The following is a 72089-nucleotide window of genomic DNA, read 5'->3' as shown; positions in this document are numbered from 1 at the left end:
AGTACTTCTACTTTAAAAAAATACTTACAATTACATCCTTATTCATTTTCATCAACAATTCTACTCATATGCACTCGCATTTGTACTCGTACAATACATAGCTTCTAAATGTATTTACTATTGGTATATACACTCCAATGATCAGCTCTTAGCAGCCCATGTGAGTCACCTAACCATATGGGAACCATCATTTAACATCTAGCATGAAATAACTCACAAAATTACAAACTAATGGAGCCTATATGGAGAGTCTAAGTTCACGTGAATGAGGGAGCTCACAAACACATTCACTTTGCAATTTTCTTGAATCAAATTACTCTCTCTCAAGTGTTCTTCCTTTGTCTAAGTGTTATTCATCATCTTCAACAAAATCTAGCTCAATCTAGTTCATAAATCCATACATAAACCAAGTTATAAATCAACTACTCAAGAACACACCAACAATACTTCCAAGTTTGCTAGCTTACTTCCAATCTTGCAAATCCACTTTGAGTGATCATCCAAACTCAAGAAAATCTTTCTTATTTATAGTAAGATATCTTTATAATATAAGATAATACTCATATTCAAACTTTAATTCAATTTCTATAACTATAACAATCTTATTTCGAGTGGAAATCTTACTTGAACTTGTTTTCGTGTCATGATTTTGCTTCAAGAACTTTCAAGCCATCCAAGGATCCTTTGAAGCTAGATCTATTTTTCTCATTTCCAGTAGGTTTATCCACAAAACCTGAGGTAGTAATAATGTTCATAACATCATTCGATTCATATATATAAAGCTACCTTATTCGAAGGTTTAAACTTGTAATCACTAGATCATATTTTAGTTAATTCTAAATTTGTTCGCAAACAAAAGTTAATCCTTCTAACTTGACTTTTAAAATCAACTAAACACATGTTCTATATCTATATGATATGCTAACTTAGTGATTCAAAATTTGAAAACACGAAAAACACCGTAAAACCGGATATACGTCGTCGTAGTAACACCGCGGGCTGTTTTGGGTTAGTTAATTAAAAACTATGATAAACTTTGATTTAAAAGTTTTTCTTCTGGGAAAATGATTTTTCTTATGAACATGGAACTATATCCAAAAATCATGGTTAAACTCAAAGTGGAAGTATATGTTTTCCAAAATGGTCATCTAGACGTCGTTCTTTCGACTGAAATGACTACCTTTACAAAAACGACTTGTGATGTCGTGCGAGGTGTACGTGAAATACTATATATTTTTGATACGAAAAGCGATACAAATTACACAAGTTTTAATTATTTATTTACAAATGGGATATACCTAAACCTTGCTACAACACTATAGGCAGTGTACCTAATCGTACAGTAGTGTAGTTTTTAGTAAGTCCGGTTTGTTCCACAGGGAGCGGGCTTATTGCACACTATATTTTCATAACTATATTTGTACAAAATATATTATATTAATAATATATAAAAGGGGGTTTTTACCGTTTAATGACCGGTTTGTCGATTTTAAAACTTTAGTCGCAGTTAAAACCTAATGTGAAATATTAAATAAATAAAAGACTTAATTTAAAGCGTAAAGTAAATAATGATAATGAAATTGCAATAAATAAAAGTGCGATGAAATAAAATTACGATAATTAAAAAGTACGATAATTAAAAGTGCAATTAAATACAATGACAATAAATAAAAGTGCGATAATTAAAAGTGCAATTAAATATGAAAATAAAGGAATTATACTTATTTAAACTTCCATAATCATGATGTTTGACGTGTTGATTTTTAGTTTATTCCCATGGGTTAATTGTCCTTTGTCCTGGATTATTTAATATGTCTGTCTGGTTTTTGTCCATAACAGTCCATCAGTCATAAATATAAAGTGCGAGTGTCCTCGTCAAATTATCCTTATACCCGAAGTCAAATATTCCAACTAATTGGGGACTTAAACTGTAACAAGGTTTTAATACTTTGTTTAATAATTACACTAGGTTATCGACTGCGTGTAACCCAAGGTTTTAATACTTTGTTATCAATTATGCCAAGTGTCCTTGTACATAATTTCACCCCTGTTTTAATAATTCTAGTGACTATTAATCCATTCCAGTGTCTGGTTAAATGAACGATTATTCGTACATATAAATATCCCGCCCATCGTGTCCGATCGAGTGTATATTGTTATTTATAGGGACGTCCAATTGTAAATCTTTATATTAAAATTAACAAACTATCATTTAGTTAAACAAATATAAAGCCCATTAATAGCCCATAGTCTAATTTCCACAAGTGTCGTTCTTTTGTCCAAACCCCAATTATGGTACAAAGCCCAATTACCCCGTCTTTAATATTTAGTCCAACATCATGATTACTTTGGCTCAAATAAGCATAATAATAACTTAAGTACGAGACATTAATTTAAAAAGGAGAACATAACTTACATTGAGTATTTATCGCGTAGTGTTACATGGACAGAATTTCGACTCAAAAACCCGTAAAATAACCTTTACATAACCCGAACTAATCTAATATAAAACTACCCTATACTATATATATATATATATATATATATATATATATATATATATATATATATATATATATATATATATATATATATATATATATATATATATATATATATTATATATATATATTTATTTATTTATTTATTTATTTATTTATTTATTATATCTTACAGAGTATTATTATTATTGTGTAAAAATATCGACAGAATGCTCGAGCTTTTATAGGCCATTTCTGAATTTTGCAGCTCCGCGAGTCGCGGCATTTTAAGCCTTCAAACTCCGCGAGTCGCGGAGTTTGATTTTCCAGCTCACAACATTTTGGATCTTTGCTTGTCGACGTTATTAAATAATAATATAATATATATATAATTTTTAAGAATTATTTATATATTATATTTTATTTATGTGCATAGTTGACTTGTATCTTTTGCACCGTTGCGTCGCGCGTTGAGAGTTGACTCATGTCCCGGTTCCGAATTTTCGAACGTCCTTGCGTACTATTTTATATCGTGTACTTTGCGTTTTGTAACTTGTACTCTTGTAATTTTTAGACGTTTCTCATAATTAAATTGAACCACTTGGATTGTATCTTGTACATTTGAGCTTTTTGGACGTTTTTGTCTTCAAATCTTCATTTTCGCCTTTTGTCTTCGCACTTATTTATTTAAACGAATATTACTTGAAAATAGAACAATTGCAACTGAAAACTTTACATATCGGAAGGATATTGCTACCAAATATATGTTCATTTGGAGCACTATCAACTTGTAACCTGTATTTTCGACTATAAACTTATACTTTTTCTGTTTAGATTCATAAACTTAAGTTCAATATAAAACCATAGCAACTTGAATCACTCAAAACGGATTTAAAACGAAGAAGTTATGGATAAAACAAGATTGGATAATTTTTCTTGTTGTAGCTACGTGAAAATTGGTAACAAATCTATATTAATAATATCCTAGCTAACTCATATTGTATTATACATGTATTCTAATATATTATGTAATCTTGGGATACCATAGACACGAATACAATGTTTTGACATATCATATCGACCCATATATATATATATATATATATATATTTCGGAACAACCATAGACACTCTATATGCAGTAATGTTGGAGTTAGCTTTACAGGGTTGAGGTTGATTCCAAAATATTATATATACTTTGAGTTGTGATCTAGCCTGAGGCTTGCATACACGAGGTCGTGGATTAATTCGAGATAATATATATTGCTTTATTTCTGTACATCTAAATGTGGACAACTAGTTGTAGGTTACTAACGAGGACAGCTAACTTAATAAACTTAAAACATTAAAACATATTAAAAATGTTGTAAATATATTTTGAACATACTTTGATATATATGTACATATTTGTTATAGGTTCGTGAATCGACCAGTGGCCAAGTCTTACTTTCCGACGAAGTAAAAATCTGTGAAAGTGAGTTATAGACCCACTTTTAAAATCTAATATTTTGGGATGAGAATACATGCAGTTTTGAAAATGATTTACAAAATAGACACAAGTATTGAAACTACATTCTATGTTTAATCGTTATACCGGATATCGCCCTTGTTGAACTTGGTAACCTAAGAATTGGTGTTTATTATAATTGTCACCAATTGACGCGAATCCTAAAGATAGATCTATGGGCCATTGACAAGCCCCAGTCAGAGAATTTGAACTACTTTAGTACTTCGATATTTATATATGGGGATATTCTAGATGCATTTGTTAATGTCGGTTACCAGGTGTTCAACCATACGAATGATTTTTATGCAGATTGCATGTTATTGAAAGATGAAATCTTGTGGTCTATTATTACGATTTGATAAATATATAGGTTAAACCTATAACTCACCAACATTTTTGTTGACGTTTAAAGCATGTTTATTCTCAGGTGATTATTAAGAGCTTCCGCTGTTGCATGCTAATATATGGACAAGATTTGGAGTCAGCATGCTTGTATAATATTGTTTAAAACTGCATTCGAAATTTACTTTGTTGTAACATATTAATATTGTAAACCAATATGTATTGGTAGTGTGTAAGTGTGATATTTTTAAATTATCATTTCTGATAATCTAGGTGGTGTCCTTTTAACCTTGTCGATAAAATAAAGGTTATGGTTTGTTTTAAAAACGAATGCAGTCTTTGAAAAATGTCTCATATAGAGGTCAAAACCTCGCAACGAAATCAATTAATATGGAACGTTTATAATCAATATGAACGGGACATTTCAAACACTATAGGCAGTGTACCTAATCGTAGAGTAGTGTAGTTTTTAGTAAGTCCGGTTCGTTCCACAGGGAGACGGCTTATTTTACAATATTTTTATATAACTATATTTGTACAAAATATAAATATATATATTACAAATATTATTATTATAAAAAGGGGATTTTACCGTTTAATGACTGGTTTGTCGATTTTATATTTTAAGCGAAGCGTAAAGTAAATGATGATATTTAACTAACGATAAAATAAATAACAATAATTAAAATAAAAATAAATAAAAGTACGAGGAAATATGAAATAAAATATATTATGCTTATTTAAACTTCCGTACTCATGATGTTTGACGTTTTGATTTTAATTTATTACCCTGGGTTAATTGTTCTTTGTCCTGGATTATTTGATATGTCCATCTGGTTTTATCCATAATAGTCCATCGGTCATAATTATAAAGTGCGGGGGTCTTCGCCTGAAATGTCCCGTTCTTATTGATTAAAAACGTTCCATATTAATTGATTTCGTTGCGAGGTTTTGACCTCTATATGAGACGTTTTTCAAAGACTGCATTCATTTTAAAACAAACCATAACCTTTATTTCATCAATAAAGGTTTAAAAAACTTTACGTAGATTATCAAATAATGATAATCTAAAATATCCTGTTTACACACCACCATTACATAATGGTTTACAATACAAATATGTTACAACGAAATAAGTTTCTTGAATGCAGTTTTTACACAATATCATACAAGCATGCACTCCAAATCTCGTCCTTATTTAAGTATGCGACAGCGGAAGCTCTTAATAATCACCTGAGAATAAACATGCTTAAAACGTCAACAAAAATATTGGTGAGTTATAGGTTTAACCTATATATTATCAAATCATAATAATAGACCACAAGATTTCATATTTCAATACACATCCCATACATAGAGATAAAAAAATCATTCATGTGGTGAACACCTGGTAACCGACATTAACAAGATGCATATTTAAGAATATCCCCATCATTCCGGGACACCCTTCGGATATGATATAAATTTCGAAGTACTAAAGCATCCGGTACTTTGGATGGGGTTTGTTAGGCCCAATAGATTTATCTTTAGGATTCGCGTCAATTAGGGTGTCTGTTCCCTGATTCTTAGATTACCAGACTTAGTAAAAAGGGGCATATTCGATTTCGATAATTCAACCATAGAATGTAGTTTCACGTACTTGTGTCTATTTTGTAAATCATTTATAAAACCTGCATGTATTCTCATCCCAAAAATATTAGATTTTAAAAGTGGGACTATAACTCACTTTCACAGATTTTTTACTTCGTCGGGAAGTAAGACTTGGCCACTGGTCGATTCACGAACCTATAACAAATATGTACATATATATCAAAGTATGTTCAAAATATATTTACAAAACTTTTAATACATTTTGATGTTTTAAGTTTATTAAGTCAGCTGTCCTCGTTAGTAACCTACAACTAGTTGTCCACAGTTAGATGTACATAAATAAATCGATATATATATATTATCTTGAATCAATCTACGACCCAGTGTATACATATCTCAGTATTGATCACAACTCAAACTATATATATTTTGGAATCAATCTCAACCCTGTATAGCTAACTCCAACATTCACATATAGAGTGTCTATGGTTGTTACGAAATATATATAGATGTATCGACATGATAGGTCGAAACATTGTATACGTGTCTATGGTATCTCAAGATTACATAATATACAATACAAGTTTATTAAGTTATGGTTGGAATAGATTTGTTACCAATTTTCACGTAGCTAAAATGAGTAGTTTTTACAAATTTTGTTTTGCTCGCCATTTCTTCGTTTCTAATCCGTTTTGAGTGATTTAAGCGGCTACAGTTTCGTATTGAACTTGAATTTTTGAAACTAAACAGAAAAGGTATAGGTTTATAGTCAGAAATACAAGTTACAAGTTGTTTTTGAAAGAGGTAGTCATTTCCGTCGAAAGAACGACATCTTGATGACTGTTTTGAAAAACATACTTTCACTTTGAGTTTAACTATGATTTTTGGATATGGTTTCATGTTCATAAGAAAAATCATTTTCCCAGAAGTATAGCGTTTAAATCAAAGTTTTTCATAGTTTTTAATTATCCAAACCAAAACAGCCCCCGGTTGTAACTACGACGGCGTAAATCCGGTTTTATGGTGTTTATCGTGTTTCTGGGTTTTAAATCATTAAATTAGCATATCATATAGATATAGATAATGTGTATAGTTGATTTTAAAAGTGTAATTAGAAGGATTAACTTTATTTGCGAACAAGTTTAGAATTAACTAAACTATGTTCTGGTGATTACTAGTTTAGCACTTCGAATATGATAGCTTTTTATGTATGAATTGAATGATGTTATGAATATCATTAATACCTTAAGTTCTTTGGATAAACCTACTGGAAAAGAGAAAAATGGATCTAGCTTTAACGGATCCTTGGATGGCTCGAAGTTCTTGAAGCAGAATCATGACACGAAAACAAGTTCAAGTAAGATCATCACTTGAAATAAGATTGTTATAGTTATAGAAATTGAACCAAAGTTTAAATATGATTATTACCTTGTATTAGAATGATAACCTAATGTAAGAAACAAAGATTTCTTGAGGTTGGATGATCACCTTACAAGATTGGAAGTGAGCTAGCAAACTTGAAAGTATTCTTGATTTTATGTAACTAGAACTTGTAGAATTTATGAAGAACACTTAGAACTTGAAGATAGAACTTGAGAGAGATCAATTAGATGAAGAAAATTGAAGAATAAAAGTTTTTGTAGGTGTTTTTGGTCGTTGGTGTATGGATTAGATATAAAGGATATGTAATTTTGTTTTCATGTAAATAAGTCATGAATGATTACTCATATTTTTGTAATTTTATGAGATATTTCATGCTAGTTGCCAAATGATGGTTCTCACATGTGTTAGGTGACTCACATGGGCTACTAAGAGCTAATCATTGGAGTGTATATACCAATAGTACATACATCTAAAAGCTGTGTATTGTACGAGTACGAATACGGGTGCATACGAGTAGAATCTTGATGAAACTGAACGAGGATGTAATTGTAAGCATTTTTGTTAAGTAGAAGTATTTTGATAAGTGTCTTGAAGTCTTTCAAAAGTGTATAAATACATATTAAAACACTACATGTATATACATTTTAACTGAGTCGTTAAGTCATCGTTAGTCGTTACATGTAAGTGTTGTTTTGAAACCTTTAGGTTAACGATCTTGTTAATGTTGTTAACCCAATGTTTATAATATCAAATGAGATTTTAAATTATTATATTATCATGATGTTATGATGTATGAATATCTCTTAATATGATATATATACATTAAATGTCGTTACAACGATAATCGTTATATATATATGTCTCGTTTAAAAATCATTAAGTTAGTAGTCTTGTTTTTACATATGTAGTTCATTGTTAATATACTTAATGATATGTTTACTTATCATAATATCATGTTAACTATATATATATATATATCCATATATATGTCATCATATAGTTTTTACAAGTTTTAACGTTCGTGAATTACCGGTCAACTTGAGTGGTCAATTGTCTATATGAAACCTATTTCAATTAATCAAGTCTTAACAAGTTTGATTGCTTAAAATGTTGGAAACACTTAATCATATAAATATTAATTTCATAATATATATATAAACATGGAAAAGTTCGGGTCACTACAGTACCTACCCGTTAAATAAATTTCGTCCCGAAATTTCAAGCAGTAGGAGGTGTTGACGTATCTTCTGGAAATAAGTGCGGGTATTTCTTCTTCATCTGATCTTCTCATTCCCAGGTGAACTCGGGTCCTCTAAGAGCATTCCATCGAAACTTAACAATCGGTATCTTGTTTTGTTTAAGTCTCTTAACCTCACGATCCATTATTTCAACGGGTTCTTCAATGAATTGAAGTTTTTCATTGATTTGGATTTCGTCCAACGGAATAGTGAGATCTTTTTTAGCAAAACATTTCTTCAAATTCGAGAAGTGGAAAGTGTTATGTACAGCCATGAGTTGATCAGGTAACTCAAGTCAGTAAGCTACTGGTCTGACACGATCAATAATCTTGAATGGTCCAATATACCTTGGATTTAATTTCCCTCGTTTACCAAATCGAACAACACCTTTCCAAGGTGCAACCTTAAGCATGACCATCTCTCCAATTTCAAATTCTATATCTTTTCTTTTAATGTCAGCGTAGCTCTTTTGTCGACATTGGGCGGTTTTCAACCGTTGTTGAATTGGATGATCTTCTCGGTAGTTTCTTGTTTAATCTCCGGACCCGTAATCTGTCTATCCCCCACTTCACTCCAACAAATTAGAGACCTGCACTTTCTACCATAAAGTGCTTCAAACGGCGCCATCTCAATGCTTGAATGATAGCTGTTGTAGGAAAATTCTGCTAACGGTAGATGTCGATCTCAACTGTTTCCGAAATCAATAACACATGCTCGTAGCATGTCTTCAAGCGTTTGTATCGTCCTTTTGCTTTGCCCATCAGTTTGTGGATGATAGGCAGTACTCATGTCTAGACGAGTTCCTAATGCTTGCTGTAATGTCTGCCAGAATCTTGAAATAAATCTGCCATCCCTATCAGAGATAATAGAGATTGGTATTCCATGTCTGGAGACGACTTCCTTCAAATACAGTCGTGCTAACTTCTCCATCTTGTCATCTTCTCTTATTGGCAGGAAGTATGTTGACTTGGTGAGACGATCAACTATTACCCAAATAGTATCATAACCACTTGCAGTCCTTGGCAATTTAGTAATGAAATCCATGGTAATGTTTTCCCATTTCCATTCCGGGATTTCAGGTTGTTGTAGTAGACCTGATGGTTTCTGATGCTCAGCTTTGACCTTAGAACACGTCAAACATTCTCCTACATATTTAGCAATATCGGCTTTCATACCTGGCCACCAAAAATGTTTCTTAAGATCCTTGTACATCTTCCCCGTTCCAGGATGTATTGAGTATCTGGTTTTATGAGCTTCTCTAAGTACCATTTCTCTCATATCTCCAACTTTTGGTACCCAAACTCTTTCAGCCCTATACCGGGTTCCATCTTCCCGAATATTAAGATGCTTCTCTGATCCTTTGGGTATTTCATTCTTTAAATTTCCCTCTTTTAAAATTCCTTGTTGCGCCTCCTTTATTTGAGTAGTAAGGTTATTGTGAATCATTATATTCATAGATTTTACTCGAATGGGTTCTCTGTCCTTTCTACTCAAGGCGTCGGCTACCACATTTTCCTTTCCCGGGTGGTAACGAATCTCAAAGTCGTGATCATTCAACAATTCAATCCACCTACGCTTCCTCATGTTCAGTTGTTTCTGATTAAATATGTGTTGAAGACTTTTGTGGTCGGTATATATAATACTTTTGACCCCATATAAATAGTGCCTCCAAGTCTTTAATGCAAAAACAACCGCGCCTAATTCCAAATCATGCGTCGTATAATTTTGCTCGTGAATCTTCAATTGTCTAGACGCATAAGCAATTACCTTCGTTCTTTGCATTAATAAACAACCGAGACCTTGCTTTGAGGTGTCACAATATATCACAAAATCATCATTCCCTTCAGGCAATGACAATATAGGTGCCGTAGTTAGGTTTTTCTTCAATAACTGAAACGCCTTCTCTTGTTCATCCTTCCATTCAAATTTCTTCCCTTTATGCGTTAATGCAGTCATGGGTTTTGCTATTTTGGAGAAATCTTGGATGAATCTTCTGTAGTAACCAGCCAATCCTAAAAATTGACGTATATGCTTCGGAGTTTTTGGGGTTTCCCACTTTTCAACGGTTTCGATCTTTGCCGGGTCTACCTGGATACCTTCTTTGTTCACTATGTAACCGAGGAATTGAACTTCTTCCAACCAAAATGCACACTTTGAAAACTTAGCGTACAGTTTTTCTTTCCTCAATACTTCTAGCACTTTTCTCAAATGTTCTTCGTGCTCTTGATCATTCTTTGAGTAAATAAGTATGTCATCGATGAAAACAATGACAAACTTGTCAAGATATGGCCCACACACTCGGTTCATAAGGTCCATGAACACAGCTGGTACTGTTAGTCAATCCAAACAGCATAACCATAAACTCGTAATGACCATAACGCGTCCTAAAAGCAGTTTTTGGAATATCATCCTCCTTTACTCGCATTTGATGATATCCAGAACGTAAATCGATCTTCGAATAAACCGACGAGCCTTGTAGTTGATCAAATAAGTCGTCAATTCTCGGCAGTGGGTAGCAGTTCTTGTTGGTAAGTTTTTTCAACTCTCTGTAGTCAATACACAACCTAAATGTACTATCTTTCTTCTTGACAAACAAAACAGGAGCTCCCCACGGTGATGTGCTTGGTCGAATGAAACCACGCTCTAAAATTTCTTGTAATTGGCTTTGCAGTTCTTTCATCTCGCTGGGTGCGAGTCTGTAAGGAGCATGAGCTATTGGTGCAGCTCCTGGTACAAGATCTATTTGAAATTCAACGGATCGATGTGGGGGTAATCCCGGTAATTCTTTCGGAAATACATCGGGAAATTCTTTTGCGACGGAAACATCATTGATGCTCTTTTCTTCAGTTTGTACTTTCTCGACGTGTGCTAGAACAGCATAGTAACCTTTTCTTATTAGTTTTTGTGCTTTCAAATTACTAATAAGATGTAGCTTCGTGTTGCCCTTTTCTCCGTACACCATTAAGGGTTTTCCTCTTTCTCGTATAATGCGAATTGCATTTTTGTAACAAACAATCTCTGCTTTCACTTCTTTCAACCAGTCCATACCGATTATCACATCAAAACTCCCTAACTCTACTGGTATCAAGTCAATCTTAAATGTTTCGCTAACCAGTTTAATTTCTCGATTCCGACATATATTATCTGCTGAAATTAATTTACCATTTGCTAATTCGAGTAAAAATTTACTATCTAAAGGCGTCAATGGACAACTTAATTTAGCACAAAAATCTCTACTCATATAGCTTCTATCCGCACCCGAATCAAATAAAACGTAAGCAGATTTATTGTCAATCAGAAACGTACCCGTAATAAGCTCCGGGTCTTCCTGTGCCTCTGCCGCATTAATATTGAAAACTCTTCCGCGGCCTTGTTCATTCGTGTTCTCCTGGTTCGGGCAATTTCTAATAATGTGGCCTGGTTTTCCACATTTATAACAAACTACATTGGCATAACTTGCTCCAACACTACTTGCTCCACCATTACTCATTCCGACACCATTTGTTCCTCTCATTCTGTTAACCCCTGATCTGTAGACCTCACACTTCACCGCGCTATGACCATTTCTTTTACACTTGTTGCAAAATTTGGTGCGGAACCCCGAGTGATACTTTTCACACCTTTGGCATAGCTGCTTCTGATTGTTGTTATTGTTGCGGTTGTTATTGTTGTTGGGATGATTGTTGTAGTTGCTGCTGTTGTTGTTGTTGTTGTTGTTGTTGTTGTTGTTGTTGTTGTTGTTGTTGTTGTTGTTGGGTCGTTTGTTGTAGTTGCGATTGATGTTACGATTGTTGGGATAGTTGTTGCGATTATTGTTGTAATTGTTGTTGTTTTTGTATTGGTAATTCTTATCACCGTTTTCCTCCCACTTTCTTTTGACTTGCTTCACATTGGCCTCTTCAGCCATCTGTTCTTTAATTCTTTCCTCAATCTGGTTCACTAGTTTGTGAGCCATTCTACATGCCTGTTGTATGGAGGCGGGCTCGTGTGAACTTATATCTTCTTGGATTCTTTCCGGTAATCCTTTCATAAACGCGTCGATTTTCTCTTCCTCATCTTCGAACGCTCCCGGACACAATAGGCACAATTCTATAAATTGTCTTTCGTACATGGTAATATCAAATCCTTGGGTTTTTAACCCTCTAAGTTCTGTCTTGAGCTTATTGACCTCGGTTCTGGGACGGTACTTCTCGTTCATCAAGTGCTTGAATGCTGACCACGGTAGTGCGTAAGCATCATCTTGTCCCACTTGCTCTAGATAGGTATTCCACCATGTTAACGCAGTACATGTGAAGGTATGCATAGCGTACTTCACTTTGTCCTCTTCAGTACACTTACTTATGGCAAACACCAATTCAACCTTCTCGGTCCACCGTTTCAATCCGATCGGTCCTTCGGTTCCATCAAATTCCAAAGGTTTGCAGGTAGTGAATTCTTTGTAGGTGCATCCTACACGATTTCCTGTGCTGCTAGATCCAAGGTTATTGTTGGTATGTAGCGCAGCCTGTACTGCGGCTATGTTCGAAGCTAGAAAAGTACGGAATTCCTCTTCACTCATATTCACGGTGTGTCGAGTAGTTGGTTTTTCTTCAAAATAGTCAAATGAAACAAGTTAATCATACAGAATATTAAGAGTAGTCAATAGTATCTCATAGCATAATATGAACTCATTTATAAAAGCTTTTTCTTCATATTAGCGTTTTATAAGTTTAAATTCGGGTAGTACCTACCCGTTAAGTTCATACTTAGTAGCTAATATACAATCAACTACTACAATTCTATATGAAAAACTGATCATAATAATATTTCGCGTTCAAACTTTTACACAATATTTTACAAACTTACATAACCGCTTATTTTACATATAGCATGAAATATAGCACACAATAAATTTGATACAAGATGGTTATGAAGATAATTCTAGCTAGTACACAAGTCGTTCAGCAAAGGCAATAAAGACACGTAATTCATACGTCCAGAAACAAGTCATGCATTCTGGTTTTACTAGGACTACTTCCCATCCTTGGTCTTGTGGAACATAACCGTTATGGCCGTTGATAAGACAGCGTGTTGTAATGTCGTCAAAGGGACGAGGGTTACGTAATGTCCAACAGTCCCGTAACAATCTAAAAACCTCATTTCTTACCCCAATTACCGACTCCGTCACTTGTGGGAACTTTTTGTTTAATAGTTGTAGCCCGATGTTCTTGTTCTCACTTTGGTGAGAAGCGAACATTACTAACCCGTAAGCATAACATGCTTCTTTATGTTGCATGTTAGCCTCTTTTTCTAAATCATGAAGTCCTATATTCGGATATATTGAGTCAAAATAATTTCTTAACCCGTTGCGTAAAATAGCATTTGGGTTCCCCGTAATATATGCGTCAAAGTAAACACATCGTAACTTATGGATTTCCCAATGTTATATCCCCCATCTTTCGAACGAAAGCCTTTTATAAACCAAGGCATTCTTGGAACGTTCTTCGAATGTCTTACAAACTGATCTCGCCTTAAATAGTTGTGCCGAGGAATTCTGACCGACTCTAGACAAGATTTCATCAATCATGTCTCCGGGTAGGTCTCTTAAAATATTGGGTTGTCTATCCATTTTGTGTTTTTATACTGTAAAATAGACAAGAGTTAGATTCATAAAAAACAATACTTATTAATACAAGCAATTTTTACATATAACATAAAGCATAAGCACACTATATTACATATATTACACCACACGAATACAACTATCTTATTCCGACTCGCTCGTTTCTTCTTCTTCGGTTTTGGTTCGTTTTTTCAAGTTTCTAGGGATATATGATGTTCCCCTAATACGAGCCGTCGTTTTCCACATTGGTTTAGAAAAACCTGGTGGTTTAGAGGTTCCCGGGTCATTGTTACAACTTAAGGACTTCGGGTGTTGACGATACATATAAAGTTCATCGGGGTTGGAATTAGATTTCTCTATTTTTATGCCCTTTCCCTTATTATTTTCTTTTGCCTTTATAAATTCAGTTGGGGTAATTTCTATAACATCGTCGGAATTCTGGTCGGAATCCGATTCATCGAAGAATTGGTAATCCTTCCAATATTTTGCTTCCTTGGCGGAAACACCATAGACCATAATTAACCTTGGTCGGTTGGTTAAGGATTTTCTTTTACTTAACCGTTTTATTATTTCCCCCACCGGTTCCGATTCTTCTTCCGGTTCCAACTCTTCTTCCGGTTCCGACTCTTCTTCCGGTTCCTCTTCGGGAACTTGTTAATCAGTCCACGAATCATTCCAATTTACATTTGACTCTTCATTATTATTAGGTGAGTCAATGGGACTTGTTCTAGAGGTAGACATCTATCACATAATATCAAACACGTTAAGAGATTAATATATCACATAATATTCACATGTTAAAAATATATAGTTTCCAACAAAATTTGTTAAGCAATCATTTTTCAAGTAAACACGGTCGAAGTCCAGACTCACTAATGCATCCTAACAAACTCGATAAGACACACTAATGCAAAATTCAGGTTCTCTAAGACCAACGCTCGGATACCAACTGAAATGTCCCGTTCTTATTGATTAAAAACGTTCCATATTAATTGATTTCGTTGCGAGGTTTTGACCTCTATATGAGACGTTTTTCAAATACTGCATTCATTTTAAAACAAACCATAACCTTTATTTCATCGATAAAGGTTTAAAAAGATTTACGTAGATTATCAAATAATGATAATCTAAAATATCCTGTTTACACACGACCATTACATAATGGTTTACAATACAAATATGTTACAACGAAATAAATTTCTTGAATGCAGTTTTTACACAATATCATACAAACATGGACTCCAAATCTCGTCTTTATTTAAGTATGCGACAGCGGAAGCTCTTAATAATCACCTAAGAATAAACATGCTTAAAACGTCAACAAAAATGTTGGTGAGTTATAGGTTTAACCTATATATTATCAAATCATAATAATAGACAACAAGATTTCATATTTCAATACACATCCCATACATAGAGATAAAAATCATTCATATGGTGAACACCTGGTAACCGACATTAACAAGATGCATATTTAAGAATATCCCCATCATTCCGGGACACCCTTCGGATATGATATAAATTTCAAAGTACTAAAGCATCCGGTACTTTGGATGGGGTTTGTTAGACCCAATAGATCTATCTTTAGGATTCGCGTCAATTAGGGTGTCTGTTCCCTAATTCTTAGATTACCAGACTTAGTAAAAAGGGGCATATTCGATATCGATAATTCAACCATAGAATGTAGTTTCACGTACTTGTGTCTATTTTGTAAATCATTTATAAAACCTGCATGTATTCTCATCCCAAAAATATTAGATTTTAAAAGTGGGACTATAACTCACTTTCACAGATTTTTTACTTCGTCGGGAAGTAAGACGTGGCCACTGGTCGATTCACGAACCTATAACAAATATGTACATATATATCAAAGTATGTTCAAAATATATTTACAACACTTTTAATACATTTTGATGTTTTAAGTTTATTAAGTCAGCTGTCCTCATTAGTAACCTACAACTAGTTGTCCACAGTTAGATGTACATAAATAAATCGATATATATTATCTTGAATCAATCCACGACACAGTGTATACATATCTCAGTATTGATCACAACTCAAACTATATATATTTTGGAATCAACCCCAACCCTGTATAGCTAACTCCAACATTCACATATAGAGTGTCTATGGTTGTTCCGAAATATATATAGATGTGTCGACATGATAGGTCGAAACATTGTATATGTGTCTATGGTATCTCAAGATTACATAATATACAATACAAGTTGATTAAGTTATGGTTGGAATAGATTTGTTACCAATTTTCACGTAGCTAAAATGAGTAGTTTTTACAAATTTTGTTTTGCTCGCCATTTCTTCGTTTCTAATCCGTTTTGAGTGATTTAAGCGGCCACGGTTTCGTATTGAACTTGACTTTATGAAACTAAACAGAAAAGGAATAGGTTTATAGTCGGAAATACAAGTTACAAGTCATTTTTGAAAGAGGTAGTCATTTCCGTCGAAAGAACGACATCTTGATGACTGTTTTGAAAAACATACTTTCACTTTGAGTTTAACCATGATTTTTGGATATGGTTTCATGTTCATAAGAAAAATTATTTTCCCAGAAGTATAGCTTTTAAATCAAAGTTTTTCATAGTTTTTAATTATCCAAACCAAAACAGCCCCCGGTTGTAACTACGACGGCGTAAATCCGGTTTTATGGTGTTTATCGTGTTTCCGGGTTTTAAATAATTAAATTAGCATATCATATAGATATAGATCATGTGTATAGTTGATTTTAAAAGTGTAGTTAGAAGGATTAACTTTATTTGCGAACAAGTTTAGAATTAACTAAACTATGTTCTGGTGATTACTAGTTTACCACTTCGAATATGATAGCCTTTTATGTATGAATCGAATGATGTTATGAACATCATTACTACCTTAAGTTCCTTGGATAAACCTACTAGAAAAGAGAAAAATGGATCTAGCTTCAACGGATCCTTGGATGGCTCGAAGTTCTTGAAGCAGAATCATGACACGAAAACAAGTTGAAGTAAGATCATCACTTGAAATAAGATTGTTATAGTTATAGAAATTGAACCAAAGTTTGAATATGATTATTACCTTGTATTAGAATAATAACCTACTGTAAGAAACAAAGATTTCTTGAGGTTGGATGATCACCTTACAAGATTGGAAGTGAGCTAGCAAACTTGAAAGTATTCTTGATTTTATGTAACTAGAACTTGTAGAATTTATTAAAAACACTTAGAACTTGAAGATAGAACTTGAGAGAGATCAATTAGATGAAGAAAATTTAAGAATGAAAGTGTTTGTAGGTGTTTTTGGTCGTTGGTGTATGGATTAGATATAAAGGATATGTAATTTTGTTTTCATGTAAATAAGTCATGAATGATTACTCATATTTTTGTAATTTTATGAGATATTTCATGCTAGTTGCCAAATGATGGTTCCCACATGTGTTAGGTGACTCACATGGGCTTCTAAGAGCTGATCATTGGAGTGTATATACCAATAGTACATACATCTAAAAGCTGTGTATTGTACGAGTACGAATATGGGTGCATACGAGTAGAATTGTTGATGAAACTGAACGAGGATGTAATTGTAAGAATTTTTGTTAAGTAGAAGTATTTTGATAAGTGTCTTGAAGTCTTTCAAAAGTTTATAAATACATATTAAAACACTACATGTATATACATTTTAACTGAGTCGTTAAGTCATCGTTAGTCGTTACATGTAAGTGTTGTTTTGAAACCTTTAGGTTAACGATCTTGTTAAATGTTGTTAACCCAATGTTTATAATATCAAATGAGATTTTAAATTATTATATTATCATGATATTATGATGTATGAATATATCTTAATATGATATATATACATTAAATGTCGTTACAACGATAATCGTTACATATATGTCTCGTTTAAAAATCATTAAGTTAGTAGTCTTGTTTTTACATATGTAGTTCATTGTTAATATACTTAATGATTTGTTTACTTATCATAATATCATGTTAACTATATATATATCCATATATATGTCATCATATAGTTTTTACAAGTTTTAACGTTCGTGAATCACCGGTCAACTTGGGTGGTCAATTGTCTATATGAAACCTATTTCAATTAATCAAGTCTTAACAAGTTTGATTGCTTAACATGTTGGAAACACTTAATCATGTAAATATTAATTTCATAATATATATATAAACATGGAAAAGTTCGGGTCACTACATCGCCAAATTAACCTTATACCCGAAGTCAAATATTCCAACTAATTAGGGACTTAAACTGTAATAAGGTTTTAATACATTGTTAGTGATTACACCAGGTTATCGACTGCGTGTAACCCAAGGTTTTAATACTTTATTAACAATTACACCAATTTCCCTTGAATGTAATCCACCCCTGTGTTTAATGAGTCCATTGACTATTAATCCATTCCTGTGTCCGGTCAAATGAATAATTATTAGTATTTATAAATATCCCGCTCACCGTACCCAGTCAAGCGTATGTGGTTATATATAGATACGTCAAATTATAAATCTCTATATTAAATTAAAAAGATATCATTTAGTTAATCAATTATAAAGCCCATTAATAGCCCATAGTTCAATTTCCACAAGTGTCGGTCTTTTGTCCAAACCCCAATTATGGTCCAAAGCCCAATAACCTTGTCTTAATATTTAGCCCAACATCACGATTACTTCGGCTCAAATAAGCATAATAATAACTTAAGTACGATACATAATTAAAAAGGGAGAATTTAGCTTAAAGTGATTATTAATCGCGTAGTGTTACAGGGACAGAGTTCCGACTTTAAAACCCGTAAAATAACCGTTACATTACCCAAACTAACTAATATAAAACTAAACTAATATTTATTTTATATATATATATATATATATATATATATATATATATATATATATATATATATATATATATATATATATATATATATATATATATATATATATATATATATATATATATATATTATACAGAGGGAGAGAGATATTATGTTGTTGTAGGTGTAATTCGGCCAGAATTCGTTGCAATTTATAGACCTGACCATCAACTGGGGCTCATGTGATCGCATGGGCTTCCAGTGCATATGCCATGCGATCGCATGGCCAGGCTGGCATGCTCTCATCCTTCATTTAAAACGTGGGCTGCTGAATTTTAATAATATATAATATAATATATATATATATATATATATATATATATATATATAATTATATATTATATTTTATTATATTCTTGTGCATAGTTGACTTGTACTTTCAGCTCCGTTGAATCATACGTTGATGCTCGGTTTATATCTCGGTTCCGAATTTTCGAACGTCTTTTTGTACGCGTAGATATCTTGTACTTTGCGTTTCGCAATTTGTAATTTGCACAAAAAATTATTTTCCTTAACTCCCAAAACCCGCGCAAGTCTTTAAATCACTTTTAGTGGCACTTTTGAGTGCACTATGGCTATAGTGGCACTTTTCAGGCTTTAGTGGCACTTTTTCTTCAAGGACATTTAATCTTCATGCTTCGTCTTCACATTTATTTATTTAAACGATTACAACTTAAAAATAGAATAATTACAACTAAAAACTTTACATATTGGGATGATATAGCGACTAAATATATGTTCGTTTGGAGCACTATCAACTACCCATTATGTAGACATCCCTCAGCAGGCTAGTATACTTGGTGATTATGGGGTGTGGTTATGTAAGCATATGGAGTGAGTAATATGGCGGTTTGACTCTCACCTGAGGGACCCTGAGGAGGAAGGGCAACAATATAAGGAAAGAATGAGAAATAAATTTATAAAGCTAAATATGATGTCCAACCCAAACCTTAAACTAAACCCCAACCCCAATCCGAACCCAAACCCTAACCAGAACTAAAAGTTTGATTTGTTAGGGTTAATTTATATTGGATAACTAACCATAACTAGCAGTTAGTGTTTGTTTATGTACAGATTCATATAATTTGTGTTTGATTCGTATATATGTAAAAAGTTAACTATTGTTAAATTAGTGTTACTTGTTAGTAAATTGTAGTTAACTGTAGTTGATTGCAGTTGAGTGTTCTTAAAATTAAACTGTGAGTTGATTAGTTGTTAAATTGATTTGTTAGTAATTAGTTGTTAATCCAGGTTCATTACTATGTGTACAAGTTTGCTACTTTGTAAGTGGTTTACACGGGTAAGCTCTGTTTACAATGGTTGAATTAGAGTCGCAAGGTCAGCTTACTGATCGTGCAAACCTTGCGACTCGTGCTAAGTTAGCTGTCACAAAGCTTGTTATACTTAATCCACCAAGATTGCAACTCGCAAGAATCGCATGACTACACCCTGCGACCTTGCGAGTTGTTGTTTTTTTGGTCATGGACGTAAAAATCTCGATAGCGACTTGAATTTCTTTTAGGCTATGACTCACAAATCGCGAGTCGTAGGATTCCAGGGTGACCTTGTGATTTGCAAGAATGTTTAGGCAAAAGAAAAAAATAATTGAGGACGAATCGTTATAATTCGTTGGTAAAATAGACGTTTTGTTCAATAGTCCTTAATATCACTTGAAATCCATCAAAAACACAAATAAACATTTATTAAAATAAGATATAACCTTAGAATTTTATGTAAAAACTAAAAGCGTTTCACAATATGTAATCACGCAATATCACTACAGGGAATATGCCTTTTTCAGCGCGTAAGAATACCACGGCGGCTATTTACCGCGATTTTAGTCGCCGCAATTTAATTTTTAACGTTTGACCATATCTTAAATAGAAAGAAAATGAAAAAAAAAATTATGTTAATTCTTTTGCAGCGACATCCTCAAAAAGTGTCTCCGCAATTGGTTTGTGGACCCAGTTGCTGGTTAAAAAGGTAAAAATTTTGTCGTGTAGCATGTTTTTTTGCGGCGAGATTCCGTCGCCGCAATTGTGTTCGTCGCCCGTTCTAGTAGTGCATTCTATTACGTACAACGTAAACTAGTTAACCTAAGTAACTAAAAAATATCACAACGATTTCTTAACCTAATAAAATATAAATTTAATCTGTATATAGTATAATACATTTGCCAAAAGAAAAAAAAACACACACAAACACTCAACTTCATTTCCTTGTTCAAAACTAATTTCTATTGTCACCATGATGATCATTTTCATCCTCTCCTTCATATTACTTGTATCCTTCATGCTTATCAGGCACACTGGTTCCCCACGGCGACCACCGCTTCCTCCTGGTCCTTCACCCTTGCCCTTCATAGGTAGTTTAATCGCCATGATTAAAAACCGACCCACCTTAAAATGGATTGATAGGATGATGGATGAAATGAATACGAACATCCTATGCTTTCGAATAGGACAAACTCATATCATAACCGTAAGTGATCCTAAGATTGCTTGTGAAATCTTGAAGGATAACGATGGAATCTTCTCATCAAGACCGGATTGCGTGTCAGGCTATCTAGTAAGCGGTGGCTACTTGAGCACTATTCTTGCTCCTGCAAACGATCATTGGAAGAAGATGAAGAAGATGTTAGTCATGGAAGTTCTTTCTGTGGCTAGGCATAAGTGGCTTCAGAATAAGAGAGATCCAGAAGCACATAATATACTTAGGTATGTATGTGAATAATACTTTAACGGTTCCTTCAAAAGTGCACCGTATTATTATTTTTTTTGACAGCTGTTAAGATCACCTATGGGAACTTAATCACTCACGCGTTCATCTCCTACACAGTATACCCGACCCCAACTGCGTGCCCAGGAGAAAACCCGCACCAATCTCATATGGACCGCATCACAACTTCGCACCTTATTATTTATATTTTTATCTTAAAATAAATAATAAATATTATTAAACTTTTAAGTTTACTCTTATTTATATTTTATATATAATCAGTTAAGCTTATTTTTTATATAAAGACAAAACTGTTTTGTATCAAACTTATACAAATCAAAACGACACAAAATTAAAATTGGTTCATTTTCAAATACTATTTTTTTCGTCTTTGTTATATAATGGTTCATTTTCAGATTTTTTTCACTCGGTACCTTCATAAGAGGGTTTCCTTGCTTACCAAACAAAATAAGTGGAATTATCTGGACAAGATATTCAAAATTGATTCTTGAAAAAACATATAACTGATAGATGGGTTAGAGAACAGGTAATGAGGGTCCGCACGTTGTAACAGTGAGGTTATTGTGTTACTGATTTGAAGTTATTTATGAAGTCAACTGTTAACTATATATGTTATATTAGTTATTTATTTAAAAAGGGTATATGGTCGATTATTAAATAAGACGGGTTTTAATAAATAAAAAAATTTGAATTAAGTTTGAATTTTCATTTAAGTTCTTACTTTTTAATAATTGCTCTTATAAATGCTGACATATAGGGTTAATTTAGTAATTTTAATTATTTAGACAATTTTTCAGCACATAAAACAAACACTAATTATTTATTCATCACTTATTCCTTATAGATGTCATATATCCGTTCAGATTCGGGACTTAACAAAAGAAGAATCACAACAACAACAATACCCAATCCCACCAATGTGGGGTATGGGGGAGGTTGATCGTAGACAATCCTTCCTCTATCCTAGAATAAAGAGCGATCATTTCTCCACCCCGAGTGTAACACTCCCAATAGTAGAGAAATTCCTTTCTCTCTATATTCGTCAGATAGAGAGATTGCTTCCAGGGACCTCCGGCCAGAAAGTAAAAAAAAAAAAAAAAAAAAAAAAAAAAAAAAAAAAAAAAAAAAAACGATACAAACGAGACGCCATGAAAAGAAGAATCACAATGATACACTAATTTTTTTTACAATTGTTAGGATCATCCAGGGGGAACTTAACCACCCACGCGTTCATCTCCTACACACTTATACTCGCCCCCAACTGCGTGCCCAGGAGGAAACCCGTACCAATCCCATACGGGGCATGGACGGTAAAACCCTCTCCCCTTTACCCCCAACGCGATGTGGGTTAATATGTAGTCAACAGCGGTCGAATTTCTGACATCCCCTAAAGGAGGCATGCCACCAATCGCTAGACCACATCACAACTTCCAATGATACACTAATTATGGTGAGAAATCACTGTTTACAATGGCAAACATGTATATACTCACAACTTTGGGATATTTTAGTAACTTGTATTTTTTTTACTTCATTTCATTTTTTACAAATTTTTTTCTGCTACTTATTTCCCCTTCCATTTTCATTTCTTTAATTTTTGTTAAAAGTTTAATTAACCGATCGTTAACTCTTTTTTATCATGAAACTTACCGACCGTTAATAGACGGAAAGCTCCCCGTAGGGAAGTCATTTTTTATAACTTTGTTTGCTTCCTTTTTCCCTTTCTTTTTCAAGGAAACATTTAAATTCGTAATTTATAACTATATACTTATTATGATAAAGAATGGTTATATTTAATTGGTACAATTACCGTTCACGGTGATATTTTTGTAAATTCACTTTGCAGAACATTAATACAATTATTCAATAGCTCAAAGAGTATTAGGAATTGTGATGGCCTAATTTAGTGTTTAACTGAATATCTAGGGAGATACTGAATAACCAAATAAACTAAATAATAAGTAAAAATAAATAAACTAAATAATCAATTTTTAATCCATTATTTTTTAAAGCGCCAACTCACGGACCCTACATAATTTTAGAAGAATAATATCCTAAACAACACTCGAACCATACCATCATGGTCAAAGGGTTTCTTCAATACAGCTTTACCGAACGCCTTTTACCGAACGCCTTTAAAATCTCACGCCTCCTCCTTCCTTTAGACCGCTTGTAGCGGCATTAGGGGCACGTCGTGGCTGCAGAGGTGGCAACCGGGCACGCCCTGGCTGGTGGTGTATCGGCGCGTGGAGAGGGCCGAGGGAGACATGCGTGGGATGGCGACGGGAGAGGTAACGCAAAGGGGAAGTTTTGATTGGGACATGTGGCGGGTTTGACCGTTTGAATTGAATGGGTGGGTGGGATATATCCGTTGCTTATTAAATAATAATAATAATAATAATAATAATAATCTTATTTACTTATATTAACTTTTATATATATATATATATATATATATATATATATATATATATATATATATATATATATATATATATATATATATATATATATATGAGGAAAGCATTTTTTTGAGGGGAAATAAATTTTTTTTCGTTTTTTTAAAAAAAATTTAAGACATCAAGTTTAGGTGAAAATATGAACATTTAAAAAAGAAACTTTGTGATGAATGTTATTATTTAGGCAGAAAAATGATCGAAGAAATAATTGATAACATTTATCATGAGTAATATTATTCCTAATAATATTTTTAGAACGTTGTTTTCTTTCATCTTATATGAAGGTTTTTTTTTTCCAAAATTTAGCCCGATTTATAGTTTAGGGTTTAGTGTTTTGGGTTTAGTCCTTAAACCCCAAACCCTAAACATTAAACTCTAAACCTTTCGTGTTAAAAATTCAATCTAAACCCTAATTTCTATACCCTAAACCCTAATTTCTAAACCTCAAACCCTAATTTCTAAACCCTAATAGCTAAACCCTATTTTTGAACCATAATTTTTAAACCCTAATTTTTAAAACCTAAAAAAAAAAAAAAAACTTAAAAGCATAATATTACTCATGATTCATGTTTTCATTTTTTTCTTCAAGCGTTTTCCCGCCAAAATAATAACATTAATCACAAAGTGTCTTTTTTAAATGTTCATATATTCATGTGATCTTGATGTCTGAAAAAAATTTCGAAAAAACGAAAAAAATTACTTCCCCCCACTTTTCCCCAAATAAGTGTTTCCGTCTTGATTAAATATATATATATATATATATATATATATATATATATATATATATATATATATATATATATATATATATATATATATATATATATATATATATATATATATATATATATATATATATATATATATATTATAAAGCGCGTGCCAATAATCCTACGTGTCAGTCTGTTATTAATTCTGGTTAAATTTGCTTATGTGACGGTTTGTGGTTAACCTATAATTTATAGTAATTATCATATACTCTATATTTAAGGAGATTCTAAATTAATCAAAACTTATCCATACATTTATTTATTACAATGATCATTGTTCAAAACCGTGCATGACAATATTTTCTGAAACCATCATTAAAATTTAACAAACTCTATCACAATTTAAGATTTTCATAATACAAAATAGTGTTTAAGCTGCTCAATAGCGATATACTTTTTTTGTTCCAATGTAGGCTATATACTTCAAAAAATACTAATGTAGGTCACATTCTTATAAAAAGTGTATCGATGTAAACAAAAGGTAACATGTTACCAGCTAAACATGCTATGGTGGTCCATGGCAGTTTATGGTGGTGCAAATCCAATACACCTCAAAACTTGACCAAAACTCATCAACATTTCCAGTTAGCTACGTTAGATCCTTCTAAACATAAACACATTGATGGACCTCGATAAACATCAACAGATTCTGAGTTTTTTCATCATTATGCGAAGAACGTGACCTATTTGACCTCCGAATTAATCTAGAACGATTTAGAGAAAAGTAAAAATTAAGAAGTGCTTAGAATCATGTCGTTATGATTTCAGAATATATATAGATTCTAACTCTCTAAATCGAGATCGAATTTGGAGGTCAAACTTGATATGTAAAATCTAGTATTTAATTATCAATGGAATAGTATCGGTTAAAATGATTTAAACACACTCACGGGCAATGTACCCAATCGTGTAATAGCACAGATTATGGTAAATCTAAAGTTTGTTCGAAGGACATTTATGGCGTGTAAAGCAAGATTGTAAACTAAATATAATTAAACTACAAATAAACTAGGAATAGAGAAAGTAAGAAATTATTAGTTTTGGCTATATTACGATTAGCCGAATCAAGAGATAGATTAAAGTAAAAACAATATTTTTAGCTTTTTGGTTTATAGAAAATAGAATTAAGCAAATAAAGATAGTTGTGAATATCAATGAAGAACAAGTGCTTGTCTAGACCTTTTACACCTAGTGCTGGATGCGTTAAATTAAGTCCCAATTTTTAACTAATGTATGTAAATTCTCTAATCGGTCCACCTGGAATTTCCCAGTGCAGACACTTCAAGCATGATTACACAGCACTAAATTCCCTGTTACTTAAGACCTCCTAAGTGTGACTAAATATCTCAACTGAGATGAAGACTAGAATTGTGACTCTACTCTCGTAGTAATCAACAATCACACCAACTCTCGTTGTGTATGATTCAACCATATATCGTCTAGCCTGTTGAATTCAATTTACTATCGTCTTCGATTAAGCAATTAACTAGTTAAGATAAATTAAACCAATCAAAAATATAAGTATTAAATTGATGAACTCTCATCATATCGAACAAATACACAATCAATTGAATCGAATAGACAAGTTTCAATAAGAATGCTTCTTTTTCTCAAACTTTAAATCATCATACGAAAGTAAAACAATTGATGAAAATTACATCCAACGCATAGGTTTATTAATCTAGACAAACAAGAATGGTTTAGTCAACAATCATGACTTCAATCAAAATTAAACATAAAATTAATGAATTCATTGTTGTTAACAAAAGAATCAACCTAATTAGATGAAGAATCTTGCACGTTGATCGGATCGAAGCTTGTTTCCGGAATGATTGGAATGTCTTGATGACTTGGAATTCCCCAAAAATCACCAATTGCCGCACCCTTGCTCTCCAAAAACGGCCAAAGTGAAGTTATGAGAAAATAGGGGTTTTTCCTTATTATAAAAACTGCAACTACCCTTTTTCCTGTCCAAATCGGCGCGGCACGCCAATCTTCTGCACGGCGCGCTGTATTACTTCGAAACCTGGTGACTTTTTAATTATCTCCTGCCTTCAATTCTCTTTATACGGGGTGGCATCCTGAATTTAGGGTGGCGCGCAGTAAAGAAGGCAGTGACTCCATCTTTTGTTTCACTTGTAACAAAACCAAAAATCCTCTTCAAACCAAACTCTTCTTACACGAACACTTAAAAGATCAATAAATAATCATTTTAGCACAATTATCAGTGATTTACGCCAACCAACTCTCAATCCCAGTCTTTAATGATTATATGCAAATAAGTCTTCAATACAGCAGCAAACTAATCAAAATAGACCCGATATTGCAAGGATAAACATGACCAAAACGCGCAATATCAAAACTACATGTCAAAAAGTCAGCTGAATTTTCACAATTCAAATTAGAAGATTACAGGTGATTTCAGGTTAAGAATATGATTTTCGAGTATTCTATAAAGGATTGCAATCAACTTTCGTATTGGATTCATCTTCTAAAAGCAACAGATCTCGATTTTAATTTTTGGTGTTCTTCATATTCATCGTGATTGTTCTTCATCAAATTCGGAAACTGAGTGATATTTCTGGCACAAATGACAGTGATCGAGTGTTGTTAACATGATTTACTATACTTTTTATCAAGGAATCATTAGCTAACAAGATTTAAATCGCATAATTAATTTTTAATGTTCTTGACAAAAAACTGCTAAAGGTTAACAAGTTACAATGGTTTATATTAACACATTATTTTAATGTATATATAGCATATAATCGTATTTTTCAGGGTATATGGTCTACATTGGAACAAAAAAAATATATATATATGACTATTGAGTAGCTTTAACCCTACAAAATATTACAAAGTATTACCTATTGTTACTATTACATAGCTCATATAGTAGGAGTAATACCTAAAGTAATTTTCATAGTAGACAACAATACGGTTTGAATACCTATGATATAGAAAATTAATTGTTGGAGTAGAAATTAGATGATAAAATCAACAATGTTATAGAAAACGAATGATATGATAAAGAAATTCATAGGTTGAATTGTAGAATAGATATTATCTGAGATACTATTAAAAAAGATATTAAATAAACACATGTTTAAAATAAACCCCATCAAATTCATCACCACCAAAAATAATATCAAAAAAATTAAGCTTTAATACGAGTAGTAAAAGTAGAACACATATAAATAGCAAGAAGGTGATCACTATGTCCAATTTGATTAATCGGAATATAATTTTGTGGTAATCTAAATCCAAATGTGAAGTATCTGTTCTAAAAGATGATTATACGGTTTAATAATCTGTCATCATATCATAATACATGTAGACGTTGTTTCTAAGGATCTTAGGTCGCTTTTAATCCGATCTAGTTGCGGAAAATACTAGAACGAATGTAAATCGAATATTGGGTCGTATCGGGGTCGAATTAGTCGAACCTAGGGTTGAGTCTAGATTAGGACGACTCCTAAACGACGGTATTTGGTGGTATTTGGTATTGGGATCGACTAGGACTCAAAACAAACGAATTAGGGTTATTAGGATGTGTAACCTCGTAATGGAGGTTAAGACCCGTATATATACTGCATCTCAGACACAGTCAGTCGACTGTGTATGCAGTTTAACTATTGATATAAAATATTAAAGCGCGCGCGCACACACACACACACATAGCAAATCAATAGTCATAAAGTAAACGTTATTACATGACCAAATGTATTAAACGACAAATAACTAAGAACTAGGGATTACATGCGGCAACAAACTCCCCCTAAGACCTAGTTCGAAGTAAAGAAAAATTCAGTCATAAACGTCCATCAACATTTGGATTCGTCGCCCAGTTCCTTAGATAACAGAGCTTTACAACTCTGTGATCTTGTACACGATTCTCTGGGAGATACAACATCTGATTGTAGTACAGGGTGAACATGTCTTCTTCACAACAGTTCCTAAGCCAGACTGGATCCAACACCTTGATACTATCATTCTCATCCCTCCCATCTTTATCCAACACAATGACCACTTCTTCCGAGCGTTCATCATAATACCACCAACAAAAATGTGGGCTGAAGTTCTGCGGCATTTTCCTTACTGGAACCTTTCGAATATACTTCACTGGTTCATATTTGACTATCTTTCTTTGAATGCCCGTTTTCCTATTCATCATGTAAGTAATCGCTGGGAATTATGGTCTAAATCCGTTAAAATTCTTTGACTTGAATGATCTCCTTATCTTACGAACCAAAAGATCAGGAATACCAGTAAAATCCTGATAAAGCATCTTAAGGCTGGCAATCTGCATGAACTCAAAATAAGGAAGTGAAGTGAACTGGAAAGCATGTTTGATGTAGTCCACTCCATATTCTTTCTTTATCGTGTAAATATCAAACTCTTTAATATATGCCCAGGCCAAGATTTTTCCTTTAGCACTCAAGCTATCACACCTCTCAACGAACTTCAAATATTGTGGTTCCACTCCAGGTTTCTTCAAGTACTTACGAATACGCATAGAAACCTTCCACTCTTCTTCCAAAACTTCCACTTTCTCTTTATTTAATTTCACCGGCAAAAACCCTTCCGGTAACACTTCTTCTTTCTATATTTTCTCATTTTCCTGACACTTTCTATTCAAAAGCTCATCATCCATGCGGAAATACTCAGCAAAAGTTAGAAGATCGTCATCAGCAAAACCCTCATAATGAGGATAATCTTTCGTTGGTTCATCCTCAATAATAACTTCATCAAAACTGTTGTCTCTTTCGTCAACTGCTTCTGACTCACTCAAATCATCATCAAGTCTATTAACTCTTGAAGACGATGCTCTTGCTTCGGCGTCAGCAGATTCCTTAGCTTCTTGCTCTAGAAGCACCATCAGATCTATTTCAGCCCTGGTGAAGTCGTGAGGAATCTCTCCCTCCTCTAAATCATCATAAACAGAAGTATGATTAAGGCGATCCTGCATAGATAAATATTCAGAAAGAGTTATTACATGAAGAGGAGTAACATACAGTGGATTGTCCTCATCGTAACCCTTAGCAACCTCCAAATTAAGATTCTCTTCCTCATGACCAGAGTGACCAACATGATCAGTACCATCATGAATCTCCTCAATAATCACCTTCTTCTCCAATTCTTTCAACCTCTCAGTTAAATCTTGTGAATCAGTTTGAACAGATACAATCGTCAAAACCTGAATGTTAACAGTAGTTTCAAGCTCATCAATCTTCTTCTGTTGTTTCTCAATCGTAGCTTTCATCTGTGACATCTCAGCATTTTATTTAGCTTTATCTTCTTCAACATCCTTTTGAAACCTTGCAAGATCAGCAGATAATTGCTGAAAACATCTGCCCAACATACCAGTAGAATCAGGAGCCAGCACAGTTGACTGCGGAGTTGTCTGAGGTTGTTCCTGTTGTGATTGTTGTTGTTGAGTTGGTTGTGGCTGAGTCACATCACCACCAGCAGTAGGTTTAGAAGATGGGTTGATTCTCGGTTGAGACCTGGTTGCAGAAGACGAACCACCATCTTTGTCAGAGACCTTAATAACTTGTTTGCCTATGTTTTGTTGACACATTCGGTGTTTCAGGCAACTTCCTTTTCATCAGCTCAGTCTGACTTGCATATAACGTAGCAACATCTTCTTCATCTCTTAATTGTGGACTGGTTTGTCTCGGAGGAGGCTGATTCACCTCCTGATCACCACCAATCACTTCAATATCGGTTTCAGTACCAGACGTGGTGTAAGTAATCACCCCTCCTTAATATATGATCAGGTCAAGATTTTCCCTTTAGCACTCAAGCTATCACACCTCTCAACGAACTTCAAATATTGTGGTTCCACTTCAGGTTTCTTCAAGTACTTACGAATATGCATAGAAACCTTCCACTCTTCTTCCAAAACTTCCACTCTCTCTTTATTTAATTTCACCGGCAAAAACCCTTCCGGTAACACTTCTTCTTTCTCTATTTTCTCATTTTCCTGACACTTTCTATTCAAAAGCTCATCATCCATGTGGAAATACTCATCAAAAGTCAGAAGATCATCATCAGCAAAACCCTCATAATGAGGATAATCTTTCGTTGGTTCATCCTCAATAATAACTTCATCAAAACTGTTGTCTCTTTCGTCAACTGCTTCTGACTCACTCAAATCATCATCAAGTTTATTAACTCTTGAAGACGACGCTCTTGCTTCGTCGTCAGCAGATTCCTTAGCTTCTTGCTCTAGACGCACCATCAGATCAATTTCAGCCCTGGTGAAGCCGTGAAGAATCTCTCCCTCTTATAAATCATCATAAACAGCAGTATGATTAAGGCGATCCTGCATAGCTAAATATTCAGAAAGAGTTATTACTTGAATAGGAGTAACGTACACTGGATTATCCTCATCGTAACCCTTAACAACCTCCAAATTAAGATACCCTTCCTCATGATTAGAGTGACAAACAGGATCAGGACCATCATCAATCTTCTCAATAATCACCTTCTTCTCTAATTCCTTTAACCTCTCAGTTAAATTTTGGGAATTAGTTTGAAGAGATACAATCGTCAAAGCCTGACTGTTAACAGTAGTTTCAAGCTCATCAATCTTCTTATGTTGTTTCTCAATCGTAGCTTTCATCTGTGACATCTCAGAATTTTGTTTAGCTTTATCTTCTTCAACATCCTTTTGAAACCTTGCGAGATCAGCCGATAATTGCAGAAATCGTCTGCCCTACATACCAGCAGAATCAGGAGTCAGCACATTTAACTGCATAATTGTCTGAGGTTGTTCCTGTTGTGATTGTTTTTGTTGAGTTGGTTGTACCTGAGTCACATCACCACCAGCAGTAGGTTGAGAAGATGGTTGATTCTCGGTTGAGACCTGGTTGCAGAAGACGAACCACCATATTTGTCAGAGACCTTAATCCTCAAACGCTTTTGCCTCTGTTTTGTTGACACATTCGGTGTTTCAGCCAACTTCCTTTTCATCAGCTTAGCCTGACTTGCATCTAACGTAACATCATCTTCTTCATCTCTTAATTGTGGACCGGTTTGTCTCGGAGGAGGCTGATTCTCCTCCTGATCACCACCAATCACTTCAATATCAGTCTCAGTACTAGAAGTGCTGGTTTCATGTCTACAAGACAAACCCTTCGGATACACATAGTCTGGATTAATTAAATGACCGAATAGGATTTCAGGGGTACCCGTTCTATGCTGCATAAACCTATTGAATGACTGATCGTTGAGATGATGTTGCTTAAGAACATCCTGAGGAATCTTAGTAAGACCCTAAACTTGTTTTTCTAGCATGATCTACATGAATCGTAGGAACACGAGATGACTCTTTTTGTTAACATTCAGCAACATCCCATCAAAAATCACTTTCGAAAAGTTGAAATCTGCATTCAGAACTAAAGCAGCAAACATTGAGCTGTATTTCTCGGTCATCTCATCTAAACCACTCTTCATCGGGCTCAAGCACCTTAAAGCACGTATGTCAGATAACGATACTATTTTCTAAACTTAGTACGTTTCACAACCTTTCTAATGTCTCCCGCATATCCGCACCTCAGTAAGCACCTTCTAACCTTCAATGGCGACAGAGAAGATGGCATCATATCATTATCTGGGAACCCGATATCTTCCCTTATAGTCTGAGCGAAGATGCGAACGATGGTACCATTCACAGAACTTATGATAACCTTCTTTCCTGCCTCAGTCACAACCTTAGCTGTATCCAAGAACGTTCTTTGATGATAATAGTATGGTGTGCATTCAACTCTAATCGTACAGTAGATCCTTAATCTTTGTAAGTACTGTATGATCTCGAAAAAGTTATTCTTAGCCTCAGGGCCCGTTTCATCTACACAAGCCAACACATTAGTTTCTGAGCTTCTACTTAACCTAGGTAGATCTGAAGAAAGAGGAATTTTGATCTTGTCCTTAGAAGAATTACTTTGTTCTTGAGACATCATGTTTAGCTGTAAAAACACTCAAAAAACAAAACATTAAGTATTATCGCCATGTATCATGGGGTATCAGCATCAAAATAATCATTCATATCATCGCTAAGATCTTAAAAACTAAATAATCACACAATACAATAATCTAGGAATAACATAAGCATAGAATTGCATCGTTCAGTGATCATAGTTAGATTACTACACATACGAATCGGTGTCACTAGGCTAACAGACTAGCCTTTTCCAAATCAAAACATAAAAAAAACTTAGTTACAGGCTCACTAAACCCAACATGGGTTGACAAATCATATAACAATAGAATCCTCTGGCACTGGTTTCAAGGTGTATCTATCTTGGATTAAACCCAGCTTCTCAAACAAGTTGTGTAATAATACAACATAAGGGAATGGACTCTCATATTCCAGAACATCCATAATTATATGAATGGGAACATGAATCATATTCACCTTAATGCCTTTCAAAAGACAATACAATAGTACGACTTCGGTATCACTTCGAACATTATCACTGACATCTCTAAAGGTCATGTTTCTCTTGGTAATCCTCAGGTGAGGTAACACATCATCACTGATATCAGTATCTCTAATCTCTATTCTACCTTCACATGCCACATGTCCAGGTTTACACAACTGCATCACTATTCCTACCGAACTAAACTTGTTAGGGACTTTTCTCAGGTCATTACTAGGACAGAAGAACTTGTTCCTGAGTGTGTATCATTCAAAAGATCAAAGAATTGCTCCATGGTTCATCTAAAGTGTTGCCCAAAGAAGCTAGCATGAACGTACTTCTTTTTAACGTCCTCTAAAGCAATACTAGTATAGAATTCCCGTACCAACTTGGGAAAATAGTAATCTCCTACAGTAAGAAAGGCCAGACAGTCTAAACCCTCCCAAAGGTCGTGTGTGGTACGAGTTGCAATGACTTTTTTTCCACTCGGACTGGCCGATGCTTGGCTAAAACCCTCCTATGGTCAATATCGAATATCCAAGTTCTGATAAATGGTCCACCTGACATACTAAAACAACACTATGCCAAAAATTTAGAATAACATGTGATGAGGTCAACAACAGTCCAACAATATAAACAAAACAACAATGTTCAATAAAACTTCAAAATCCAAACACACTCGGTTGTTTGTGCAGAGACACACGGTCGTCTGTGTATACACATAGTCGTGTGTATTGACTCACTCAGTCGTGTGTGTCAATACACGCGGTTGTGTGTGTTCTATAGATCTGGGTTCTCCTAAATTTTCAAATCAATCGAATCTATTGTTTTGAGTTCGAAAACTGGTCACAATAGGCTCATAGGGTGCCGATTAACACCCATACACCAAAAATTTCAACAAATAACATCTAAAACTTCTTCAATTCAACCCTAACGCTCAAACATAAAATCAATCATAATTTAAATTCTAGAACGAGTTAAGATACCTTGTTAACGGCGTTGTGATCACAACGAAAAAGTGAATCTCAGATGCAAGATCAAAACTACTTTCTTTAATCTCGAAAATATTTTGAAAAATCGCCTAAAAATCAACCAGCCCTTTTTATACCCCAGGACACACTCGGTCGAGTGTGTCACTCACTCGGTCGTAGGTGGGACTCACTCAGCTGTGGGTGTTTTCATAACACCAACTTTAACACCATTATACAGTCGGCCGTGTGTGTTGACACTCTTGGTCATGTGTGTCAACTCACTCGGGTCGACTATCTCTAGGGTTTCAAAACTTAAGTATTTTTGATTTCGAATTAACTCTTCCATATACACTCCCCCGGGACTGATCTCTGCCATAAAATTAATCACGTTTTGTTCATTTAATCATTACACCATCAAATTTCAAACTTGATTTCACAAGGTTCCTTTCAAAGTAGATATTGAGAACTGGGATGTAAAGCTATAGAACCATGACCAAAACAAATTAACAAAGATGCAAATATTTTTGGTTTTTTTTTTCATATATAACATGCAAACATGAAATGCAAACGATGTACAAGTGCCACTTTCCCATGACGAACAATACCAAATCAAGCACATAATGTAAGAACTTCAACATTCTTAGTATTTGTACTTTACACATGCAACTTTAAACATCTAATTCACTAAGCATTTGAATCATCAAAAATTAAACATTCACTGGATAAACACCGGCATTATCATTTAACAAAAAAAGCATTGACAATAAAATACCACATATTTTTGTGAGTTGTTTTATCATATTGATTCAATCACTTTGATTCAGGGATCAGAACTGAACTTTAAGGGATCAGAACTGAACTTTATATAAATGCTTTTGAGAATTCATTCAATAGCAGTTTCAATGAAGCATATACAGGACAATTTTCAGATTTATCATTTAGCATTCACCAACTTTCATCTTAGAATCCGATGATCACGTTAAATTAATTACTTTAACATTTTCAATGCTAGATTATGATCAACGACTCAGTCCTCATTTGAGATCGCACGATTTATTAGGTAGTCAATTGAGCACAAATTATTGACGATATCCGTTATCACATCGATTTATTTTCGATTTGATTGAACATAAAATTTTCACAGTGTTTCTAGCAACCCTGTAAGCCATTAGCTTCTACCTTAAACTTACACTTTTAGTTTCAGATAGCATTGCTTGGCTCAAATTTATTGCATACTTTAAAATAACGCATACCAATCGCTATAAACCCCATACTTGAATGGAAAATGTATAAATAGATGAATTATAGTGATATATTTGAGTGATGGAATGATATGCTAAAGTACCCTCCAGGAAATGTCCCCTGCTATCTAGGCCAATAGGTACAACCCCATATCACAGACAATAGATGTGTAGTCCAGCTAAGAGTTAGCATTGTGGACAGAATGATTTGAGTTCTGATGATCTTCTCCCCCTCATATGTAGATAATTAAGTCTTTTTGATAGCTCTCTGCTTGAAACATCTGTTGTCTCGGACTTAGATAACATATGAATCCTTCTTACGTTTTCAATCATTGATCGGTGATTCTTTGTATTGTGGTGTGGTGCACCAACTTTATTTACCAACATAAAAAAATATAATACACCACTTTTTTTTCTTGGATATTCTGATGTTGCTCTTTTATCATTGCAATAATACAAGCCATAAAACATAATGAAAAATACAAATACACTGATGATGCACCATAATCTTCGACTTAAGTTGAATCTCACGAAAAGCCTATATGTATCTTTTGGCATTGAAATCTGCTACCCGTTGACGTTGCGTATTCAAATCATTCACTGTCTGTGATACAAGATTGCACTTCTCAACCCATACCCCCCCTTTAGATACCCAACATGTATGTATGTAGAGTTTCGGTCCGAGCATTAAGGATAAATAGAAACAAGTATGCATCCTAGAAAGAGTAAACTCACCTTGGGGACTTGCAAAATTATCCTTCTCTACCGAGTATAAATCGTAGTAGGGGAGACCTCAACCGTCTGTTGAGTTTCTGAACAATCATTTCTCAGTATATTTTCGTTGATAATTAGGTGACTACCCTCAACTGCTGTAAACCTTACCATGATTTCTTTATCATGATATTTATGCGTTCTTAGTATGATCATCTCTATCTAGAATTAGGTCAGTAAAGCTTAGTAATACATCATCAATTATCCTGTACTACTTACTTTATAACAGTAACATGTCAATTTAGTAATGTAATCATCTCCCACATATAGAATAGGCAACTCATTTTCAGGATTTTTCAACTATTTATGGATTTTCCATTTTTCAACTTTTTATTTGATTGTCTGGAATTTATGATTTTTATGGCTTTTCTGTTTTATCTATATATAAACATAAGAAAATAAGCATAATGGAAAACTTAACATGCAACCAAATCAGAAATAAACTAACTACCATGCAAGCAGAAATAAACATGCAATAACTATGTCTATCATGAAAATATACATACAATATACAAACAATTTTATAGCAATTACTCCTCAGTTTCTTTGTCAGGTTCCTCTGTGTCAGGAACCTCAGTGACATGAACCACATCAGTTAAGATTTTAATACCTATTTTTTTTAACAAGTAATCAAAATGTGGTTTATCAAAAGCTTTTGTAAAGAGATCATCCCTTTATGTCGTAGTGGCTATCTGCACTACATCTATCAAGTTTTTTTTTTCATAGCAGTCTCTAATGAAATGGTATTTTATCCCTATGTGTTTGATTTTAGAATGATTAATGTATTTTTAGTGACAGCTATAGTAGCAAGTATTATCAACATAGATATGAGTGTGAGAGTTATGCAAATCGTAGTCACGTAACTGCTGTTGGATCTAGATAACCTGAGATGTACATCTAGCCGCATCAATGTTTTCAGCTTCACAAGTGGATTGAGCCACTGTCGTTTACTACTTGCACTGCTAAGTAACCAGTCTGCTTCCAAGAAATTGACAACCCCCAGAAGTTGACATGAAATCTTTCTTACATCCGCCATAGTCAGAATCACTGTACGTTGTAAGCTGAAAACCATCATCACACGGATACCATAAACCCATACTCGGTGTATCTTTCAAAGATCGCAAAATCTTCTTGACCACGAGCGTATGATGAACATTAGGATTCGCCTGATAACGAGCACACAGGCAAACCGCAAAGATAATATCTGGTCGAGAAGCTGTTAGATACATCATAGACCCTATGATTGCCCTATACAAAGTCTGATACACTATCGACCCTCACAATCTGGTGAAATACCGTGATTCACCGACAACGGTGTCTTAGCCGGTCTTTCTGCTTCCATTTGGAATCGTTTGAGGATATCGGCAACATACTTGGTTTGATGCAAGAAGATGTCTTTATCCATTTGAGCTACCTGCAGACCTAAGAAAAACTTAATAAATCCCATAAAACTCATTTTAAACTTCCTCTGCATAACCTTCTTGAATTTATCAACCATCACCTCATTTGTTGACCTAAAAATGATGTCATCAACATATGCATGTACTAGCATGAGATGTTGTCCCTTTTTCTTAATGAAAAGTGTCTGGTCAATGACACCTCTTCTAAAACCTTTTTTAAGCATATAATTGGATAAAGTAGCATACCACGCCCTTGGAGCTTGATGAAGCCCATACAGTGCCTTTTCGAGTTGGTAAACCTTCTCGGGAAAATGAGTATCTTCAAAGCCAGGCGGTTGCTCAACAAAAACTCTCTCATTGATAACACCATACAAAAATGCATTATTGACATCCATATGATAAACTTTGAATCCCATGAAGGATGCGAATGCCAAGAATATTCTGATAGACTTCAGTCGAGCAACTGGAGCAAACACTTCATCATAGTCAATTTCTGGGATCTGTTGATATCCTTTCACCACCAATCTAGCTTTATTCCTTATCACAATTCCCTGTTCATTCTTTTTGTTCTTCAGAACCCAACGAAGACCATAGGGTTAGCAACCATGAGGTGGATTGACTAACTTCCAAACCTTCAAATGTTTTAATCGTAACAGCTCTTTTTGCATAGCACTAACCCATTCATCATACTGTAATGCCTCGTAGGCATCCTTAGGTTCAACTTGACAAACAAAACAGGAGTGCGCATGCACAAAACTCTCCCAGTCTTGTTCAAGGAAGAGTAAAAATCTGTCACCACATTTGCAATTAATGTTTCTTGATTTTCAGTTGTACTCGGGCTTTCAGATGCAACCGGAACCTCTGATGTAGATTGAACTCCACATGTAAAAGCTTCATTAGTAGACGCGTGAGGAATGCTAATGTGAGGAATACCTATCGTATCAACAAGATAATCATCCAGACGTTTTGGATGAATGATAACACGATTTGACCTACGGACACCTCCTGCTTCAGTAGGTTATTCAGTTACCGTTACAGTTAGTGGCTAATTGCAAAGAGGATTAACATGTTCCTTAGTCAAACAAGTCTTATTAACTTCTTCTCATGTCTCAAACTCACTGTCGTCATCATACTCTATAACTCCTTCTACATATGTATATGTATTTCCGGGAACCACCTACGGACGTTGAATTGTAACAGTATTGTCTGTAGCATTCTGTGAATCAAACAACATATGAGAAATCACATTCTCATCAGTAACATCAGGTGTAAGATTAAAAGAATCAAACAATTTATCATAATAAAACTGTCATGTGAATCCTTTACTAACACCTACGGGAGTGTTACGCAAAACATCAACCTTAAAAGGTTCTTCAACACATTGAGATTTCGAATTATACACTCTCTTATTAGGATTCTCATAGCCTAGGAATATACCAAAAATAGCCTTCGGATTGAACTTCCCTGCAGTGTCTCGTATCATGATTGTACACGGAGCACCAAAAGGTTCGAGATGTTTGATGTTAGGCTTTCTCTTGTGCAACAGTTCATTACATGTCTTCCAATGTCTTTTAACTACCAGCACTCTATTCATCACATAACACGTTGTGCTCATAGCTTCGCCCCATAAAGTAATGGGTAAACATGAGTCAGGTAACATGGTCCTTGCAGCTTCAATCAACGTCCTATTCTTTCTTTCAGCTACACTATTGGACTGTGGAGTGTATGTCGGACTGAACGGTTATTGTATCATCTTCTCATTGCAAAAACTCTGCATGTGTTGATTCTTAAACTTCATACCATTATCCGCACGTATCCTTCTCACCTTTAACTTATATAAACTCTCAAGCTTCAAAACCAAAGTCTGGTGTGTTCAAAAGTGTCAGACTTATTTTTCAACATCACAATTCAAGAGAAACGGGAATATTCATCTGTAACAACCAAGTAATAGGAATCTCCAGAGATAGTCTTGCGATTAACTGGACCGAAGAGATCCATATGCAGTAACTCTAGAGGAACATTTATAGAATGATGCTTCTTGGAAGCATGAGATTTCTTCTTCTGTTTCCCTTTCTTTCATGGAAGACAATCCTCAGGAATTTGAAAACTCTTTACATTAACACCTTCAACTAGCCAATTATGAACTGGAGTATTCATCTTCCTTAAACTCAAATGACCCATACGCTTATGCCATAAGATTGACTCATATTCTGTAGCTTTTAAAATAAAAGCTTGATGGCCAGTAGCAGCTTTTACATGAGCCTTTCTCATATCAAGAATATAAAGATACTTGCACCTTGGAGCAGCCATAAGAATCATGTCTTCCAGAACTACAAACTCTTTCCTTAAAATATAGCACAGTTTATCATCAAAAGCAACTGTGTATTTCTTGTCAGCAACCTGTGAAACTGAAAGCATATTGTTCGACAACTGCTCAACAAAATTAACCTTATCAAAGCTGACATTTTCATTAGCGATCACCCCCTGCGCAGTAATATAACCTCCCTCATTTCCTGCAAAAGAAACTGGTCCACCATCTACTGTCTTGAAATTAAAAGTAAAGACAAGTTCCCTGTCATGTGCCTGGACACCCCGCTATCAACAATCCATGTACTACAGCGTGGATTGTAAATGACCAGCACAAACATATTAGGAGATTAGTTCGAGAGGGCGACCCATGCCCTAATGGTAGTGGGTTTCCCATCAACACCAACTACGGGCAATTCTACCCATTGACCCTTAGATCTAAAAGGACCTTCAAAGTTCTGAACACCCTTACCTTCTGAATTTCATTTCCAAACAGTATTTTTAGGTAATGGTTTCCTGTAATAATCATTAGTCTGGAAAACTTTACTGTCAGTTGATTTTTACAGAAGGTGATTTTAACACAAGTGAAGATGATCTCCTATTAAAAGTGTGTTTGGGAATCAGATCAATCTTCCTATGTGGTGTTCGATTAATGGGTTTACAATTCATAGCCCTATGTCTCAACATCCCACAATTAAATCATTTAACTTCAATAGAACAAGTAGGATTATTATAGTGATTTCTAGGAAGTGTAAAATGTCTCCTAGGTGGAATGTTCTGCTTGCTAGTTAGTGGGGGTGATGATACTTGTCGCTTCACAGTCTATCTACGACTAGGGGAACATATCTCGGCACACTGCCAGATTTTGAACTCTCACCTTTGGGTGGTTGTTCACCAATAGGACCAATAACTCCCTCCTTCTCGACATTATGTCCCTTTTGGAACTTAATGAGAGTCAACAGTGTGTTCTTACTTCTAGTCTGCCTAGACTTCTCAACACGTTTCTACGGTGTTTTCTGACTATCACTAACCCTACGAGCATTCTCAGGAATCTTTAAAATGGTGATGGGTTTAGTCAGAGGTTTAAATGGTTTATTATCTTTCTCAGTTTCGATATCATTATCGGACTCTGTCGCATAAACTACCTTTACGGGTTTTGTTCCTCTACCTTCTCAATCTTAACAGGCTTAGGGACAAGGATCTCACTTCTACACTTATCACTAGGCTTATTTATGTATTCATTCATAAATAGTGGTGGACACTGTTCATAACCCAGATCACTTTTATCTTGCTGTTAAGTGTAAATTGTATAGTCTATGACATGTGACATACGCTGCCAGTTTGCATTCCTAGCCAGCTTACCCTCATACTTAATCTTGAATGACTCTTTTTTAGTCTTAAGGCTTTCTAAAGGCTTTCTAACTGATTAATATACATTTTAATAGCCTTATCATTATCTATCATTTTGGCTTTCAGACCAGCTACCCAATTTTCTAAGGTATGAATAACATCCACATATTCCTTTTACTTATTTAGGTAATACACATCATCCTCATAATTCTTCTTATTTGCTTGATTGTCTAAACCTAAGTTCTTAAGTTCAAGCTCAAGTTTTGGACAATTTGCACAAGTTACAGGAATTTCACTAAACTTAGAAATAACACATTCAAGTCTAGCAACTTCCTGCTCAAATTCACAACATTTAGAACAGACAAAAGTAGATTCATTGCATACCTTATCATTGCTCGATGTGTTGGCCATAAATGCATAGTTGCTCCATCCATCTTGTAATGACCCGGAAAATTTTGACTAATTTTAAACCAAACTCTCGATACGATTTAATATTTTCGACACGATAAGAAAAGTCTGTTAGGTTGAGTCTCAAAATTTTTTTCTTTACTATTTCATATATTCAGTTAACCTTTGACTAATCCCGAAGATTCACAAACAATTATTTGTATATAAATATATATATATATATATATATATATATATATATATATATATATATATATATATATATATATATATATATATGAGTTCTATACATAAATAATGTTATATATTATGATCAACAAATGTTAAAGATTTAATATATTATAATTAGTAAATATGATATAGTTAATAAATTGTATTGTATTAAATCTAATTACAAGTTTGAATATAATTGTTATATTAATATTATTATCATTACTTTCATTATTATTATTGTTTTAATTTTTTTTCATTATCATAATTAATAAAATTATTATTTCTATTAAAAATTATTATAAGTATTGTTATTTTTATTAAGATACAAATTATATTATTATCATTGTTGTTATTATTAATATTATCATTAACATTATTATTAATAATTATTATTATTATTATTATTATTTATTGTTATTAATAAAAGAATTATTATTATTATTATTATTATATATTTATATTTATAGTAAATATACATATAGATATCATTCAAATAGATTCCAATTCAATTGCTTTCAACCTTTGCAATTTTTGTTTCTTATTAGATATTAAGATCAAAATCGTACGAATCAGTTGCCTATCATTTTCTACTTTCTACATCTTTATTATTATTTTTTTTCTTTCTTCTTCTGAACTTGTTCCTGTCACCATCCCTTTATATTATTTTTTTTCTTCTTCTTCTTCTTCTTTTCCCTCTGTCTTTTACTTCAGTGAATTACAAAATCAGTTGAACGTAGCTATCTGTTAAATATTTTTATTTCTTCTGAATGGAAATTCTGTCCTTCCTATCTTTAACTTGTTACCCGTTCAAATTAACTTCTCAATACAAACAAGCTGATCAAATAAAGTTGTCAGAGACAATAGTAAATCGTACGAATCTGTTTCCAATCTCTATCTACTTTTATTTCCTTGTTTTCTTCCTTCTGGCTAGAATATTTCGGTCGACCACCATAAATCTACAAAACAAAATGTGATCAAATTATTATTGCAGTATGTATGTAATTATATATACCAAGCATAGAGGTATAGAGAGTTATAGAAATTACATTCATCATCACCATCTCAAATTTGTTGTTACTATCTTTGGTTTAGAACCATCTCACACCAATCACCTATATATTTATTCGTTTTCAGTTTCATTTAAATCACAAATTGTTACCTGATCATCACCATTGGCAACCACATTCTTTTCCATAGTGAACCATCTCTAAACCACCATCTTTATTATTTTGCTTTCTTCGATATTTTAGTGTACCAGCGAACACACCACCACTCATTACTGCCTACAACCTTCATGAACTCACACCTAAAACAACCACGACTAACCACCATTCTCTCTCTACATCTCTTCTCTCGGTGTCACGGCTACAACTATTTCTGCTTCGATTCATATACACCACGAACTATCATCAATACCCGCTACTAATTTTGTTTTTTTTCTTCCTGATCGACACTCAAAACAGTCCTGCTGTTCCTTATTACTCGCCACCTTTTGTTCCCATTTATTATTCGAAACTTTATGCTTTTGAAGCCAGAAAACAGCTGGTCAAATTAGGCATTGTTTATATTGAAACAAACGTGATCTAAATAACTCGAATGTTGCAGCAAAGAATGCGTTACCTTTTCTTTCCAGCTGGTACTAAATTTATGATCGTGATTAACCAAGGTGGGCCGAAGGATAACTCATCCACTCAAGTGGGTTCCTTTAATTAATGATTAAAGTATTATACATTACTAATGGTCGGCCATCTAAAGGAGCTTTTCCCTCCACTTGAAACCGACAATTTTTATCTCCTAAACATTTAAGTTTATCATGCTGCTGCTACACGTGTTTATTTTTCTATTATTCGAATGCTATCACCACTAAATTATCTTTCTGCTACTACTACAACGATGGAGTATGATGATGATGATTTTAACTGTGTTAATGAATAAGGAATGAGGTAGAACGAGGCAACGATATAGATAATTCATTGTTGGGTAATTAAACTATGAAGATGCGATGAAAATAATGATGCTAACCAACTTCTGGTTTATGCTCAATCCTTGCTTTTGTCTGTTTTCAATTAAACCTAAATTCCACAACGAACAGAATATGATGACCGAAACCCTTTTAATTTTGTTTAGGTTTAAGCGGTTCGTAAATGTAACTGGATCATAAAACCAATTATTGAAGTGGGTCGAGATTTTTTTTTTTTTAGTTGGGCTGTTAGGTTTGTGTGTTCCGGTGGGCCGTAATCAATGTTAATTAATCATGAAGATGAAGAAGATGATACGGCTATTCTCTATTGGTGATATACGTGATGATGATAATAAAGAAGTATGATTAGGATACGTGATTGAGATTTTATGTGAGGTAATAATAATATAGACGATGATCGAGCAGCTTCAATGAGTGATGACGACGGGCGAAAGCAATGAAGATGATGTATTAGGAGTAAAGGCGATGATAGTAATAAGAGATGATTTACAACGAATAATAATAAATGATAATCGTTAATATAGTTAGTTAAGGTTAGGATTTTATGAGGATTATGATTATGATTGAACTGTAAAAGTTTGATTAAAATTAATGAAGAGGATGATGAATAGAAACAGAAAGGAACGAATTAAATATATTTGGGTTAGGAGATATAACAGAAAAACGGAATTGGAGGAATGGTTGTTGTGTTGTTTGTTAAGCAAGAGGTCTCGGGTTCGAGTCTGGGCTGGAGCAAATAGTTTCTTTTTCGCCTTTGAGGTAGTTATTATTATTATTATTATTATTATTATTATTATTATTATTATTATTATTATTATTATTATTATTATTATTATTATTAAGGTTATTATTAGTAGTATTATTATGATTAAAATCATTATTACTATCATTATTATTATTGTCACTATTTTAGTATTAAAAATATTACTTTAATAAATAAAGTACATTTATGTAAAAATATATTATACATCTATATTAATATTAAATACTATTTTGTTTTAATAAAATGTTATTAAAATTAAGTCACAAATAATATATAAATATATTTTAAATCAAATCACATATATTTAGTTATGTATTAATATTTACTATTTATATATATATATATATATATATATATATATATATATATATATATATATATATATATATATAAATAGTAAATATTAATACATAACTAAATATATATAAATTGTTTGATTACGATTATATGTATTAATATACATAAATGATATAGGTTCGTGAATCCGAGGCCAACCTTGCATTGTTCAGTTCAGTCGTATGCATATTTTTACTACAAAATATCGTATAGTGAGTTTCATTCGCCCTTTTTACTCTTTACATTTTTGGCCTGAGAATACATGCAAATGCTTTATTAACTGTTTTACAATATTTTTATGCGTGAGTTTCATTTGCTCCCTTTTACTCTTTACGTTTTTGGGCTGAGAATACATGCAAATGCTTTATTAACTGTTTTTACAATATTTATATGTGTGAGTTTCATTAATCCCTTTTTAAATGCTTTTGCTATATATTTTTGGGACTGAGAATACATTCACTATTTTTATAACTGTTTTACGAAATAGACACAAGTACGTGAAACTACATTATATGGTTGAATTATCGAAATCGAATATGCCCCTTTTTATTGAGTCTGGTAATCTAAGAATTAGGGAACAGACACCCTAATTGACGCGAACTCTAAAGATAGATCTATCGGGCCCAACAAGCCCCATCCAAAGTACCGGATGCTTTAGTACTTCGAAATTTATATCATGTCCGAAGGAGGATCCCGGAATGATGGGGATATTCTTATATGTATATTGTGAATGTCGGTTACCAGGTGTTCAATCCATATGAATGATATTTTTGTCTCTATGTATGGGACGTATGTTTATGAGAAATGGAAATATGAAATCTTGTGGTCTATTAAAATGATGGAAATGATTATTTATGATAAACTAATGAACTCACCAACCTTTTGGTTGACACTTTAAAGCATGTTTATTCTCAGGTACGAAAGAAATCTTCCGCTGTGCATTTGCTCATTTTAGGGATATTATTTGGAGTCATTCATGACGTATTTCAAAAGATGTTGCATTCGAGTCGTTGAGTTCATCAAGATTAATATTAAATCAATTATAGTTAGGTATATTATGAAATGGTATGCATGCCGTCAACTTTCGATGTAATGAAATATTGTCTTTTCAAAAACGAATGCAATGTTTGTAAAATGTAGCATATAGAGGTCAAGTACCTCGCGATGTAATCAACTATTGTGAATCGTTTATAATCGATACGGACTTCGTCCGAATAGATTAGGACGGGTCCTTTCATTTGGTATCAGAGCGGTGGTCTTAGCGAACCAGGTCTGCATTAGTATGTCTAACAGATAGTTGTTAAGATGCATTAGTGAGTCTGGACTTCGACCTAGAAGTTGTTAGGTTACATTAATGAGTCTGGACTTGAACCTGGTCTGCATGTCAAAAGTTTAGCATATCATTCCATGTAGAAAATATCTACTTATCAATTTCAGTCTCGACACGTCTTATTGCAATTATTGCATAGATAGTGTACAGACGAATTCATATTCCATCATATTAGACCTCGTCTGACACGTTTCCTTAATTTCCTCCATAATCTACGGGATCTTCTGTACTATATATTAGGTATTCTATGTAATTAGAATATCATCCGATATCCGAAAATCATTCCATATCGAAACCCCTTTATCTAACCGTGCAAGAAGAATTCTTCAACCAGTTCAAGTTCATAGGATTCCGATAGTTATTCTGATATGGAGTCTCACTCCAGCTCCGAAAGCAGCGTCAACAGAATTAATCAACCAATCATCCATCCTCGATTCATCTGAGGGGTTCGTAGTCGACTCAATCAATGGAGACGAGAAAAAGGCGATACTTTCTATCAACCAAATTTCCATCTTGGCGATAAACCTGAAGCACTCACCGGCGAACCAATTCGAAACACCATTTTCACCCTCATTACCGAATATCTCGCCATGATTATATACTATCTTAAATTCAAAACCTTATACATCCGCTCGTTCCGACCGACAATCATCCCGGAATAATAAGTCAACGAGCTTCGCACCCGAGTTGTAGCCTTGAAAAATATGGTGCAAAATGTACCAGCTCCAGCAACATTACCGGCACCAACAGTACCACCAACAACATCCACATCCCAAGCTTCAATTTCACAATCTGTTCCATGAACATCAACATCATACGCACCATAGATACCAAGGAGTACCAACAGCAATGAACGATGAAGTATTGATCCATAACTTCATTAATATTCTGCGAAAAATATGTGGTTCCTAATAGTTTTAGAGATTACTTATTCTAGCGCAAACCGAAACTCAAATGAGTCTAATATTATATTGACTCATTAAATCCATGATTACATCTGAAGAAAATATATATGTATATATATTTTCATAAAGATTGTGATTAAAAATTCTTTCGTACAAACTGTTAATGATGAAAATATTTTAACGGGTAGGTAATACCCGAGGAATATTTAAGATTTCACATTAATGAGTTACACTGTACATTCTTCAAATCTGATTCAACAGTCGTTTCCTATCCTACTTACATCTACAAATATATGAATTCCGTTTCATAATAAACCAAGTGTATTATTCAATAACATGTTTGATTTTACACTTTCGTCTTCGATGCACTTAAAACTTTCTAGAAAACATCAATCGTACCTTGCGAAGTTCGCAAGAATTCCACGAGTATCAACATCCTTCACCGAGGAATATCAATAAAAATAAATATTGAGGTATTGATTGCATTAGTGAAATACTCCGTGAAGATTATGTAATCTATAATGTTTTAGAGATTATTCATTTCTAATTCAACTCGAAAATCAAATGAGTTTAATATGATATTAACTCATTAAATCTGTATTACATCTGAAGAAAATATACAGACTGTAATGAAAAATTCTTGTTCAAAATATTTGTGAATTTTTTTTTCCGGGTAGGTAGTACCCGAGAGATATATAAATTCACAATTAATATGTTACGTTGTTCGATTTTGATTCAGCAATCATCAACTATACTCACTACCTTCACAACGATACACATTCTTTCATAGAAATCAAAACAATCATTCTTATCCAAATTTGATTACATATTCCGATTTTAACAAATCAAAATTCAAGTCAAGATTTAACAGAAGGCACCACCCTTAGATTCCTATAGCTTTCAAAGCTATACCTTGACTTCAAAACTGTGCAAGATCTTTTGGCATTTATTAGTTAAAATAACTTTGCAATCCCTTTACAAAGTAGTTAGTTTTGTCACAGCTCCAGCAAATCATCTTCAATTATTCATTCGAATAAGCCTTATTATAACAATTACCCCTTCATCATCGTTACCGGGGAACCATTTATATCTTACCACATTAGCAGTAAGTTTACCAACAACTCCGTTGATCTTTGACTTTACGAAAAATCACTATATTCAGTGAAACTCTATCATTTACTCATTTACATCTTATAACGAGAATTACTATACCAACTACCGGGAATTAGCAAATCAGTATTTTGAAATCTCACAGCATATCTACATCAACAGTTATAAGTATACATATAACCCTTATCTCTTAGAATTATGATCTTCCACTCTGAAATTTTGAAAAGCACCCAGTCTACAAATCAATACTCAAAATTCTGAAAAAAGCTGAATACAGCAGCAAAAACTGTACAAGCTAAATATAGCAGCAAAAACTGTACAAGCTGAATACAGCAGCAAAAAGCTGTACACGACCTTAACCGTCAAAGGTATAAAGATAAAGAATAGTATATTGGCAAAGCTCAGAAAAGTTGAAACTGGAAACCGGATTGAGCAAACCATGAAGGAGACTCTGAACAAATTACAAGGACTAAACTTGTACATAAAGAATCCAGATGATACTGTTTCTGATGAAATCTTTAGCGAATACCTTACTCCTTAACCACTCTAAATCATCGTGAATGAATTTCTTCATCACAATTTGATTCTGAAATCCTAAGATATCATCGTACCTTTCTTTATTAATATCCTCCATATTTCTGAAGATATCTTCATAAATATTCTCGTTCGATATTAATTATCTCTCTGCGCTATCCGTATTATATCATAAAAGGAAACTGTTTTAGTTTCTATATTCTGCGAACCTTCGAATTTAAAATATGAATTTTTTTGAAGTAGTGTTGGAAACTGATGCATGAGTTAGTATAATATAATGACACTTGATCAACGTGATTATATTACAGTAAGTCATGCGAAGGTTCTAATGGAACGTGATGATGGTAATGCTTGATCGACCTTACTGTCACCACGAACCATGTTACTTGACTTGTATTCATCATGAACCATGTTACTTGATTCGAATTCATTATGAACACGAACTCGACCCGAGTAGGGCATTCATTAAACTATCTGCATATCTATCTCGAAGAAATCTTTACATTTTCTTCGATGAAATATTCTTAGACGATGAAAATATTTCTATTAAGAATCTGAGTTCAAATCTGATACTAAAACTTTCTCGATTTCAATTCCAACTGTCACCACTCAAATTTCGGGACGAAATTTCTTTAACGGGTAGGTACTGTAACGACCCGGAAAATTTTGACTAATTTTAAACCAAACTCTCGATACGATTTAATATTTTCGACACGATAAGAAAAGTCTGTTAGGTTGAGTCTCAAAATTTGTTTTCTTTACTATTTCATATATTCAGTTAACCTTTGACTAATCCCGAAGATTCACAAACAATTATTTGTATATATATATATATATATATATATATATATATATATATATATATATATATATATATATATATATATATATATATATATATATATATATATGAGTTCTATACATAAATAATGTTATATATTATGATCAACAAATGTTAAAGATTTAATATATTATAATTAGTAAATATGATATAGTTAATAAATTGTATTGTATTAAATCTAATTACAAGTTTGAATATAATTGTTATATTAATATTATTATCATTACTTTCATTATTATTATTGTTTTAATTTTTTTTCATTATCATAATTAATAAAATTATTATTTCTATTAAAAATTATTATAAGTATTGTTATTTTTATTAAGATACAAATTATATTATTATCATTGTTGTTATTATTAATATTATCATTAACATTATTATTAATAATTATTATTATTCTTATTAATATTATTTATTGTTATTAATAAAAGAATTATTATTATTATTATTATATATTTATATTTATAGTAAATATACATATAGATATCATTCAAATAGATTCCAATTCAATTGCTTTCAACCTTTGCAATTTTTGTTTCTTATTAGATATTAAGATCAAAATCGTACGAATCAGTTGCCTATCATTTTCTACTTTCTACATCTTTATTATTATTTTTTTTCTTTCTTCTTCTGAACTTGTTCCTGTCACCATCCCTTTATATTTTTTTTTCTTCTTCTTCTTCTTTTCCCTCTGTCTTTTACTTCAGTGAATTACAGAATCAGTTGAACGTAGCTATCTGTTAAATATTTTTATTTCTTCTGAATGGAAATTCTGTCCTTCCTATCTTCAACTTGTTACCCGTTCAAATTAACTTCTCAATACAAACAAGCTGATCAAATAAAGTTGTCAGAGACAATAGTAAATCGTACGAATCTGTTTCCAATCTCTATCTACTTTTATTTCCTTGTTTTCTTCCTTCTGGCTAGAATATTTCGGTCGACCACCATAAATCTACAAAACAAAATGTGATCAAATTATTATTGCAGTATGTATGTAATTATATATACCAAGCATAGAGGTATAGAGAGTTATAGAAATTACATTCATCATCACCATCTCAAATTTGTTGTTACTATCTTTGGTTTAGAACCATCTCACACCAATCACCTATATATTTATTCGTTTTCAGTTTCATTTAAATCACAAATTGTTACCTGATCATCACCATTAGCAACCACATTCTTTTCCATAGTGAACCATCTCTAAACCACCATCTTTATTATTTTGCTTTCTTCGATATTTTGGTGTACCAGCGAACACACCACCACTCATTACTTCCTACAACCTTCATGAACTCACACCTAAAACAACCACGACTAACCACCATTCTCTCTTTACATCTCTTCTCTCGGTGTCACGGCTACAACTATTTCTGCTTCGATTCATATACACCACGAACTATCATCAATACCCGCTACTAATTTTGTTTCTTTTTCTTCCTGATCGACACTCAAAACAGTCCTGCTGTTCCTTATTACTCGCCACCTTTTGTTCCCATTTATTGTTCAAAACTTTATGCTTTTGAAGCCAGAAAACAGCTGGTCAAATTAGGCATTGTTTATATTGAAACAAACGTGATTTAAATAACTCGAATGTTGCAGCAAAGAATGCGTTACCTTTTCTTTCCAACTGGTACTAAATTTATGATCGTGATTAACCAAGGTGGGCCGAAGGATAACTCATCCACTCAAGTGGGTTCCTTTAATTAATGATTAAAGTATTATACATTACTAATGGTCGGCCATCTAAAGGAGCTTTTCCCTCCACTTGAAACCGACAATTTTTATCTCCTAAACATTTAAGTTTATCATGCTGCTGCTACACGTGTTTATTTTTCTATTATTCGAATGCTATCACCACTAAATTATCTTTCTGCTACTACTACAACGATGGAGTATGATGATGATGATTTTCACTGTGTTAATGAATAAGGAATGAGGTAGAACGAGGCAACGATATAGATAATTCATTGATGGGTAATTAAACTGTGAAGATGCGATGAAAATAATGATGCTAACCAACTTCTGGTTTATGCCCAATCCTTGCTTTTGTCTGTTTTCAATTAAACCTAAATTCCACAACGAACAGAATATGATGACCGAAACCCTTTTAATTTTGTTTAGGTTTAAGCGGTTCGTAAATGTAACTGGATCATAAAACCAATTATTGAAGTGGGTCGAGATTTTTTTTTTAGTTGGGCTGTTAGGTTTGTGTGTTCCGGTGGGCCGTAATCAATGTTAATTAATCATGAAGATGAAGAAGATGATACGGCTATTCTCTGTTGGTGATATACGTGATGATGATAATAAAGAAGTATGATTAGGATACGTGATTGAGATTTTATGTGAGGTAATAATAATATAGACGATGATCGAGCAGCTTCAATGAGTGATGACGACGGGCGAAAGCAATGAAGATGATGTATTAGGAGTAAAGGCGATGATAGTAATAAGAGATGATTTACAACGAATAATAATAAATGATAATCGTTAATATAGTTAGTTAAGGTTAGGATTTTATGAGGATTATGATTATGATTGAACTGTAAAAGTTTGATTAAAATTAATGAAGAGGATGATGAATAGAAACAGAAAGGAACGAATTAAATATATTTGGGTTAGGAGATATAACAGAAAAACGGAATTGGAGGAATGGTTGTTGTGTTGTTTGTTAAGCAAGAGGTCTCGGGTTCGAGTCTGGGCTGGAGCAAATAGTTTCTTTTTCGCCTTTGAGGTAGTTATTATTATTATTATTATTATTATTATTATTATTATTATTATTATTATTAAGGTTATTATTAGTAGTATTATTATGATTAAAATCATTATTACTATCATTATTATTATTGTCACTATTTTAGTATTAAAGATATTACTTTAATAAATAAAGTACATTTATGTAAAAATATATTATACATCTATATTAATATTAAATACTATTTTGTTTTAATAAAATGTTATTAAAATTAAGTCACAAATAATATATAAATATATTTTAAATCAAATCACATATATATATATATATATATATATATATATATATATATATATATATATATATAGTAAATATTAATACATAACTAAATATATATAAATTGTTTGATTACGATTATATGTATTAATATACATAAATGATATAGGTTCGTGAATCCGAGGCCAACCTTGCATTGTTCAGTTCAGTCGTATGCATATTTTTACTACAAAATATCGTATAGTGAGTTTCATTCGCCCTTTTTACTCTTTACATTTTTGGCCTGAGAATACATGCAAATGCTTTATTAACTGTTTTACAATATTTATATGTGTGAGTTTCATTTGCTCCCTTTTACTCTTTACATTTTTGGGCTGAGAATACATGCAAATGCTTTATTAACTGTTTTTACAATATTTATATGTGTGAGTTTCATTAATCCCTTTTTAAATGCTTTTGCTATATATTTTTGGGACTGAGAATACATTCACTATTTTTATAACTGTTTTATGAAATAGACACAAGTACGTGAAACTACATTATATGGTTGAATTATCGAAATCGAATATGCCCCTTTTTATTGAGTCTGGTAATCTAAGAATTAGGGAACAGACACCCTAATTGACGTTAACTCTAAAGATAGATCTATCGGGCCCAACAAGCCCCATCCAAAGTACCTAATGCTTTAGTACTTCAAAATTTATATCATGTCCGAAGGAGGATCCCGGAATGATGGGGATATTCTTATATGTATATTGTGAATGTCGGTTACCAGGTGTTCAATCCATATGAATGATATTTTTGTCTCTATGTATGGGACGTATGTTTATGAGAAATGGAAATATGAAATCTTGTGGTCTATTAAAATGATGGAAATGATTATTTATGATAAACTAATGAACTCACCAACCTTTTGGTTGATACTTTAAAGCATGTTTATTCTCTGGTACGAAAGAAATCTTCCGCTGCTCATTTGCTCATTTTAGGGATATTATTTGGAGTCATTCATGACGTATTTCAAAAGATGTTGCATTGGAGTCGTTGAGTTCATCAAGATTAATATTAAATCAATTATAGTTAGGTATATTATGAAATGGTATGCATGCCGTCAACTTTCGATGTAATGAAATATTGTCTTTTCAAAAACGAATACAATGTTTGTAAAATGTAGCATATAGAGGTCAAGTACCTCGCGATGTAATCAACTATTGTGAATCATTTATAATCGATACGGACTTCATCCGAATGGATTAGGACGAGTCCTTTCACATCCTGTGAATCTGTATCTGATTCCGATCCAGACTCAGAACTTGTGCTATCAGAATAAGAATTAATCTTTTCAGAATCAGCATCATAACCTACTAAGCTACCGGCATTTGAAGTACCAGCACCGTTACCAGTCAAACCATTATCATTACCAGCATTTCCTTCTTTACCCTTATCTAAACCTACAGCAACACTCTCATCTTCTTTCTTGATACAAGTACCAGCATTAAGATCTAAACCCAGATTTTCATCATCCGAAGATTCAGAGGACACATCTGACAGATCCTTAGTTTTATGAAATTTATCTGATAAATGCCTTCGAATCCTTACTTTAAGAGCATACCTCATCATATCTTCAGCTCTCTGCAACTTTGCTTCACATTTGCAAACGTAGCATTTGCACTCATTATCCTTACCAATGCAACCATCCATCTCTCTCGTAATCTTTTCCTGCTTAATTTCCTCTTCAGTCTTGCCAACAAACACCACATTAGCTTTTTTAGTCTCGGCAGGAATTGACCAATCGCAAACTTCATTAGCATAAGTAGTTGTCAAAGCCTTAGATTAACCATCTATTGTGGTATCCTTTGAAATCTCCTTAATCGGGAGAGTATACCTGCGGTTGGCTTCAATATTTGTATTATGGAATGGGTTATGAAAACCAGTCTTTGCCGGCCTTATGAAAGTCCTCTTGAAGTGACCAAGTTAATCATAGTTGTGACATTTAACCTTTGACATTTCAAAACCAAACTTAGTGTGCCTGTTAATGCTCAAAGTCTTTTGACCAGTTCTTCTTAGATACTTTCTCGCTCTTCTAACATCGCTCCCCATTTCCCACAAAATATCCGTTCTTTCCAGTTCATCCTCATCAATATTATCATAGTCTTCATTTTCTAGATGACCATTCACAACCTGTTCACTGATCATGTCATTGTAAGAATTAACTACCAAGGCAGAAAGTGCCATATCTTCCTGAATCAGCTCTAGAGGCCGTTTCTTAATGTTCTCAGTCTTTAAAACAGGTGTTTATGCCTGTTGAACGTCTGAAATGTCCACCAACTGACTCAACAGAGCTGGACTTTGTGGTGGTGGTTAGTAGTATCTAGTCGGAACCGGTTGTGCCGAAGACTGTGAGACATTGCACGAAATATACGCAGTTTGAAATGGAGCATGAACAATCAAGGAAGAAGTACCAGTCTCAACTCCCGTATATACTAAAGGATGTTGTGCGGTTCCAAGGCGTTTCCTCTTAGCTTCAATTTGTACATCCTTTTCCATAAGCTTAGAGGTAAAAGTTGATAATGTCAAGGGGCGAGCTGAATTGGCTGCCCTGTTCTGAATCAGTTCAATAATCGCCATTGCTCTGGAAGTCCTTCCTTCAAAACCTTAATAGCTTTAGCATCAGTAATTTCAATCCCATAATCAGTGAGTTAAGACATAAGATGACGATATCTTGACAATTTCTGTTCCAAATTCTCAGTAGGAAGAGCATCAAACGAGCTCCACTAATTTTTCAACACCTTACCTTTCGTTGCATGGTGAGTTTCAATACCCTCAGTAGCCGATTGAAGAGCAAACCAAAGAGTATAAGATGTTTTATTTCTAACCTTAAATTGATGAAAGATTTCCTTGGACAAGGCCTGACTCAATTGTGCATAACACTTTCACTCTAAGTTATACTGTTCTCTCTCAGCAGGGCCAAACTGTGACGTTTCTTTATTCTCACCATCCGAGCCTACGGGCCAAATAAACTCAGCTTTGATAAATTCCCACAATTTAGAGTCTATCGCATTCAAGTAGATCATGAACCTACTTTTCCAGTCCATAAATTCCTTAAGTTTTTCAAGTTTAGGCACTTTGTTCGAGGTTCCCGATTCATTTTCAGCAATTAACAGTTTATGAATTCCGAGTGTTAATGCATAAGCACCTTCATTAACAGCTGCTTGATTAGTGCCAGACATCTTTTAATAGTTTAAATAAGAATTAAACAAAAATTAAGATTTTGTATTAGAAGACACACGGTCGAGTGTCTCAGTCGACCGGTCGAGTGTCTCAGTCGACCGGTCGAGTGTCTCAGTCGACCGGTCGAGTGTCTAAAAACAAATGGGCAGCACTTCGTTACAATCAATTTAAATGGTATTACTACACACACGGTCGATTGTCTCACTCCCACGGTCGAGTGTCTCTACTCACACGGTCCAGTGTCTATACACACGACTGAATGTCTATTGAAAAACTCAAAAGGTTTGGTAAAACTCACACGGTCGAGTGTTCTACTCACACGGTCGGTCATCCTACTCACTCGGTCGATTATCAAGACTCACACGGCCGAGTGTGTTCTTGACAATAGTAGTTCTAAAACTTGGGTTTTCTGGGGAAAAAACGATTTTGCGATCAATTTTTGACGAAAATGACTAAACCAAAACATTAGGACGTTTGCCAAAACTACTGGTAACACAATTAGACATAAAAACCAAATACGATAACGTAAAAAACACCACGAATCAATTGAAAAACGAATTAAACCAAAAAACCACAACTTTTGACTCAAAAACCCGACTAAAACAAGCGATCCAGAAACTCCAGCTCTGATACCACTTTGTAGACGTTGTTTCTAAGGATCTTAGGTCGCTTGTAATCCGATCTAGTTGCGGAAAATACTAGAATGAATGTAAATCGAATATTGGATCGTATCGGTGTCGAATTAGTCGAACCTAGGGTTGAATCTAGATTAGCACGACTCATAAACGATGGTATTCGGTGGTATTTGGTATTGGGATCGACTGGGACACAAAACAAACGAATTAGGGTTATTAGGATGTGTAACCTCGTAATGGAGGTTAAGACCCGTATATATACAACATCTCAGACACAGTCGGTCGACTATGTTAGACAGTCGGTCGACTGAGTGACACAGTCGGTTGAGTGTGTCAACATACTCGGTCGACTGTGTATGCAGTTTAACTATTGATATAAAATATTAAAGCGCGCACACACACATATAGCAAATCAATAGTCATAAAGTAAACGTTATTACATGACCAAATGTATTAAACGACAAATAACTAAGAACTATGGATTACATGCACCAACATGCATGCCACGTGAAAGTAAGATGGTATGATTATTGATCAACGTATTTGGAAACTACTATGTGTAAAACAAATATAACGAAACCGAATATGTGAAAGATGATCTAATACCTAAGTGGCCAAGTCCATAAAAGTATATTTTTATTGCATCTTAAGTTATATTTGTGTAGGAGTCTAGCGTTTACCTCATTGGATTTTAAATTTCGATTTATTTTATGAAGAGAAAAGCCAGAAGAATTGATTTGGTTGTTACCTCATGCTCAAGTTTGTTTAGAATCTGGAGTTGGTTCAGATTATTTTAGGAAATTAATCCTATTTATTTTAATTCAATGATTCTTATGATTATAATTTTTTAATTTAAGGGTTATTTTTTTATATGCCAGCTTTTAAATTTGTTCTAATATAGTTTTTCTTGAGTTGTAATCTCTTGAATCCATTAATTTGCTTGAAATTCAAAGGATCAATGAGAGCGCTACATGTGACGCGAAAATCACATGTGATTGAAAAAAAAATGTTTTTCAAAATTTTTTCTTTTTTCGAATTTTTTTTTTTACAATCACATGTGATTCTGCATGTCAATCACATGTGATTGTAAACCCAATCACATGTGATTATGTATGTCAAATCCAATCACATGTGATTGTACAATTCAGTCACATGTGATTATGCAGGTAACTCACATGTGATTGTATAAAAAAAATTGAAAATAAAATTTGGATTTTTTTTTTAATTTTCGAATTTTTTTTTCGAAAAAAGAAATTTTTGAATTTTTTTTTTTTTCCAATTACAAGTGATTTTCGCTTCACATGGCACGTTCTAATTAATCCCTTGAATCTCAACTTAATTTATGAATTTAAATAAATATTTCTTTGCTATAATAGTAAGAAAGGAAAGAGATTATAATGAGGGTTCTTTTTCATTAATAATTCTAAACAAATTTTAATTGGTTTCCACAAAAATTCACCCCATTAAATTGCTTTGATAATTTTAATATTGTTGTATAATAATGAGCTATATATATATATATATATATATATATATATATATATATATATATATATATATATATATATATATATATATATATATACACACTAGTAAAATGATCCGTGGGATCACGGGTTTGTTTAAACGAAACAGTCTAATAATATGTTTTAGGTATTAAGTGAACGTAAATGCTAAAGTCATTTAGTTTAATGACCCGTGAAACCACATAGTCCGATTAAAAAACCCGTCAGCTGAACATTTCATCAAATACCTAAAATGCATATTAAACAATTCACATCCAATCATAAAAGATTATATTAGTTGTCATTTTATTTAGAAGTGTAAATTAAAATATAAATTTAGAATTGATTTTCTTCTCTTAGCTTTTATACATTCTCTTACTCAATTCAAGATAATTAATTAAAATATTCAAAATTATTTAATTTTAATAATTAAAATAATTATTAATAAGATTTAACAATAATAATTAATTCATAAAATTTAATTTTATTCAAAATTATTTAGATTAATGACATCACCCACCATGCTTAGATTTTTTTCTTTTTCTTTTTGATTTTTTTAACAAAAGAATTATCCTAATAATGACATCGTCATTATAGGATTTTAATAGAAACTATATATATATATATATATATATATATATATATATATATATATATATACACACACACACACACACACACACACACACACACACGTAAATAAGATTTCTTGCACCGAATTGTTATTATTATTGTTATTTATATATTCTTTTTCTTTTTCGAACCAAGCCCTTTATTTCTTTTTTCGTCTGAACGTACTAGCTAGCAAAGCCGGGCTTACTCTTACCTCGTTGTTCACTTAGACCATTTCTTATGGAGCGTGATGGGTGTGTTATGATACCATCGTGCCACCATTACCCCCAATGCGGCATGATAGCTCCACATAAGCTTGGCGTGATGTTTCTATCACGGGTAAAAATATGTGCTTGAATGGATTTAAACCAATGAAAATTACATAAATGCTTTATTATTTAATTAATTAAATAAAAATAATAAAATAATCATATCACACTTCATCACCCCTTACCATTACAAACTTCATCACACCATCACACTGCCTTATCAGCACTATACCTCACAAAAACACTTCATCACACCTCATCACGCCATCACCACTATAAATGGTCTTAAGTTGACAAACAAATAGCAATTCAAAGATAAACAAATGGATGTATGTTCAAATAAATCAAAATAAAAATAAAAATTTTACTAGGAGAAGAAATGAAAATTCCTCTTTTGCTAATGTTATTCGTAGTTTTTTATTTGTTACAATTAATTAATAGTAATAGCTTTAGGGCTTATATGTTTTTTATCATTCACTTTTTGATTTTATTTATTACTTTTTTTGTTTCTTGCCTTTTACAGGTGCTCTTGTCAACTTTGTTAAATAGGTCTCCTTTTTTTGTTATATATTCTTTGTTATTGAATAAAGTAAAAATTAACCAACCATGGATGGCAGCTGATTGGTTAGAATTTGACCTCTCAGATCGAAATAAAGTATCGGAAGGTCTCAAATTGGAATCCGCTAAACAACATAAATCCCTTATGGCCAGTTGGCCACGAAGATTCAACCAACGATGACTTTAAATTGTTCGCAAAGCGCGTAGTCACCGTGTCTGTGCTCAGATTGCAAAGCGAATTAAAAAATTCAGATAAACACAAAAAGAAATGAAATCCTTGAAAGCCGCAAAATCAATTATATCTTGATACACATAATAAGCGGAACTTTATAAATTGTTCACATATGAATAAATTATAAATGTATAGATCACTGTTGCAAAACACCCCGTCTCGAGCCGTTGCGACGCCCTTTGCGACAGTTTGATGACTAGCCCCTCCCATCTCGAAGAAAACCGTCTAATATGACTGTCAACGGTCAACATTCGGGTCACAATTGAAAACAATCAGGTCAAAGTCTCTCAAAATTCGAAAAAGCTAGAAATGCTGTAAAATCGGTCAAATTTGTCATATTTTATTTTGAATTTTCTGTATTATATTAACAGTGATAGCGATTATTGGTACAAATTAGTCAATTAAAGTTTTTGGCTTTAGAATATGTACCGTATATACATTTATATACTTATATATTTAAAAGTCAACTTTGGTTAACGTCCGTCTCGACCCCGTCTCGACCTCGTCTCGAATGTTACGACCTTTTTAGGACCCGACCATCTCGATCCCGTCTCACGTCTTTTGCAACCTTGGTATAGATAGACTCTTGTTTATTTCTGATTTATGCTATATACGAATAAAACCTAATCACCTACTGCTTCTCACAATTTATTACCTTATATTTAACAACCAATTAAACAGCCCCTTTATATGCTTAGTTACATGTGTTATAGGTACATTTACAACGAATGTGAGACCAATGTTAACATCACCCGAGGTATCTTGAACGTGAGAAGCATTGTGCTACAACACTCGTGCAACATCTCAAGAAAAATCATCTTCGGTAGTAGATATTTTGGCCAAGGAAGTGAAAATGGTGGACCTGGATACGAAGAGATTGAGCATGTTGATTCATTTTTAACTGTTCATGCTTACGTTTATGCTTTTTGTGTGACTGATTACTTTCCATGGTTACGATGGATAACTGATTTTGATGGTCATGAGAAGATTATGAGAAGAAGTCTTCAAACCGCAAGAAAGTATCAAGATTCTTTGATCGATGAAAGACTTCAACAATGGAATGATGGTGTTAGGACAAAAGAAGAAGACTTGCTTGATGTTTTCATTAACCTTAAAAACCCAAAACTCACTTCAAATCAGATAAAAGCACAAATACTAGTATGATTATTTGCTATCTTTTTCGTGTATTACATAATATCTAAACACCTTACTATTTTTAACATATTTGTTACTTTTAATGTGTTCCAGGATTTAATGCTAGCAACATTTGATAACACTTCAAATGCTGTCGAATGGGCAATGGCGGAAATGATAAACCAGCCAAGGATTTTCAAGAAAGCGATTCAAGAGATTGATTCAGTTGTCGGAAAAGATAGATTGGTCCAAGAATTTGATACACCTAAACTTAATTATATCAAAGCGTGTTTGAGGGAGGCTTTCAGGCTACACCCTGTTGCCTCTTTTAACCTCCCTCATGTATCATCAGTTGACACCACAGTTGCAGGATACCTCATACCTAAAGGTAGCCATGTGTTACTGAGCCGGCGTGGCCTAGGAAGAAATTCTGATGTATGGAATGAGTCTATGACTTTTATTCCAGAGCGTCACATGAATGGGGATAATGAAGTTGTGTTAGCGGACCATGACCTTCACATGTTTTCGTTTAGCACAGGTCGGTGTGGGTGCCCAGGAGTCTTGCTCGGCACAACTATGACTGTAATGTTGATGGCTAGGCTTGTACAAGGGTTCACTTGGGAGTTGCCACCGAATGAACCACATGTTGACCTAAATGAGAACGTGCATAATTTATGGAAGGCTAAGCCGTTGTTCGCTTTAGCAAAGACTCGTTTGCCACGTCATCTATATCCCGCTTGTTGAAATACATGTACTTGCAATCTGTCTGATTTATAGCTTTTGTATATATTCACGAACCTTAGCTACTTCTGTTATGGTGTTATGGTAATGTAAATCATAACATTAGAATTTATTTATATCAAATAAAGGGCTCCAATAATCATATAGGAACTACAACTTTTAATGTCATTCGATTATTAATGCATCCTTTTATTGTCTATAATGTACATGTTAGAGATAATCGGCTTGTTGAAATAATGTCATTCGATCATATATGTTTTTTATCATTCACTTTTTGATTTTATTTTTTTTATTAATGCATCTTTTTATTTTGGCGTGAAAACGCTCGAAGAATTAATATATAACAATTATCGTACTTTTCGTGCGTATGTTGCTGTTTTAGATATTAGAGTTTAGATATTAGGGTTTAGATATTAGGGTTTATAGGGTTTAGATATTAGGGTTTAGAAATTTAAGGTTTAGGGTTTAGATTTAGGATTTAGATTGAGTTTTTAACACGAACGGTTTAGAGTTTAGAGTTTAGGGTTTTGGGTTTTGATTTTTGGGACTAAACCTAAAACACTAAACCCGAAACCCTAAACTCTAAATCGGGTTAAATTTTACTTCACAAATCATGAAGATGAAAAAACGTTGAAATTCTTCACGATCAATATTATTTTGAATGTTATTTTTGTCGATCGTTTTTCCGCCTACATAATAACATTCATCACGAAGTGTCTTCTTTAAATGTTCATATTTTCGTGTGATCTTGATGCCTGAAAATAAAAATTCCAAAAAAACGAAAAAAAAAATTGCTTCCCCCGTTTCCTCCCGATTGGTTACTTCTCCATTGATCCTGACCATATATATATATATATATATATATATATATATATATATATATATATATATGGGCAGGATCAATGGGGAAGTAACCAATCGGGGGGAAGGAAGAAAAAAAATTTCGTTTTTTAAAAAAACTTTGTTCACGAACATTATAGAATGGATGAAAATATGAACATATAAAAAAGACACTTCGTGATGAATGTTATTATTTTGCCGGGAAAACGATCGACAAAAATAAAACATTCAAGATAATATTGTTCATAAAGAATGTTAACGTTTTTTTTTTTTTTTTTTTTTTTTCATGTTTTGTGAAGTAAAATTGGATGTCAAATTAGGTATTTGCATAATTTGGACATCTCTCATATGCTGTATTAAGTAACAGCAGGTCTTGGTTTTTTAAAGATAGGGTTTAGGGTGTATTTTGGTTGAAGTGTAAGTTTTGACCCATTTCGTATAGATGTCAAAAATGACTCTTGGACCTACTTTTCGTACTTTTCAAATGAAAATGACTAAATTTTGATGAAAAATAATATTTGGGTTAAGAATTAGACCCAACAAGCTTCAAATTGATATAGGATATGTATGGGTTTTGTCGAGTACAAATGCGTTTTAAAGGGGTGGCAAAACTATACAATGAAGTGGTACACTTCTGTATAAAACAGCAATATAGCAGCTGTAGCACTTTGGTGAGAAGGGCAAGGGTGTTTTTATAAGTAAAGCTTTTACATGTTTATAATAAAACTTATATTTTCAAGTAGTGTTAGATCCTTCCAGACCTTAGATCCTTCCGGACCGTTGACCAAGCGAAAGATTTGGCTTGTTCCTGAGATATGATCCTGAATAAGTACAAGTATATGCATTGCTATCAGCTGCAACACTTGGTGATCAAGTCACAACTGATGTAAACAAAAAATGACCTTCTCTCATGGACATTTTGTCAATTGTTGCAATACGACGATTGGAAGAATCTTTCGCTTTTTACATATGACTATAAACAATTGTGTGTTTCATTGTAAGGGTATTTTCATTGATTAAGATCTGTAATTTTGTATATTAGAAGTTCTGCTTATGGTTTACATATAGTATGTCGATTTTGTTTAGGTTGCTTCACTCTTTTTACTCGATGATGAAGGCTCGAGATCAAATCCAGATATGGCAATTGAAGTGTCTGACCTTTTAAGTGTTGATCAATTGTTAGAATCAGTAAGTCTTCCTTCTTGATCAAAGCTAAACTGGGATAATACTTTTAATGAAATTGAAAAAGTGTGTATATTAGTTTACCTAATAATCATGTGTAGGTTATGAAATCGGCACAGCAAGTCAGTAGAATATCGATATGCAATGCACCTAACATGTCTTTTGAAATGAGCAATCATTTCAAGCAGAGGCAACAGTGGCATGTGAACGGAGTCCAATCGGTATGTTTCTTCTTCAAATGTTTAACTTTGTGCAAACTTGAATATGCATACATAAATGTAAATAACTTATATTGGTGTGATATACAAATATTAAATATTATACTTTCTCTGTCAAAAAGCTTAATAAAGTACTACAGTACTTATTAACTTCAAAATTTCACCTATAAAAAAGGTGGAATATATAAAAAAACTGCATACAGAAACAAAAAAAAAAAAAAAAAATTCAATATTTTAATAATTTTGTATTAGGTTTGAATGCATGAAGAATTCTTAACTTTTCTTCCTTTAGCACGCGGGCCAATCGTTTATGGAACAAAGTATAAAAATGGTGGAATATATAAAAAAATGCATAAAGGAAAAAAAGTCGATATTTTAAAATTGTATTAGGTTTGAATGATTCTTAACTTTTCTTGCTTTAGCAGGCGGGCCAATCGTTTATGGAACAAAGTACAGCTCCTACTACAAGTAAACGTGTTTCGAATGTTTCTTCATCATTTAGGTTACCTGCCAGCCCATACGATAACTTCTTAAGAGCAGCTCAAACTTAATATATATTGGAGATATATAGATATTATAGGTTTGAGCAATGTGAGTTCTTCTTTTCGACTCTTTTGATGAACATATTGTATTTGGCTTTCTTTCTTGAAGTTTATTGTAAGCCCTTGAGACTAACCAATAATAACAAGTCGGGTCTTATCCGTTTATAGATGTTACATTTAGCTTCTACAAAAGGCTATAATTAAAACCAATGGGATTAACTCATTGTAGTTCACTAGACAAACCCGCATATAGGTTTCAAGTTAAGACCACTATCTTGGTCAGATTGGGTATTGGATCAATATGGGTTAGGTTAAACAAGTCATGTTAGGTAAGGATGACAAACTATTTTCCTATCATCTTCAAGAATTTTACAAATAGTTGGTGCGTTGCAGTCTATCTAACTGTGAACATAAATTTAGAGGTTTTATGCAATTAAGCATTTAGAATACACTTCGGGTAGCTTTTCAACCCTTTTGACTATTTTCTTTGTACTTACGTAACTTTTTTAGTTATTAGAATTAGAATCATTTGACCTCTATAATTGACCCATTGTAAGTAAATTAGTCAAATTATCAATCTTATACATATTCTTGGAATACAGTAGCTCATAGATTGGTTTCACCATTGCCAATGCCAAGGGTATAGCTGTGAATTTGTCATCATATGTTGTTATTTTATTGAAGTAGATTAATAGAACTTAGTCACGGGTTAACATGAAAAGTTATACAGGATGGTGCAGATTCAGATGCTGTAATAGTTTCTTGGAGTAATCATAGGTCTAATGGTGTTATGGCTAGATATCAAGCCAATGGAATAGTTGTTGATGAGGTAGTCTTTTTATTTATTTATTTCATATATTTAAAAAACAATTTGTTTAGTGATCTTTTTTTTAGCTCACAAATAGGGAGTTCGATCAGTTGCAACTATCGAGAGTAAGGGATCATCTGGTAAGAAAATCATTTTTGTTTTCACCAAGATTGTACTGCTTCATCTCATATATTCATAATACAAGTTCTTTTTTTTCTTTTCTTTTTTGTAGTAGGTATGAGGGGTTAAAGTTGGAGAAACTCGTCATTTTTCCATGGACGGGAGGCTCATAACCTTGCAATAGATGTTTCTAAAAGCAACGTTGAAGATGAATTTTTTTCTTTTTTCTTAACCTTACATCTTAGAGAGGTGTTTGCATTTGATTTTTTTTCTTTTTTCTTAAGTTGTTTGGTAAAGTTTTTTAATTGACTTTGACTTGAGTGTGTGAAAATATACTATTCCAGCCGCTGATCATTTTCTGAAATGCACTCGGAACATGAAGCTGCGGCATTGGCTATTAAAAAATAGCTAGCTATTAGAATCATACTATACAATTGCTAGAAAAAAATCCAGGTTTCTATCCGTAAAGTAATTATGCATTTTTTTTTGTAAGCAATATTTTCGTTTTTAACTTTGGATTTAGCTAAATGAAATACACATTGACAAATTTTATGTCTATGTCAATAACATGACATCCTTGCTAACTCACGAATTAGTAAATATTATTAATGATCGAATGATGGCGTCGTTAGATGGTGATGAGAGGTCATATTCAAGTTCGGACAACATTTGTCTCGGAACGAGACTCACATTTTAACAGTGAGTTGTACACAACCGACTACCTAAACAACATCGACATTGGTGGTTTATCAAAGCATAATCTAAATGTAGATCAAGCAGGTGGTTTGTACAATGGTACTCGCTTACAAATAACTACACTTGCTAACAAAATGATAAAATCAAACATTTTAACAGGTACACACACGTTGGCACCACAACTGCAATTGAATCAAGCAGGTGGTTTGTGCCATGGTACTCGCTTACCATCTATGTATGAACTATAATTTATCAAAGTTTTACTAATGTACAAAAACATATTTTATTAATTTAACCACAACAGTATTTTTGACACTTTTCATATAATATTATTTTTTCATATATAAGTTTACCAATAATGTTTGCGGATGAGTCCCAGTGCAACGCACGGGCTTATAAATCTAGTATATATATATATATATATATATATATATATATATATATATATATATATATATATATATATATATATATATATATATATATATATATATATATATCGACACTATATCGTATATCGTGTATGTTGATAAGATGTCGGTTTGACTGCAATCTTTCATTTCTAATAACTATAATTAACATTAACATAGATATAATAATTCAATGGAACAATAAAAAAATTGATTGACTGCTGACTAAATAAACTCAAAAACATCATCCGTATGGGTCACTGACTTAGTCTTCACATTGAAAAAATTCCGCGATCCTATCTTCTTCAAATACGATGAACACGTTCAACCTTCAATCAACACTCTTATTTTCTGTTTTGCTTTTTGTTCTGTGAGTTTCATAGCAGCAAATTCATGGAAGACACTATCTCTTCATATTTTCTTCATTGCACACCACCTGTTTGTTAAAAGTCCTTAATGAATAATTGTTTGCTTTAACATTCTGCTGTGATTCCCTACAATTCTCTTCCCTGCGGCGATCTTCTCCGAACATCATGCCCTCTAACAATGACCACATCAACACTACAAAGCTCGCTACCACCATCTTTATTTCGAATTTTCCTCCAGAATTCGGAATCCTTGACTTGCGCAACCTTTGTAAGCATTACGGTACTATTTTGGATGTCTACATCGCTAATAAACGCACAAAACAAGGCTGCAGGTTCGCTTTTGTGCATTTTCTTAGGGTGAATAATGTTCGTTCCCTTGAACTAAGTTATCGTCAATCTGGATCGGTAATTTTCATCTTTTTGTGACAAAAGCTAGACATGGCCGTGACGAGATCATCAAACGTAAGGTTCAATCCAATGTCGAAACTGATCGACCAATTAAATTTTATTCTTCTAGGGTTCCGGCTCCTAATGATTTTCCTCCTCTCTCTCTCTGATCAATCGCATGCATCAATACTTTCAGGTCACCCTAAACCCATCCAAAATATTACTGTTACTAAATCCATTGAAATTTCGGATGATGAATTGGTCCATTCCAAAGACACTCCGAATATGCTTTTTGTGAAGATCTTCAATCCTAGTTTAATTCCTCATTTGAAACGTATGTGGAACATTGAAGGATTCATTGATTTAGACATTCACCACATTGGTGGTTGATGTCAAAGCGAAGGGGTACGTGATATACTATATATTTTTGATACGAAAAGCGTTACAAATTACAGAAGTTTTAATTATTTATTTACAAATGGGATATACCTAAACCTTGCTACAACACTATAGGCAGTGTACCTAATCGTAGAGTAGTATAGTTTTTAGTAAGTCCGGTTCGTTCCACAGGGAGCGGGCTTATTGCACACTATATTTTTAAACAACTATATTTGTACAAAATATATATAATTATATATAATAATATATAAAAGGGGGTTTACCGTTTAATGACCGGTTTGTCAATTTATATTTTAAATGAAGCGTATAGTAAATGACGATATTTAAATAACAATATAAAATAAATAACAATAATTAAAATGACAATAAATAAAAGTACGAGGAAAAATGAAATAAAATATATTATGCTTATTTAAACTTCCGTAATCATGATGTTTGACGTGTTGATTTTAGTTTTATGCCCATGGGTTAATTGTCCTTTGTCCTGGATGTATTTGAAACCTATCTGGTTTTTGTCCATAATAGTTCATCGGTCATAATTATAAACTGCTCGGCAAATTTAACCTTATACCCGAAGTCAAATATTCCAACTAACTGGGGATTCGAACTGTAACAAGGTCTTAATACTTTGCTTAATGAATACACCAGGTTATCGACTGTATGTAAACCAAGGTTTTAATACTTTGTTAATAATTACACCAATTACCCTTGAAAGTAATCCACCCCTGTTTTAATGAGTCCATTGACTATTAATCCATCCCCGTGTCCGGTCAAATGAACAATAATTCGTACTTATAAATATCCCGCCCATCGTGTCCGATTAAGCGTATGTGGTTATATATAGATACGTCAAATCATAACCTTTATATTAAATTAACGAGGTATCGTTAATTTAATATAAAGCCCATTAATAGCCCATAGTCTAATTTCCACAAGTGTCGTTCTTTTGTCCAAACCCCAATTATGGTACAAAGCCCAATTACCCAATTTTAATATTTTTAGCCCAACATCATGATTACTTCGTCTTAAATAAGCATAATAATAACTTAAGTACGAGACATTAATTTAAAAAGGAGAACATAGCTTACATTGATTATTTATCGCGTAGTGTTACACGGACAGAGCTCCGACTTTAAAACCCGTAAAATAACCTTTACATAACCCGAACTAATCTAATATAACACTAATCTATACTATATATATATATATATATATATATATATATATATATATATATATATATATATATATATATATATATATATATTATATATATTTATTTATTATTTATTTATTACAGAGTATTATTATTATTATTTTTTATTTTTATCGAACGAATGCATGGCCTTTTATAGGCGTTTTGATTTCTAACAGCTCCGCGAGTCGTGGAGTTTTTGGCCTTCAAACTCCGCGAGTCGTGAAGTTTGATTTTCCAGCTCACATCATTTTGGATCTTTGCTTGTCGACGTTATTAAATAATAATATAATATATATATAATTTTTAAGAATTATTTATATATTATATTTTATTTATGTGCATAGTTGACTTGTAATTTTTGGTCCGTTGCGTCGGGCGTTGATAGTTGACTCATGTCCCGGTTCCGGATTTTCGAACGTCCTTGCGTACAATTTAATATCTTGTACTTTGCGTTTTGTAACTTGTACTCTTGTCATTTTTAGACATTTTTCATCAATAAATTGAACCTTTTGAATTGTATCTTGAACATTTGAGCTTTTTGGACGTTTGTGTCTTCAAATCTTCGTTTTCGCCTTTTGTCTTCGCACTTATTTATTTAAACAATTACAATGAAAATATAATACAATTACATATGAAAACCTATTATTTAGGAGGGATATTGCTATGAAATATATGTTCCTTTTTATCCTTATCAAACATCCCCACACTTGAGCGTTGCTTGTCCTCAAGCAATACAGAACTTGAAATAAAAACATACATGAATCACTTTTTTATTCATCACACTTTGTACATCAGTGATTTTGATATGGTGGTATAAACAATGATAGTAACGATAGAACTATGGTTAAAGGTGGGTGTGTCATCCACAGTTGCCTCGGGTTTAGGTCAACGACACTTGCAATCAAATAGCCTATTTACTTTCGGTTTCCAAAGCAAAGTGCACATTTGAAAGGCAATTTACAGTCCCACATGACTATGAAAATATAGATCCGTTAGGAAATTGGATCTTTATGAAAACATTTGATCTTTTGAAAATTCAATCTAGCTTTTACCCTAGACAAGTTTTCCGGAATAACCCTTCACCGGTGTTGCAAAATATTTTTGTGGGTTTTGTGGGTTTCAGATTTGAAAATTTTAGCTCAACACTTGTGGTTTTGTGTTACCCACTTGCTAACCTTGTATTAGGAAAGCAACACGTCCAGTTTACTTGTCCCGTATATTACCTTTCGGCAAACTACCGTCCGGTTGTAAAGGAAAGCGATGAACAAGCAACTGTTAAGGCAATGTCCCGTGACATGCTTTTGATTATGGTCTATAACGTGTCGGACGCAATTACTATCCTTTGTAGGAGCAATAGTAAAGCTCACCCTTATAATTTTTCGGTCTGGCACAAGGTCCTGTCTTCGACCATGCTATGCAACCACCGTTCTTACGGTTGACACCCGATTTGGTTCAGGTGACCTAATGAATTCCAGGTGAATTCCTAGGATTTTACGTTCAATGGTAATGAACGCATTGAAAATAGGTTTTCAGAAAACAAATCGGTTTTAATTTTGATCAAAATATTTTCTCGTTCAAGTTCGAGTTTAGATATCATTGAATTCCATGAGTTTGTAATTCTCAATCTTTAAGGTCAATCTCAAGGATTGAGTAATATCAGGCTTAAAAGCTGATTTTTAATCTTTAAGAAGATTATCCTTTCTGGGGATCTGATTCATTAGTCTTATCAAGCTAATTTGCACGGTGCCCCCCATTGTACGAGATAAATCCTTCTCATGGTTAGGATAAATCTGACCACCTGGCGACCCTGTTTGATGCTGAGGTCCGTGGATTTCCTACTGATTTTAGAGATGACTTTTCTAGATTTTTCGTCAACCTACAGCTGGTCTGGACGACAACTTCATGACCTAAATCAAGAAGCACGTGTCTTTTTCGGAAGACTTTACTTCCTTTTAATGATGGAATTGATTCATCGTGTAGATCCATTTTTTTCTTTTCTTTCATCGGGTAAAACAGTTAATTTAGTCCAAAACAAAAGCACCTGCAATAACTTTACGGAAACATGTGCTAGATAGTTTTTAATTGAATAACTAGGTACATTCTCCCCACACTTAGTTTCTTTCTTTGCCTTTTTATTCTCCTTTATTCCATTTTAAATGAATTCAAGCGTTTTAGGGTATTCTTCAATTTATGTCCTTTCCGAGGTAACGATAATTTCGGTATTAACATCTAGTTTTCACCGTTCATAAATATATATAAACATGATTTTAAATTAATTTAGTTGAAATTTTTTCAAATTTTCATAAAATTTGGGCAAATAAACCAAGTATAAACTCGAGAGAATTTATAACTCTTCCCCACACTTGAGATCATGCAATGCCCTCATTTGCATGGAATCAGACTTTAATTATAAATTCACGAGGGTGATAAGTGTAGAAAAGTGATTAAAAATACCCAGTTTGTAATTACAAAGCTCGTCGAATGATAGATGGCGCGCCTCATCGTTCATTCCTTCTTGTTTTATCACACATGTTTTTCTTCAAAAACGGTTGCTTTTCTGGACTGTTTGCTAATATTTGAAAATGCGTCTTTTACCCTTACTTATTATGCATGTTTATTAACGAGTTATGCACTAACCCGAACCCCGAATTTAATGTTAAGTGGGGTTAGACTTCCCCACACTTAGCTGATGACATGTGAAGTCGGTAGAATGAGTTCCACGAATTAGAGTAGTGAGCCAGTTATTTACATCTCGGGTGGTGTATAATATATCAATGGGTTTAAAGTTTAGGCTCGCCCGATTGTCACTACTTAATTCTTTTTTAAGTGTAGCTTTTAGTAAATGGATATGTCTCTTTTCTAGTTTTTGGTCGAATGGATCGATATACACCGACATACTTATTTCTATAGGGTGGACAATTCCTAATATTTCCTTCCTTTTATTCTCAGGATCAAAGTTTTCACCTCTATTACCCAATTGGGTGAAATTCGAGGTGTCATTATCTATTACAGCTCGTAGTTCATTTCCGGTGGATGACTCGTCTATTGAGAATATTGGGTTGGAAGGTTGTGGAATGGTGAAGTTCGGTTTGGCCTCGGGGGTAAAATTTTCAACGTTATCGTATTCCCAAGAGTACCAATTTGTCACCCTTACTTCT

General features: G+C 33.3%; 1 protein-coding gene across 1 annotated transcript; it reads left to right on the top strand.

Moving 5' to 3' along the window:
- Window positions 1–20336: 20336 nt before the first annotated feature.
- Window positions 20337–65594, top strand: LOC139868597 (valine N-monooxygenase 1-like). Its single transcript, XM_071856932.1, has 13 exons — window positions 20337–20417; window positions 20945–21003; window positions 21324–21737; window positions 60602–61046; window positions 61137–61761; window positions 62903–62956; window positions 63458–63489; window positions 63690–63791; window positions 63887–64006; window positions 64429–64488; window positions 65276–65374; window positions 65440–65493; window positions 65589–65594. The coding sequence occupies exons 1-13, from the start codon at window positions 20337–20339 to the stop codon at window positions 65592–65594; spliced, it is 2151 nt and encodes a 716-aa protein (XP_071713033.1).
- The last annotated feature ends 6495 nt before the right edge of the window (window positions 65595–72089 follow it).

Source organism: Rutidosis leptorrhynchoides, chromosome 9 (assembly GCF_046630445.1).
Source record: "Rutidosis leptorrhynchoides isolate AG116_Rl617_1_P2 chromosome 9, CSIRO_AGI_Rlap_v1, whole genome shotgun sequence".
NCBI lineage: Eukaryota > Viridiplantae > Streptophyta > Magnoliopsida > Asterales > Asteraceae > Rutidosis > Rutidosis leptorrhynchoides.
This window is presented reverse-complemented; position numbering and strand designations above follow the sequence as displayed.

Bases quoted from the DNA above. Each gene is read 5' to 3' on its own strand.
- LOC139868597 (XM_071856932.1), top strand. From the start codon at position 20,337: ATGGTTGAATTAGAGTCGCAAGGTCAGCTTACTGATCGTGCAAACCTT. The intron at 62,957-63,457 runs GTATTAAGTAAC...CATTGCTATCAG, and splicing joins TTGGACATCTCTCATATGCT to CTGCAACACTTGGTGATCAA. The intron at 64,007-64,428 runs GTATGTTTCTTC...TTGCTTTAGCAG, and splicing joins ATGTGAACGGAGTCCAATCG to GCGGGCCAATCGTTTATGGA.